Source organism: Miniopterus natalensis, chromosome 10 (genome assembly GCF_054644295.1).
Source record: "Miniopterus natalensis isolate mMinNat1 chromosome 10, mMinNat1.hap1, whole genome shotgun sequence".
Lineage (NCBI taxonomy): Eukaryota > Metazoa > Chordata > Mammalia > Chiroptera > Miniopteridae > Miniopterus > Miniopterus natalensis.
This window is the reverse complement of record NC_142090.1, coordinates 52,431,605-52,503,693: the sequence shown is the minus strand read 5'-3', so window position 1 is coordinate 52,503,693 and position 72,089 is coordinate 52,431,605.

The window sequence follows — 72,089 nt, the reverse complement described above, 5'->3', positions numbered from 1 at the left end:
CTGCCAACCAATATGTCTCTGATAATATTAACTGGCTATAATTAGTGAGTAAATATGTCCCAAATTATTTCAATGCTTTTCAAAGGGACAGACATTTTATTTTTCTTTTGCCACAGTGTTCTGGATGCATTGCAAATTTTATCTTCTTTATTTTTTCCCCCACCGTAATTAGATAAAGAGACTTACTTTTTAACAAGCTGAGGAAACCTTCCAAGATGATTACTTTCTAAATTTGTACTTATTTTTCCTAGATTGGGTTCTGATTTCCCGAATCCTTTTGTTCATCTGCAGTGCAGAGACTTGCCATGTTCTGCCTCATTTGAATGGAGGCATTATATTTTAAATTTATTTTCTATGTATCTTTTTTCTAAATCCTCAAAATAATCCCAGGCAAGTATCCCATAGTATGCCAAGAAACCATGAGCATAAATATCTAATTCACACAGTTAGCTCACAGGCAGTATCCTTTCAAGAAATGAGATGTAAGTTCTTTGTAAAAAGGATTAAGTAATTCAAATGTAAAATTTCCTAATAAAATAGTTTAGTTTTCCAACTTTTAGAAGAGTTATGTGTTTAAATTTCATTTCAACTGAGATATAAAAATTAAAATTCCCATTATGCAATTTAAAAAAGAATCATACCTATAATGACACTAAAGAAAGTTTATTTTACTACTGAAAGGCACCTGTTAATTTAACTTGTAACAACAAAACATCTGTTTTTTTATTAGTATTGATAACCTATTGACATTTCAGACAATAGGAAAGAAAAAAAGCATCAAGAGATCAGACAGTCTTTCCATTCCAGAAAAAACATTAAAGAACATCCTTTTATGGTAAGTTGTTACCCCCTCTTCACAAAAAAAGATGTATTACAACTCAAAATTCCTAAGAAAATAAAGAAGTCATTCACTAGATTAATACAAATTTAGAAAACTTATAAGAATATAGCCCTTAACTCACCTGAAAACTTTAAAATCACTGTAACAAATGTTTAGTTCTGTGTCTTATTTAATAAAATCATTCTGAGGCACAGTCATGTGACAATGGGTAAAGATAAGAATGTATAAGATGATCAATAAAATAGATATTCACTCCCTATATAGCAATCGCTGGAACAACATACAGGGAAATTTTTAGTTCATTTTTATCTGGAACCTAAATTTTGCAATAGAACCTAGTCAGCGTTCCCCTTTTAAGATAAAGAAGCTCAGTGATATTAACCCAACAGAGCTGGTGACACTAGAGTAGCTTCAAAGTAATATGATCCAGAGGCCTACATGGGATGAAATGAGTGTTTTTGATCCCCACATTGGACTTACTTATAATTCTTAGGAATCTGCAAAGATAGTGGCTAAGAAATAAATGAAAACTTACAAATCAACATGTTTTCGATTATGGTCTATAAAGCTAGTGAGTAATGAATAAAACAATAGCTTTTGTTAGATTGGCTTGCATTAATACATATAAAGATTTTGTCACAAGATTCTTTTTATGCTTCATTTAAATTTAAGGATGAATTTAATGATTGTATCAAATAATGAGGAGTCTATATCCAAACACACTTGACTCACTGTTAATAACATCATTTTATTCATGTATTAATATAGCTACTCTACAAGAGTAAAGAATGGCAGATTTTTTTTAAAAAAATAAAAGAGATTGTGTGGCATCTCTAGTTCTTTTTATCTCTGAGTACCTAAGCCTGTCAAATTATAAAATGCACACATATACACTCACACAAAATCTAACAAACCACAAAATAAGAGATAAATTTAAGGAACAGAGTAAAACTTTCATTAGGCAAGACCAAGAAGTTGGCAATAGAGTAAGGGCTCCCAAATGGAAAATAATCTAAATACCTTTTATTTTTGATGTTTGCACATAATTTTGGGTGTTTGATGTTATAAAATATATGAAACTGCATAGTATATAGGATATTATCTACAAAAATAAGAAGTCTAATGATGGGAGAGTATATAAATTCCAAATTATGACTCTATTTTACTGTTCTCTTACTGATACAAAACAGCGCTTAGATTCTGCTTTCATCCTATAGCAATCCCGTGGGTGGAAAGGCAGATCTTTTAACGTAAGAAAAAAGAGTGAAATTTTTGTCTACCACTGACATATACTATAGTATGGAGTGACACTAAGTTAAAATGACAAGTAGTTTAAATTTATTTTTGTCAATCAGAAGTAAGGAGTAAAGTGAGCAGATATAGTTTATAAAAATTTGAAAGCAGGATTTGCTAAGTGAAACTCAACATCAAAATATTTCTAAATGATTGTTAAAGTATTTAGAAAACACCATATAATTTATAAAATAAGTATTCCATAGCAATAGTTAGGATAACATAGTGATTTCTACTTTGGCCATGAATTTTATTTTGAAGCCACTAGATGGCTAACAAGCACAGATATGTAGATTTGTGTATGTATATTTTCTTACATATCACACATATTGTTATAATGTATTTTTCAAACTATCTGGTACAGCAAATTCCTCTAAACAAATCGCAAATAGAGGGGTCAAGTACAAACATTCCTCTCCAAAATTTTACTTTGTGTGCCTAATTTGAAAAAAAAAAAAAAATAGAAAAGACGGGCTGCTGCTTCTTGTTGTCAATGAGATCCTTTTGTAAAACTAAATCATTTCCAAAAGTACTTGAGCTCAAAATGGAAAATGTCTAATCAAGGAGCCAAATACATAGGAAGCAAATTAAGGATTCTTTGTCTCAACTGTGATCTCAATTTTCAACTTAATTTTGCTAAAATTAAATATATATTGCTATGATTCAATTTCCTCAACTTTGAAAAGGTCATATTAATTTTACCAATAGTCATGTATAACAATAATTTTGTCACTTCAAGTCAAAAGTGTTTTAATATAAATCTTGACAGTTCCATGTAAACTTAATGAATAGTACCACTACCTATAGCAGTTTCATGTCTTACATAGAAGTTTTAATCTAGATTTTATTATATTTAATGATAATAATAATAATAATATGCCCATATACTAGGACCACATGTTTTTTAGAATTCTGCATTTGAGAGTCTGAAAAAGTTAAATGATGCATATCCTATGTCTTATGTCACATTTCCTCTAGAGTCTGGTGCCACATTTTATAATTAAACTCATCAAAATATTTGCAGTTGAAAATATATTATTCACCCTTTGAATAATCTTATATCAATTCAGGTTAGATACTGGCACTAAATGAATTGCTAGAAGTTTATTATTTTCAAAGCATTTTGGATTTCAGAATTGTAGACCTGTAATATTTAACATTTTTACACACTATTTGTTTAATCCTTAAAACAATCCTTAATGCTAGGATTACTCAACCCCACTTTGTAGCTATGGAAATTGAGGTTCAGAGTTTATAACAGATTTGTTGATTCAAAGCCACATTTGACTGCATCCAACCATGTGATCTTTCTGCTAAAATTTACTGCATCAGAAAAGGCAAGTGAAGGAATAACGTGGAAGTGAAAGGCATTCATGCACCTTTTCAAGCTGAAGAGAAAAAAAGCACTAAGCCTCTTCCACATTAGAAATTATTAGTAAAAAAGGTACAATATTTGTGTAAAATATTGTAACTGTGATAAAAACACAGATGTTTCTTGACCTTAGTCAACTTTGGGTTCAATCACAGAAAAATCTGACAGATCTGTTCTTCAGTTAGGCATCTGCTCTTCTATTCTGGAGAGTGTGCATTCTGCTCCTAGAAAATGCAAGATTTGAGTTAATATCTCAGTTTTTTTAATAAAACCCTTGAAATTTCAGTAATAAAATGCATAACAAGGGAAGTTGTAACAAATTTAAAGCTAGACTCAAATGAACTGAAGTCTTAACTACTAGTCACATACCATGAATGATCACCAAACCTCAGTTTTTTAAATTGAAAAGTGGAAATAACAATAGCTATCCAAAAGGGTCCTTGTGAGGATAAAGGGGATAATATATGATGAGTGCTTGGTATAGGGTCGGTATTCAATAGCTGGCAATCATGATACATCCCATTTTATTAATGAGGAAAAAGTAATGTTAAATTAGGTGACTACCCTGAATTATTTGGCATCTAAACAAGAGAGGAGATACAGAGTGACAGATAAAAAGTAGTTCCTTAAGGACATGAATTACATCTTTAACTTTATTCCTTAACAAAAAAACCAAAGAACTACGTTAGTACATACCTCGAGTCTCTCAAGAGGTTACAGTCAAGCTGCCTATTTTCTTGAGCTGCAGTCAATGCAAAGCTCACCTAGGATGAGCTTCTAAGCTCACTCATGTGGTTGTGGGAAGACCTGGTTCTTTATGGGCTGTTGAGCTACGGGTCTCAGTTCCTCTGTGGCTATTGGCTGTAGACCATCCTCAGTTCCTTGCCAATGGGCCTCTCCATAAGGCAGCTCATAACATGAAAACTGGCTTTCCCCAGAGTCAGTGAAGAGAGACAAAGGAAAAGAGAGCAAGAGAGAATGTCCAAGATAGAAACCAGTCTTTTATAATCTAAACTTGGAAGTGATATTCCATCACTTCCACCATAACCTATTGGTCATTAAACCAATTCTGGTACAGTGTGAAACAGGACTGCCTAGGATATGAATTCCAGGAGGCAGGGATTCCTGGGAACGATCATGGAGGCCAGATACCACAGGGTACATTCTCAAAAATATTGAGAACACTCAACTAGAAAAGATTACCTTTATATTTGTGAATGGAACATATATGCTGAGATAATATATTAAAACACTTATCATAGTACCTGCCATGTATTTATACTGAGTAAACAATAATTTCCTCACTTTTTTAGTAAAATCATGTTAGATGAGAAAACCAGCTATTTAGAAGACTTTCTGTTATAGGATAGTAAGAAGGTAGAAAAATTCCAGGACAAACAGAATAGGGAAATTAAGAAAGAGTGTTTAAAGAGCAGTTTAAGGCCACCTACTAAATCCTATCTTTCCTAAACCAAAGACACTTAAGAGTAAATGGTTTGCACTTCTCCTCCCCAGCCAGAGGGTAAATAGCTTAAGTCACCCTACTCAGGGAGACAAATAAAAGAAATCTAGAACAGAACTCTGCTATTGTCACTATTCAAATAAACTCAACTATGAAGCCATTGAGATCTCCAGGACAGGCAGGAGAGAAATCTGACTGGGGAACAGTACTTCATAGGAATTAAGCAAAGTGTCAAGGTCCTGAGTAGTCTGGATGATGGCCTGGACTTCAGTCTCAGGAAGACAGGTTGCCTAGGCAGAAATGGTACTTGCTGACAGGAAAGGGAAGTTGCCAGTTCTGTCAGCAAATGGCTTACTAATGATAACTTTGTAATTAATCTAGTTATGAATAAGAAAGGAGCAAAGGGAAGGCCAAATATTAGAGGCATGTCACTTGGGCCGCTTCCCCAGGAAGCTATAGCTTCACACTCCCCAGGGAGCCACTGGCTTATTCCCCACAGATTGAGGATGAGGAGAGGGGGGCTGGGAGGGAGGGAAGGGGGCTGGACCGGGAGGAAGGTAGACACATGCCCCAGTAAATTGGGAGGACTAGCAAAGGTGTTTGCTGTCAGCCACACTTGGGAACAGGGGTCATTGGCCAGAATGGGTGTGGCCACTGTAAACAGGAAGATTTGAGATACTTAATTCCCTAAACAAAGAAAATCACTCTTTTGCACACTCTCTGCTCTTGGTTCTCTTGGAACTCTTGTTGTAGGGGGCAAGCTCCCTTGGCTCTTGTGCTCTCAGCTCTTGGCGTGTTGTGCTTGACTCCTGGCTTGTGGGGCTCTCTCATGGCCAACAGCCATGTGGACCCCACACACAATGGACTAATGAACTGCAACTAGCCTGATGCTGAACTGGACCTGGCTGCAACATGGAACAGAAACCCTGTACACTGGCTTTGCTTTCAGTTTTACTGAAGAGATGTAATTCTATGGAAATAAAGGTTCCCCCCTCCCATGGGGGCTTCAGGAAATGCTTATTCCAGTGGTACCCCAAGAACCCCACTCCCACTCTCAATGGGGAAAGACCACCCACACATTTCTCCAATGACACTAGGACTTACCCCAGACACATGCCAATTCATTAGGGCAACTGCACTGGATTGAACCTCCACTTGTTGTAGGCTTGGGATACCTAGTTAATTTGCCTGCCTTTGTGAGGATCAGAACTATAAACAATTTAACTTGTGATTAATGGTGCAATCAGAGAGCCTGCAGATTGGTCTCTGCAAAGACATATTTTAGTTTAAACAGGCATTGTTAAAACTTCTCAACAACAAAAATCAAAACAGTATAAAAAATGAATTTTGTATGCAGTAGAAGCCCAATACTAAATAGTGCTTTTATCTTCAAAACACCAAGGATGTAAGTGCTAATAATGGTAGACCTGAGCTCTTCTTTCACACTTTGTATAATGAATGTTATAGAAGTTTCAGAGAATAGGTCATCCAAATGTAATTCATGACTGAATAGGAAGACCACATGCAAATTTAGGGGATGTGTGATTTCTAGAAAGAGAGAACTATAGACACAAACTACACAATGAGACATGCCAGCCATATCCTGGAGGTCTGAGACTGGCTGCAAAATAATTAGTTTAAGCACTTACTTTAATTGGTTTTGAACAAGTGCATTGTTCAAAGTAACTGCATTTGCTTGTTCCAGGAAGGGAACAAAATTAAAATTTGAGTGTATAGGAAAAAAGGCCCAATTCTGAGTATTGCTAAATGATAAAATAATCTAAAATTGCATGTACTCAGAGATTAGTTTTCCTATTGCCTTTTTTTATTTATTTTTTTTATCTAATCAAATGACAAGGAGAAGAAACTCAAGTTTACTGAGTTAATTTACTTTGTTGAGCTTTTGATCTGATACCTTATTTAATTGGGAAATATTGTGATGAGGTATGCTTTTTTATGCCTACTTTACAAATTAGTAAGATTAAACTCTGAGGTATTAAGATATTTATCCAAAGTTACACAGTAACTGAAGGAAGCCAAGTTAGTCTGACATGAAACCCCATATTTTTAATCCATTTTCACTTCCATATTTCTAGCTGTTTGAAAATTGGTTGATAATTATCAGAATATATTTTGCACAAAGCAACTCAATGTATGACTACTCATCATTAAGAAAATGAATTTAAAATGCATCATTTTAATATATTTTATAAAACATTGCTAAAGAACTAAATAACTTTAAAATTAAAAATAATTGCTCTTAATTTTATCTCTATATAAAAATGTAGAATCTAACTAGATGAATGTTTTTGTTTCAGTTCACAGATTTTCATAGCATAGAAATGTATAGTTTATAAGCTTGGCATATTTCCACACTAAAGATTTATATGCAAAGGTGGACTGATTGTATTCTTCAAGGGAATAATAATGATTAATCAAACAAATGATCTTTCTTCTAGTAAAACATCTGGTACAGTATAAATAAAATAAACATTACAAGTAGCTTGGCTGCTGTGAGCTTTGATAAATCACTGTGAGATACAGGAAGAGGTCCTTCTCTATTCTAAATATGAAATTTAACAAAACATCCTCTTACCATATGGTTCTGGATTAACATTACTATATATACTGCTTATTGATTTTCCCAAGTCAAAGATATTCTTCATCAAATTGTAGACTCTACTTTCCCGTGGTGCATATGAGTAACTTGTTGAAATATAGATACTATAGAGAATATAGGGACCATTTCTTCTGAAAAACCACAATGACAGCCAACTAACAGAATAAAGAATCTAGTAAATTTATAGTTGAAAGCTTTTATAAGGTCATAATTGGTAACTGGATGAAATACTCTGAGATAATCCAGAGATTAGATTTAGGTCAATATTTATTAACAACCTTTATTTGCATGAGTTCTATAATATCTACATAACATATTATAATGTATTTTCATGTATTATAAATAACTTAAAATGTTTTGCTCATAAATTAACTTGATTTATTTTAAATACTGAGTCATTGAAAAACTGTATAACAAATTAGTGACACATTGCTTTTAACACATAACTTTAAAAGCTAAATGTAATTTTCTTAAAGATACAAATTATAATATACAAATTCTTAATTATAGAATGTTATATTTTACTTTATGAAAACACATCATTATCAAATTATAATTTTCACACTATTAGTTATTTACACCATTATCAAATTTAAAAAAAAATTAAACCAAGTATAAAATTCAAAACATATATTCATTTTTACATGCTAAATATGTGTCCCAGACTTAATTATACAGATTTTTCCCCTATTTTTTTTTAACATAACTCCTTTTCTTAACCAAAAATAATACCTGATATTAAGTTAAATTTTAATGTTATTGAATAAATAAAGAAGAAAAAAATTGTCATTATTTCTTTCAATACTATTATCTAGATCTCTTTTGTAACTATATAACTATATACATATTGTGAACCCAAATAATTTTCACATGAGAAAAAAGCCCCAAATCACCTTTAATAAATGTAAATGCTATCCTCAGACAACTACTTAAAAGTTCATATTAAATAAATATAACAATAACCAGAAGTCTAATGGCAGGTTTCCTGGTTATTAAGTCATTACAATGAAATGAAATTACCTAGTATTTTGCTGGATGATTCAAATACTGTAGAAGTAGTATGTAGTTATTCACTGCATACTTTCATCTTTTAAGGTCTATTATTACTAGTAAGAATTTTAGAAGTGAGTTAAAAATAATTAAACTCAGTTTTTAGGGAAAAATTTGAGATTTGTTTATCTAAAGATGTAACAAAGAATGGTCTAGAAGAAAACAAGTATTGGAAGGAGATAGGAAAGGAGTAAGTACTTGTAAGAATTAGTAAATTATACTCTAGTAGGTCAAGGAGTTAAGGTCAATTATTTTTTCCTTATAAAAGCAAATTTAAATTGGTGAATGTAAAATTTTTAAGAATTGAAATAACCTATGAGAGCAAACCCTTCTCTATATTCTCAATTAAATAACAACAGCTGGCATTTATTGAACACTCACTTCTATCAGGAACTGTAGTAAATAAGCATATTTATTCATTACCTCACCACCTTTGTAGTCCTCTCAACAGCATAAAGTAGGGCTACATATTTTAGAGATAAGGAAACTGAGACTTAGAGGGATTATGAATCTTGTCTGGTTTATTCAGGTCAGGCAACAAAGTTATAGAGCCAGCTGAAATACTTTCCTTATTCCAGAGGCTACCTCTTTTAATGCTATGCTAGGTTACCACTAAGAACACAAATGGTAAAATTGTCTACTAATTCAGTTGAAAATTATATACTAAAAAATGTCTACTTAGGATACAGAAATAGAATGCTGATGATGAAAGGAAAAGAGGCTAAGATCAGAGTGATGAGAGAAAAACAACACTGTCTGTAACCTAGACAATGTCAGCATAAAGGCAGAAGAAGAATGCCTACACCTGGGTAAAAAGTGATGAAAGTCTAAAGCAGAGGTGAAACTTTTTAGTTGAATAAATTTAGATATTGGAAGAGGTAAAAGTTGATAATTCACAGACTGCTTTGAATTGACACATTGATCTTGGATTTCTCTGCCCCCAGAACTATGATATTTCTCACAGTGTTTATTGTTTAAGCCACCCAGTCTGTGGTACTTTGGCATATTACCCCAAACTGACTAAGATGGTCTATATTCTTTACACTGCTGACAAACCCAATTTGGATGTGAAAAGTGTTCCTATTAAACACTCTGTGTTCAATCAGTATATCTACAGTTCAGAAACTATATTGAAAGACTAGTCTGTATTGCTACTTGCACTAAATACAGTTTTTTGAGAGTTTTACCCTACGGTAGAGTATTTCACATTCAAATTAGTGCAGATATAAGAAAGGTTTATGCAAAAAGTGGACATTGTGCTTTGATCATCTGTAATCACTAGAGTTCTCTAGGGAACCAGACCCAGTAAAATGAGAGAAAAGCAGAGAGAAAGAAAAATTTATTTCATGGACTTGACTCTCGTGATTGTGGGAACTGACAAATTCATAATGCTGAAAGAGTGGATGTTGAAATCTTGAGGCCAAAGGCAGTCTAGATGCAGAATCCCATCCTTCTCAGAACCTCAATCTTTTCTTTTTATTAAGTCCTCACCCAAGGATATGTTTACTGATTTTAGAGAAAGAGAGAGAGAGAAACATCAATCAGTTGCCTCCGGTAAGCATCCCAACCAGGGACAGAGCCTGCAACCTAGGTATGTTCCCGAATGGGAAACTGAATCCACAACCTTTTGGTGTCCAGGACAGTGCTCCAACCAGCTGAGCTACATTGGCTGGGGCCTCAGTCTTTTCTCTTAAAGCATTCAACTGATTGAATGAGGCCCAATAATGTGGATTTAATCAGCTTTATTCAATGTCTACTGATTTGTGTTAATTACATCTAAAAAATACTTTCAAGCACCATTTAGACTGGTATTTGACTGAAAAGTAGGCATCCTAACCTAGCCAATTTAATACATAAAATTAATTATCACATCATTCTTTTGGACCCATCCATTGGTTTACTAACACTGATTTTCCTTTCACTCTTTTTTTTTTTTTAATTTTACTTTTGTTTAAAGTATTACAGATGTCCCTTTTTCTCCCCAATGACCCGTTCCACCCCGTCCCGTCCCCCTCCCCAGTCCCTCTCCCCACCACTGTCTGTGTCCTTGGGTTGTGTATATATGTATATAAATTCTTTGGTTACTCTCTCCCCCTCCACCCACCCTCCTCCATCCCTCTCACATTCATCAGTCTCATCTATGCTTCCATGTCATTGAATCTTAAAGTAAATGATTAGTTACTTATAAGTCTTGCTATGCTTCCAACGTTTTTTAACAAGCCAGTGCAAAAAATGATAACAGTACACTGCATTCTTGCTGATCAGAGACCAATGCATGAAGTCAGACCGATCAGAACAAATTCATACTTAGTATTTTCTTTTTTCATAAAGGTAATACCAGTACAGGGTAAGGCAAAAGTAGTAGGTTTACAGTTGGGAGTATGCAAAACACAGTTTATTCTTGTGTTATCATTTATTAAGTATTGCATTATTTTCCATAAGAACAAATATAAACCTACTTTTGCCCCACCAGTATTTATCTGAGGCTCAGGAGAATTACATTTATAAGCCAGCTATTTACATGAGAATCATGGATTATATGAAACACTTTGGTCAAGATATTATCATTTTAAGAATGTATGCAACAGTAGTTTTCTGGGTTAGAGAATCTAAAAATAATCAGTTTTTTAAATAGAAAACATAGTTATATTTTTTATGCAGTAATTCATGGCAAAGCATTCTAATTTACTTTTACGCTATTCAAGGACCCAAATCAATTTTCTTAACAAATAGAGATTCAGAAAGCTTAATATAAAATGTAACTGACACAGAAATTATATAGATTCTAGTCTTAAGAGAATTTTAGCAAACCTTTGATAATGTGAATATCATGATTTTGCATATGTTTAAAACAAAAAAGGTAATTTCATCTAAAAATTCTGAGAAATCAGTTTGAAAATTAATACGCAAATTTTTCTCAAGAATTTTCCTTATTCATATGAAAATTTGTAAATATTTTTATGAGTTGAAAAAAGTTATAGTAAACCATAAACACTTTAGCTTGCATATCATTAAAAATTTCAGTATTTGTTCATATTTCTTTTTTATGTAAAATTTACATATAATTGATGTACAAATGTTAATTGTACCATTCTATAAATTTTGAGATGCATACAGCTGTGTAATACAAATAGCTGTCAAACATTTCCATTCATTCAGATAGTTCTGTCATATTTCTTCCCACTCCATCTTTACCCTACCCTTAGTAGAAAACTATCATTCTCACTTCTTCCCTAGCAGAATAATTTTGCCTGTTATAGAACTACCTATAGTAATTAAATCATATAGTTTGTGCTCTTTTGTATAAGGTTCCTTCCTATCACTCAGCCTATCTTGAGAAATTTGTGACTCCATATATTTGTTATGTGTGTTTTACACTGTTAGGTTTTTGGCATTTTGGCAAATATATTTTTATGGTTCACAGCACACACATTATAAAAATACCATGTATTAACTTAACACTTTGAGCACTACAGTAAATAAATCAATGTATTTACTTTTAAAATTTATTCATTGGCTATATATTTGGCAGTTTACAATTTGGAGAAACATTAGAAAGCCACAGAAATATTGACTCAATTTGATAAAGTACACTATCAGAGCCAAAAAATATATATAATAAACATAAACTAAAGGATCATAGTTGACAGCTCTGTTGTAAAAAAATGAACTGTTTTACTTATGAATAATATATGCACAATAAACAACCAATTGTAACATTAAAAAAAAAAGTACATATAAACACATTGTTGCCCAGCAGGCATGGCTCAGCAACTGAGCATCAACTTATGAACCAGGAGGTCATGGTTCTATTCCAGTCAGGACACATACCTGGGTTTGGGGCTCGATCCCTGGTGGGGGGTGTGGGGGCAGCAATCAAAGACTCTCTCTCATCATTGATGTTTCTATCTCTCTCCCCCTCTCCTATCCTCTCTCTGAAATCAATAAAAATATATTAAAAATAAATACTTTCCATTTAAAAAAATAAAAAATAAACACATTGTTCATGTGTAATAAACACCTTGAGTTTCTTCATTATCTTTAGTAACTTCTTCAGTACTTTTAAAACCACACTTCACCAAAAATTAATTTTATGAATGTTGCTATTTGTTTTGTTTATTTTTTAATTTAGTTATTCTTTGTTTGTTTAAAATATTACAGATGGCCCTTTATCTCCCTAATGACCCGTTCCACCCCATCCCACCCCCTTCCCAGTCCCTCTCCCCACCATTGTCCGTGTCCTTGGATTGTGCATATATGCATATAAATTCTTTGGTTACTCTCTCCCCCTTTACCTCCCGCCCTCCTCCATCCCTCTGAGATTCGTCAGTCTGATCCATGCTTCCATGTCATTGAATTTATTCTGTTCATCGGTTTATTAAGTTCTTTAGATTCCACATATGAGTGAGATCATGTGATGTTTGTCTTTTTCTGCCTGGCTTATTTCACTTAGCATAATATTCTCCAGGTCCTCCCATACTGTCCCAAATGGTACGAGATCCTTCTACTTTACAGCTGCGTAGTATTCCATAGGGTAAATGTCCCACAGCTTTTTTATCCACTCATCTACTGATGGGCACTTGGGCTGTTTCCAGATCTTACCTATTGTAAACTGTGCTGCTATGAACATCGGGGTACATATATCCTTTCTGATGAATGTTTCAGGATTCTTAGGATACATTCCTAGGAGTGGAATCACTGAGTACAACACCAGACATATATACCAATGGAACAGAACAGAGATCCCAGAAATAGACCCACGCCATTATGGTCAGTTAATATTTGACAAAGGAGGCAAGAGCATACAATGGAGTAAAGACAGCCTCTTCAATAAGTGGTGCTGGAAAAATTGGACAGGTACATGCAACGGAATGAAACTAGATCACCAACTTTCACCAGACACAAAAATAAACTCAAAATGGATAAGAGACTTAAATGTAAATCATGAAACTATAAAAATCCTGAAAGAAAACATTGGCAGTAAAGACACAGACATCCCACGTAGTGGAATTTTCACTGATGCATTTCCTAGGGCAAGAGAAACAAACAAAAAAATAAACGTATGGGACTACATCAAACTAAAAGCTTCTGCACAGCAAAAGAAAACAGCCTCAAAATACAAAGGAACCCCATGGTCTGGGAAAACATATTTTCCAAGGATGAATCTGATAAGGGGCTAATTTCCAAAGTGAACAAAGAACTCATATTACTCAGCAAGAGGAAGACAAACAATCTAATTTAAAAATGGGCGAAGGACCTGAATAGACACTTCTCCAAAGAGGACATACAGATGGCCAGGACACACATGAGAAAATGCTCAATGTTGCTAATCATCAGAGAGATGCAAATTAAAACCACAATGAGGTATCACTTCACACCTGTCAGAATGGCTTCCATCAACAAATCAACAAACGACTTGTGCTGGCAAGAGTGTGGAGAAAGGGGAACCCTGGTACACTGCTTGTGGGGATGCAGACTGGTGCAGCCACTATGGAAAAGACTATGGAGGTTCCTCAAAAAATTAAAAATGGAGCTGCCTTTTGACCCAGTGATCCCACTCCTAGGAATGTATCCTAAGAATCCTGAAACACTAATCAGAAAGAATATATGCACCCCTATGTTCATAGCAGCACAATTTACAATAGCTAAGATCTGGAAACAGCCCAAGTGCCCATCAATATTGCTATTTTAAAATAAACAAAAATTAATTTAAAAGAAAGCAATTATGAAACCTACATTATTTGCATTCTTTTAAAAAATGACTAACTCCTTTTCCTTTCACACAATAAATATCTGATTCAAGTATGTTTTAATCAGAGCCAAGAAATATTTTCAGAAAAAAATAATATTTAAAAGAATTACTAAGAAATTACTCAGTTTGTATGGTAACCAATCTGTTATGAAGTGATAACAGTTGCAGTGATAAGAGCATATCATAGTCTCATCAGGTTGCATGAGATCTGGACAATATTTATTCACACCCACATCTAAATAAGAGAAAAATTTATGTTTTAAAGCCATTTTATGTTTCTCGATTAAACTTATTGGGATGACATTGGTTAATAAAACCATACAGGTTTCAGGTGTACAGGTCTTTAACATATCATCTGCATATTGCATCATGCGTTTACCACCCAAAGCCAAGTCTCTATTCACCACCATTTATCTCCCCTTCTTCCTAGTTCACCTCCCCCACTGCCCTTTCCCTCTGGTAATCACCGTACTGTGGTCTGTGTTTGTTTTTTTTTGGTTTGTTTGTTTAATCCCTTCAGCTTCTTTACCCAGCCATCCAGCCCACCTCCACTCTGACAGCTGTCGCTCTGTTTTATGCATCTATGAATCTGTTTCTGTTTTGTTAGTTTATTTGGTTCATTAGATTCCAAATACAAATGAAATTATATGGTACTTGTCTCTTTCTGGTTGGCTTATTTCACTTAGCATAATATTCTCCAAGTCCATCCATGCTGTCACAAAAGGTAAGATTTTCCTTTTTGTTAATGTACAAGTAGTATTCCATTGTATAAATGTACCACAGCTTTTTTATCCATACATCTACTGATGAGCACTTGGGCTGCTACAAAATCTTAGCTATTGTAAATAACATTGCAATGAACATAAGGGTGAATATGTTCTTTGGAATTAGTGTTTGGGGAGTTTTCGGATATATTACCAGAAGTGGAATCACTGGGCCATGAGGCAGTTCCATTTTCTTGAGGAAACTCTATGTCATTTTCCACAGTGGCTGCATCAATCTGCATTCCCACCAACAGTGCATGAGGGTTCCCTTACTTCCACATCCTTACCAACACTTGCTGTTTGTTGATTTATTGATGATAGCCATCCTGACAGTCTTGAGGAAACCCTGAATAGCCTCAGCAATCTTGAGAAAGAAGAACAAACTTGAAGACATCATGCAACCTGATATCAAACTATACTACAAGGCCAGAGTAATCAAAACAACATGGTGCTGGTGTAAAAACAGTCATATAGATCAATGAACAGAATAGAGAACCCAGAAATAAACCCACACCTTTATGGTTAAGTAATATTTGACAAAGGAGGCAAAAATGTACAATGGGGTAAAGACTGCCTAGTCAAATAAATGGTGTTCGGAAAATCGGGAAGATGCATGCCAAAAAATGAAACTAGACCACCTCCTTACAATGTACACAAGAATAAACTCAAAATGTACTAAAGACTTAAATGTAAGTCTTTATGGTTTCGAGAAACCATAAAAATCCTAGAAGAAAACATAGTAAAATCTCAGACATTTCTCATAGCAATATTTTTTCTGATATATTTCCTCAGGCAAGGGAAACTAAAGAAAAAAAATAAACAAATGGCATTACATCAAACTAAAAAGGTTTTACAAAGCAAAAGAAACCATCAACAAAATGAAAAGACAACCCACTGAATGAGAGAACATACTCACCAATGATACATCTGACAAGGGGTTAATTTCCAAAATTTATAAAGGATGTATACAACTCAACACCAAGAAAACAATCAATTAAAAAAATGGGCAAAGGACATGAATAGACAAAGAAGACATACAGATTACCAATAAACATATGAAAAGATGCTCAATGTCACTGATCATAAGAGAAATGCAAATTAAAGCCATTTTATATTTTTACTAATAACTTATGAGAAAATTCTTTTTAATATTTTATATCAAATGGCAAAGGCAAAAATGTGTGATTTAAAGATATCAAAACACAGAACTACAAATCACAGAGCTGACAAAACTGTCAGGCTTAAAGCATAATGTAACAGATTGCCTAAATCTCTCACTTCTCTGTAAGCATTACTAATAATATCAGGCATTGAGAATAACAGATCTCAGAGGAGGGTGGTGAGGCAAATAGGAAGAGATTAACCAAAGAACATATAAGTATATAGGCATAACCCAGGAACACAGACAATAGTGTGGTGAAGGCCTGGGGTGGGGGAGGGCTGGGTAGAGGGGGCTAAAGGTGGGGGAAATTGGGGACATCTGTAATACTGTAAACAAAAAAATAATTTTTTTTAAAGTTAAAACAAACAAACATCAAATAGCTATCAAAGAAAATAAAGTGTTCCTTACAATGTAAATAACGGTCATACATATCAAAACAGTAACTACTTGAGAAAAACACCCAAACAATGTTGGCTCAAAAATCAAAGAACAAAATAGATCCAGTGACATTAAAGCATGCAACAGAATGACATATTTCAGAAGGAAGGGGAAGGGTGTGTGTTGGGGGGAGGGGGGAAGAGATTAACCAAAGAACTTATATGCATATAGGCATTGTCCATGGACAGACAATAGTGAAGGGAAGGCCAGTGGAGGGGGTGGGAGGGGGTGAAGGGGGTCAATATGAGGGGAAAATGGGACATCTGTAATACTTCCAACAATAAGATAATTTTGTTTAAAAAAAGAAAATTAAAGAATACTAATTTTAAATCTCTCTTCATCACTATGTCTAGATTAGATCAACGCAATCTCCCTGGCCATATCTACAATCTGTAAAAATGTCATCCATTCATTTATTATTTTATTTTTAAGTAAGTATTTAGCATCTGCTGTTTGTGAGGCATCACACTAGGCTCTTGAAATGTACTGGTGAACATACAGAGCTGTATTTATCAGTAAGTAACTGATCAAATAAAATAAGACTAATATATGAGTGAGTTATACAGCATGTTAAAAGGTAGTCTCTAGCTGGTTTTGCTCAGTGGTTAGAGCATCAGCCCTTGGACTGAAGGGATCCCTGGTTTGATTCCAACTAAGGGCACATACCTCAGTTGCAGTCTCGATCCCCAGCCCAGGTTGGGGCAAATGCAGGTGGCAACCAATTGATTGTCTCTCTCACATCGATGTTTCTCTCTTCCTTCCTATCCTCAGGTGAGGATTAAAAAAATAGGTAATCAGGACTATCAGGTGGGGTGCTGGGAGACCATATGCAATTTTCGAAGGGTTGTCAGAGTCATCTTCATTAAGGCGATGACAGTGGAACAGTAAGAACAACTTGAGAGGGCAAATTAAGATGATACGGGGGAGATATTCTAAGCAGAAGGAAGGGCCACTACCAAGACTCTCAGGCAAGGAGGCCAGTGTAGCTGGAGCAGCCAGAATGAGGGGAAGAAAAGTAAAAAATGGAGATGGGAAAGGAGCCAGAACATGCTGTATATTGTACTGTATGCCATTAAGAACTTAAGTTTCGACTGTTAGTGAAACTAGGAGCCAGTTTGCACAAAGTAGTGACTGTAATAAGGAAGGGTTAGGTGGTGGTTGATTAAAAGAAAGAAAGAAATCAGATGTTATTCCAAGATCTGTTTGTCTGGTTATTGTTTGTTTTTTCTTTTAATCTAAGCATTGAAGGATGGATTTCTAGGAGGACACTACATCACAATTTTCTTTCTTTTTTTAATTTTTTTATATGTTTTTATTGATTTCAGAGAAAGGAAAGGAGAGGGAGAGAGAGAAACATCAATGATGAGAGTCATTGACCGGCTGCCTCCTGCATGGCCCCGACTGGGAATCAAAGGATCGAGCCTGAAACCCTAGCACATGCCCTGACCAGGAATTGAACCATGACCTCCTAGGCCCTAGGTCGATGCTCAACCACTGAGCCACACCCAGCCAGGCCATCACAATTTTCTTCATCTCAATTTGTGACTGTCATCCAATACAGGACACCTTTTACTTTGAAAGCACCTAGTTTGAATGATAAATTACATAGTTTTCCTATGCTCATTGAAATGAGGGATACTGGCAGGGAGTAGAATTTTGAAAGAAGATCAGTAGTTAAGTTTTGGATGTGTTTAGGTTTTTTGTCTATAGAAAATGTAGACAGAAAGTCAAGTAGACAATTAGATATACTTATCTCATATAATGGGTCATCTCATTTTGCATTCTTTAGCACATGAATGACATTTAAGTTATGAGACTATATTAGATTTTCAAGGAGGTGAAATACAAATAGAAAGGGAAGAGTTCCTAGGGTTGAGTCCAGGGACATGAACATTAAGGAGTGAGGGAACCAGCTAAGGAACTGACCAACAAAAAGAGAATAAGCTGTCAGTGAGGTGGGAGGAAAATGAAGAAAATATTGTTGTCTTGGAAGCAATGTGAAGAAATTATAATAAAAAAAAGGCATTGTGTTTCATATCTCTATTGCTGTGAATCAAGCCACCTTGAAACTTAGCCAGTTAAAACAACAACTATTTATTATATAATCACAATTTTGTGGGCCAATAATTTGGGCGGGGCTCTCATGGGTGATTATTTTGCTCTTCATAGCACTGACTAAGGTCTTTGGTGGTATTTAGCTGGTGGAGGGCTGATCTAGAGGGTCCAATACAGTTTCCTGTATATATCTGGCTTTGTAGCAGGGATGTCTGAAAAGCTGAGTTCAACTGCAACAGCCTATCAGAGCACCTACTAATGGCATCTCCAGCATGGTAGTCTCAGTGTGATCAGGCATTACTGGTGGTTTAGGGCTCTCAGATGAATGTGTTTTTTAATATTAGGTTTTTTTAAGATGCCTCTTCCTTAAGGTCTGGGTCCAGAAATTGGTACTGTGTGACCACCATATAGCGGAGGAGACATACACCTCAATTCTCACCGAAAGGAGTATAAAAGAATCCATGGCCATATTTAGTCTACTACAGAGTGATTAAATGTCAGCTCTGGCTGCCAGTCAAATAATATGAGAATAAAATGTAACTGGATTTAATAACATGAAAATTATTTGTTTCTTTTATAAGAGAAGTTTCAGTGTCCTGATGATAATGAAAGTTTGATTAGAGTAGATTTAAAATAGTATAGGAGAGTAAGACACAACAGGGCCCCTTGACCCTGGATGGTAAGATTTAGCAATTCTAAAATTAATATTGCAACTTAAACCACTCTGCATACTTTTTTAATACAAGAAAATTAGGCCTTTCAGAGTAGCAAATGCTGTTCTTACAATCCAAATAAAAGTCCCTTTAAATATATTTTTTATTCCATTTTAGCTACATCATTGAAATGAAAATATCAGAATTACCCTAAAATAATAAAATGTCAAAGATTTTTTTATATATTAAGCATAGTTTTTGTGTATTGTGTGTTTTTTACATCCTCAGCAGCATTTAGCTCAAACCAGACATTAGGAAATAAAAATACAAAAACTGAAACCATCCTTTTCTAGTCCAGCTAAAACATAAATATTTGATATTTTGTTTTATTATAATTTATATTAATTTTGTAATTTAAAAATATCAATTTTGGTACTGAATTAACAGTTTTGATATAAGTTCAATTTATTTTAGAATGTACAAAAAAATCTGGGAACTGGAGAGAGAATAGCAATAATGAGTAAGTCATTTTTTAAAAGGCAAAAGATTTGTACCATCTGAAGAGAAAAGTGAGTGTTGAGTAAGCCATTTGGGAGTAAACATACATGACTCCAAAACCAAAATTTTAAACCTAAGATTCTCTTTGAGTATTCAATTTGTTTAAACATTGATCAAATGCTTCAATAAAAAAGAAAACTGCAACATGCTATTCCTCTAATATGGTTTTAAATTTTCTACAATAAGTGTTTAATACTAAGTATGAATATCTAATCAGTTAAATTTCCAATGATAACATTGCAGGGCTAATAGATTTTAATTGAAAAAACAATGTTTGGGTTATTTGTTATAAATATTTAAATATATAAAGTAATTTTGGTTTACAATAAAATTCAAATGAAATATGATAAGTAAAAAAATAAAATAAAAAATAAAAAAGGTGTTTCAGCATGGCTCAGTGGTTGAGCATCGACCTATGATCCAGGAGATGGCCATTGGATTTCCCATCAGGGCACATGCTTGGGTTGTGGGCTCAATCCCCAGTAGGGGGGTGCAGGAGGCAGCCGATTGGTGACTCATCACTGCTGTTTCTCTCTCTCCCGTCTCCCTTCCTCTCTCTGAATGAAGACATATTTTTTAAAAAAAGGTGTTTCTAATGGCCAAAGAAATATATTCCATAAATTTCAGGTACTGTACTTAATTGAAATGATGGAGAATAGAAAGATCACCTTTAACTGCAGGTTAGCATTTTCCCTGATTAGTATTTTCAGTAGCTCTTTGTTTTTGTTACTTTTACTTAAATAATTTATGCCTTCAAACCATCACATGTATTGGCTAAATTATGTTATCAACTTGGTTTAAATGCAGTTGGGGAATTTATTCAGCACTAAGTAAGTAGTGAAATGTCACAGAGAAGTCTACCAAAAATTCATATAGTTGAGTGTAAAGAATCATATAAATATTTGTTTTAAATTGAAAGGTTTTTAAGAGGAAAAATACATGTACCTAAAAAAAAATATTTCTGAGAGCTACATAAAGTTGATAAAGCACAATAATTTCTACTACTTGCCATTTTTATTCATTCTCTTGTGGAAAAGAATTAGACTGTAAAACAACATGTAAATTTCATGTTTGAAAGATATATGAGTTAACATCAATATTTACTGGCAGCACTGACATGGGCAAAAATTTTGAGCTAAACCAAGTTTATTCCTGTCTTCTTTAATTGTTCCTCCATCATTTTCACTCCCAAACCCGCAACCATTTTCCTACCACCAACCCTTATCTCTACCACCAAATACTTTGCCGTCTTCTCTGCATTCCATTCAGATCATGTGTTCTGAATATTCCTCTGGATCTGTTGTACCTACCTCCATGTAAAATGTCCAATGTTCTGTTTGATTTTTATCATGTCCCCCTTAGTTGAAAAAGAATTGATAATCTTATTTACATCAAAGTGTTAGTAGTTTGGTGACTTATTGCTGATCAGTATTAACTGCCATATGTTATAGCATGCAATGATCATCCTATACAACATGGGAAGCAAATATTTGTTTCTTTAATTTTGTATATATCTTATTATTAGTGTCCAGGGAACAGAGAAATGTCTATGGAAGAGGTACTGCTTTCAGGGAAAGGAATCTCTTTATAAAGTAACCATACTGTTCTAGTCAGGGTTCTCTATAGATTCAGAACCAGTACATATAGTATAGAGTCTGGCTCGTGAGGCTATGGAGGCTGAGTCTGATGCTCTGCTGTAGAACCAGGAAAGTCGGGGGTGTACTTTAATACAAGTACAAAGGCTAGGAGCTCTATGCCTAAGCACAGAACATGATGGACAGTTCAGCTCTAGAAGAGAGACTGAATTCACTCTTCCTCTATTTTTTTGTTCTATTTGGGCTCTCAAGGGATTGGATGATGCCTGCCCACATTGGGGAGGGCAGATCTACCTTTACTCAGTCTACAGATTCAAATTCTAATTTCCTCCAGAAACACCCTTACAGACACACCCAGAAATAATGTTTTACCAGCTACCTGGGCATCCCTTAGTCAAGTCCAGTTGACATAAAATTACCCATCAAATATACGTATGTTTCCAAAACTAGCATCATTTGCAATCTATCTTCATGAGCTTGCCATATCAATATGCCACATGTACTAATATTTAGTTAATTTTTAAATTTTAAGTCAATTCACTTTTTGAGTCTAATAAACTCATTTAGAAAAACAATGTATATCACAACGGTAAATGAAAACCAGTGTCACTTGTCATAAGTAGAAGATAAAGATTAATATCCATTAAGTAAGGTGATAAATATTAAAATTAAAAATATTTATACACTGCCTACAATATCACACACTGAATAAAAGGAATGTGAAATTATTTGCTTTCTATCACTTAAAATATGAACAATCATGGCAGTACAAAACAGCAAATTTAAAGATCCACTGATAAGAACGCTTTTTAAATTTTTATAATGTCTCTATAAACCTCACAAAAATGATAGACAATTAAAAACTGAAAGAAAAAAAATAGAATTGGAGAGTAGAATAATGAGAAAGATATCAAAAATGTTTATAAGGTGGAAAACAAATTATGGAGTGAAATCCTTGTATTCTACCAGAGGAAAAAATCAAATATGCACAAAAGAAGCCTACGAGATAAGAACTAATTTGCATTGCTTTGTACTACGCAATTCTCAGGAGTTGAAAGCAGCCTATATAACCATGAATAAAATATTCTTGCTTCTGTCTAAAGCTAATCCTTTCATGTGTGCATTAGGCTTTATCAACTTTCATCAGCTCAAGAGCAGCAATCCAGAATTTCTCTCCTAAATAATCAATGCTTTCTAATCTATTGGATCCTTTCTATCAGCATTCAAATATACTATGATTGCTGTCATCTAAAAACAAAATAAATTTTAAACTTTCTCTTGATTCCACTTTTTCTACCATTTACCACTCAGTTTCTTTGGTCTTAGAAAGAGTTACCCAATTCCTTCCTTCCATTCTTTCTCAAACCCACACCAATGAAGGCTTTGTTCTCACTGGTCCACAGAAACTAGTCAAAATCACCAGTGACCTCCATTTTGCACAGTGCATTGGCCAGTTCTTAATATTCTTCATACTTCACCTATAAAAAGTATTTGGCACAGCTGCTCATTGTCTCCTCTTGGAATCCTTTTTTCATTTGGCTTACAGAACACCCCTCTTTGGGGTGTTTTATCTCTTTGAACAACCTTGTCAATTCCTCTGTTCCTCAGTCTCGATCTCTTAATGTTGGGTACCCCAGTCTCAGGCTTTCTACTATTTTATTTTCTACTTATACTCATTCCTTTAGTGATACTATCAAATCTTCTGACTTAAATACCTTATTTATGCCAGGTAATAATTTCCTAGTAGCAATTGATGAGGAAGCATAGCAGGATTGTTAGGAGTGTGGGCTCTGGACCAGACCCCATCCTTACTCAGAACCGTCATACATTGTTCTGCATTTCACCTTAGAGGTCAGTCCATTTTGATCTCTTTGCCAAATGAGATTAATTTTACATTGTAACAGCTTAATTGTGCCTTTAACATTTAACTTTAGATGAACAGGCAGTTTTAGTAAGAAGTAAAATCTGCATTTTAGAAATCTTACTGTGAATGCATACGAAGTCCAGAAGAACTGCAAAATGTATTGCTTTATGTGTTGCATTCAGTAACTTTACAGTTCATGCAGAGATTGTCTTTCACATACCTAGTTACCTCCCTATTCTTCCTCCACTCATGTTTATTTTCATCTTTTTTATTTCCCAGCCCTCCCAACAAGATCAAGATTTTCAGTCATTTGGCTCTATTCAGGTTTCTGTCAATGCAAAGAACAGGGTTGGAGATCATTTTACGTTGAAGATAAAATCTTTGACATTCTTCTATCTGAATAGATTGGAACTAGTACTTTGGTTGGTTAATTAAAATATTTTGTTTAAGCAGAGAATTTTAAGACATCAGCATAAAATGTATACATCTTGTTTTAATATAAAGCATAAGCATATGTGTTCATTTACCAATTTTGTGATGTAGAGCCAGGCCTCTTCTTTGAGTATGGTCCATTAAATAAAGTTTTTTATGATATCTTCTATAAAGTGTACCCATAATCATCTATGATTTTTACTTCAAAACTTGTTAAAGAGAATATGAACTTAAAGATACTTACAAAATTGTGTGAATACATAGGAATTCTAGCTTTTAAAACTTTTTCCTCCCAGCCTTTAATAGTTGTTTCAGCCATACTAAATTTGACAGAATTTTTTATTGACTTACCCTTAACAAAACTTTCCACCCTGGCTGATTTGGCTCAGTGGTTGGAGCTTTGGGTAGCCCAGGGGCCAAAGGGTCATGGGTCTGATTCCCAGTCAAGGGCATGTACCTTGATTGCAGGTCACCCAGCTCGGTCCAGGCCAGTGCTGGAGGCAACCAGTCAGTGTTTCTCTCTCTCCCACCCCCTCCTGCCTCCCTCCCATGCTCTCTAGAAGTCGATGGAGAAGATGTCCTCAGGTGAAGATAAAAAAGACTTTCCAAAGCATTTCATAGTGGAAACCACACCTTTTTTATTCTGTCTGTACTCATATTTCATTGGTTTGCATAATATTAACTGAATAATATAATTACATTAACAAGTAAAATTGGCATTTACAGGCTTAAATAAAAAACCTGAATTTCAATAAGAATGCAGCTCTACAGGTGAGGAGAAACTCTCAGGTCCTTTCCTGAGCAGCTTATTACCCTAACTGTTCAGCATATTGTAAATTTCCCTGAATAAATAGACTCTACAGGAGAGGAAACAACACAGTGGCGTAGGGAGTACCTGCACCTGCCGCCTCCCGCAGCCACATCAAAATCACAACTAAAATACAGAACAGCCATCACTCAGAGCCTCCTGAAACCTGGCTGAACAGAAGCCCCACAACCAGGGAGCTGAAGCAGCACCGAGACAAGTAGGAGGGGCAGAGACAAGGGCAGATCAGGAATGAATCAGAGACGCGGCCGTGGGCCCACACTTGGTGCCACAGGATAAACCTAGGAGGGACATCTTGGTGGTCGGGGTTTCCCGGAGGAGTCAGGGGTCCCAGACCCACAGCAGGCCCCCAGCCCAGGGCTCCAGAGCCGGGAAGAGACTTCCCCACAACTTCGGGCTTTGAAAACCAGCAGGATTGTTGCTGAGGGTGGTTGACGGTGCTGGAGCCCTAGCAGTTCCTCTTAAAGGGCCGGCACATGGACTCACTCGGAAATGCTCCCTCTGAGCCCAGTGCTGGGCAGCAGCTTGAAAGGACCTGGGACACTTGGGGAGGAACTAACCTGCCTGAAATACGGGCGAGAAGTGGAGGGGGGTTTCCTCCCAGGCAGAAGAGCTGGTGGAGGCCGTTGCTCCTTTGGCGAGTCCTCCCTGCACACAGCCGGCAGGCAGGCACCATATTTGAGTAGCCAATACCTGACTTGCACCTTTAGCCCCACCTTGTGATTCCCAGAGGCCCTGCCCCTCCCCACCTGCAGCTCATCCAGGCCATTTCCAGGGGCTTTTCTGTGCAAGTGGCCTCTTGAGCCTCATGCTTAGGACTTTCCTAAAATCTCTCAAACAAGCAGAAGCGGGCCCCATACAGCTTGATAATTGGCCCCAGGCCTGGCACTAGCGGCAGCTGCACTGGCTCATAGGTTGGCCTCTCCTGGACACCTCCAAGGCCAGCACAAGTAGCAGCCAACTACGGTTTGCTGTGTAGCTCATGCCTGGACAAGGCACTGGCAGAGGCTGACTTTGTACCTCCCTGGAGGCCCCAGAGATAGTGCATCTGGTGGTCAGACTCAACCATGCTGGATTACAACTCTACCACATCCACCAGTGACACATTCAAGGGGCGCACTTGGTGAACACCAAAGCTCCACTGAAGTAAATCCTGCTCCATAGGGGTGTCTCCAGCACAGCAACTCTTTTGGCTGTAGTTGCAGCTGGTCCTCACAGCCTATTGGCAGGGGTGGGGGTCAATTCCTCCCAGTGATGCCAACAGCAACCAAGGCTCAGCTACAACAGGTAAGAGCACACAGCCCACACAGGACAGCACCTAGAAGTCCCAGCTCAGGTGACTGGGGAGGCTGAGCCACTGGACCCTACAGGACACCTACTACACAAAGCCACTCTACAAATTCCAGGAGACATAACAACTCTATCTAATACATAGAAACTAAGACCTAGAAGCAGCCAAAATGTGGAAGCAAAGAAACATGTCACAAAGGAAAAAACAGAAGAAATCTCTAGAAGAATTAAATGAAATAGATCCAAGCAAGCTAACAGATACAGAGTTCAGAATTATGGTTGTAAGGATCCTCAAGCATATTAGTAAGAGTATTACAAAAACAACTGAGACCATCTGTGACATAATAAAGTACCAATTTGAAATGAAGGCTACACAAACTGGAATGAAGAATAATTTACAGGGAATCAACAGTAGAGTAGAGGACACTGAAAATCAAATCAGTAATTTGGAACATGAGGAAACAACACCCAACCAGAAGAGCAAAAAGAAAAAGAATCCAGAAATATGAAGATAGCATAAGGAGCCACTGGGACAACTTCAAGAGGTCCAACATTCATATTATTGGGGTAACAAAAGGAGATGAGAGAGAGCAATAAATTGAAAACCTATTTGAAAAAATAATGACAGAAAACTTCCCCTACCTGGGGAAGAAATAGACTTACAAGTCCAGGAAGCACAGAGGGTTCCAAACAAGAGGAACTCAAAGAGGCCCACACCAAGACACATCAGAATTAAAATGCCAAAGGTTAAAGACAAAGAGAGAACCTTAAAAGCAGCAAGAGAAAAGCAGTTAGTTACCTACAATGGAGCACTCATACGACTGTCAGCTGATTTCTCAACAGAAACTCTGCAGGTCAGAAGAGAGTGGCAAGAAACATTCAAAGTGATGAAAAACAAGAAACCACAACTAAGATTGCTCTACCCAGCAAAGCTATCATTTAGAACTGAAGGTCAGATAAAGAGCTTCTCAGACAAGGAAAAGCTAAAAGAGTTCATCACCACTAAACCAGCACTATAGGAAATGTTGAAGGATATTTTTAAAGTAGAAGCTAATGAACAAAAGAATCTGATGAACTAAATAGATCCAGAGAGTATAACATTGATGCATGTAACAGGCGATCATATTTCAGAGGAAAGAGGGAATGGGGGTGGAGGGTGGGAAGAGATTAACCAAAGAAGTTATATGCATAATATGCATAACCCATGGACACAGTCAATAATGGGGTAAAGGCCTGGGGAGGGAGTGGGAGTGAGGTGGAGGGGGTCAGTTGGGGGGAAAAATGGGACACCTGTAATAGTTTCAACAATAAAGATAAATTTAAATTAAAAAATTCTGCAGACTGTGTCAATCAATCTTATGAATCAGTTAAGGGTAAAATAGATTACAATAGCTTCTACTGGAATTTTAATGCATCATGATGCCACTCGTCTCTCTTCTCAGCTGACATAAAGACTCCCTCTAGTAAGAAGCTGCAGCAGAAAGAAGAAAGCATAAAACAACCCCACCCTGCAACACTTGAATTATTTGCATTACTAAAGTCTTAGACTGAAGTAATATATCTGTAACATACTAAATATGATGATTTTTAGCAGAATTTATCATTGCCAGCAAATAGAGTATCTGAAGATAAATAGATTATGGATGGACTAAAGAACTGTATATTATACTAGCAGAATAAGAAATGATATAGTATATTTTTTAAATCAATGCAATTTTACCTATTAGCCCAGGAACAAAGGAATTCTGATACCTGCATTAGTCTTTATTTATTAAGTGTAGTTGGTTAATTTTATGTATTTGCATATATATTGGTAAATATCCACTTGAATTGTTTAAATTGGACTAGTCTTTTTATCTCATGCTCACACTATAACTAATGCTTTCTCTGTTCTAAGCTTACTGATTTACTCTGTACTATTTATATCTACTCCATTGGTTTTAACTTCACTATAGAAAAATTACAAAGATTAAAAGATGTTTATTGTGTTCCTTTGCTAGGGCTGCTGTAACAAAATACAACACAATGAATGGCTTAATCAACAGGAGTGTATCATCTCAGTTCTGGGGGTTAAAAATCCAATATCAAGATTTTGGCAGGCTTGGTTCTTTCAGAGAGATATGAGAAAGAATATGTACCATGCCTCTCCACCTAGCTTCTGGTGGTTTGTTAGCAATCTTTGGGGTTTCTTGGCCTCTAGAAACATCAGTCTCATTTCTTCTTTCGTCTTCACATGGCAACCTTTGTGTGTATTTGTCTCTTCGCATGGCATTCTTTCATAAGCATACCAGTCAGGCTGGATCGGGAGACCACCCTACTCGAGCATGACCTCATCCCAGTTTAAATAATTACATCTACAAAAACAGTATTTCCAAATAAGGTCACATTCTAGGTACGAGTGGTTAGGACTACAACATATAAATTTTTATGATATAATTCAACCCGTATCATTTTTTATCTTTAAATACAAGAATTTGTACAGTAATTAAATCAATGTATAATTTTAACTAGAAGAAATTGTCATGCATTTATCTAACACTTTCATTGTAAACCCCATAAATGAGGTTAAGGCTTATATTGCTAGGGCACAAGAATTAAAATCAAAACAACATCATAATGTAACAGATTTTTACTTGGCCAAAGAAAAAGATTTTTTTTAATCTAAATTTCTCATTCACAGGAATTACATCAAGCCCCATTCCAAACTTGTGTTTCATTTAGATTGTTTCCTTTAGAATTATACTCAAGAGTTATAAGCTTCAATGAAAATATTCTATTCACTATCACTACCTTTACATTCTACATTCTTAATTTAAATACCCATTTTTCATAGTCTATATTTTCTTTGTAGATCTACATAAAATAATTAAATTACAAAATTATTTTTAAAGTTCAGTAAATACATATGTGTATATATAAATGTTATTTCCCCTCTTCAAAAATGTTCATATAAAGCTGACATTATTGTGTTTAAAGCATAGAGTATTTTAGTGATCATTTTAGTTGTTTCCATTTCCACCTCAGTATTTTCTACATTTCTTCTTCCATGTCTCAGCTTACTTTCTATATTTGTTTCTTTCCACTTCTATTTGCATCTGAAACTGCTTTACAAGAGCTTTGTCAGTTACTCATTTCAATATTGTTTTTCTGTTATTCATTTTGTAAAGCATGTTTTTGTCTTATAACTACAATTTTCTCAAATTATGTTGATTAAAATGTTTATTTTTCAAAGTTGTGATGCTTATGATATACTATATGAGGATTAGCAAAAGTAGGTTTACAGCTATAAGTACGTGAAACACAGTGTTTATTCTTGTATTATTTACTTATTTATTATTAATTATTATATTATTTCTTTCTATTACAACTGTAAACTTTCTTTAGCCCAGCCTTGTATTTTTTATACTTCTTGCATGGACTTTAATAGTAAATGGGCAATAATGAGAAGTAATGTAGGAACAAAAGTCATATCATATAATTTGTACTCATTTGGAAATCAATTCTATTTTCTTTAAATCACAAAAATATAAATTATATCACAACTTTATTATTTTTTAATGTCTCATTTTAATATTAACAAAATTACAGTTATTATATAGAGTCCAAAGAGCACTGATTTGCATCTGTAAGCCCCTTCAAATATCAATTCTTGCCATTCTAAGTCAATCAAAAATCAAGTTAAGCCTCTTGACATAATTGGAAGTTTCAAAGAGATCTGAAGAGCATAATTTTCTGTAACATATGTCAAAGCTAGTTGAGTAAAATGCCATGGGAGCAGAAAGGTCAAGGGCTAATCCACTCCAAAGTCATTAAAGATCATATTTAAATTGCTTTGGAAACTTCAGGGTCTTATAGGCCATCATCAAATTCCCCACCAGAACAAGGTGGCTCTGACATGACAGCTGGTCTGCACAGGAAAGGAAGAGCATTCCTTTCTCTGTCATGCTGAAATGGACCTCTGGTTTTCAAGTTTATTTTGCACATATTGGCATTATACAAATTTAGTTAAATTTTAAAGCAGAAATTTATTGTGTTTTAATAGGACTTTTTTAACCTAAATAAGCCTATTTAAATTTACATTTTATAAGACCATATTTGCAAAACTGTTGCCATTTGCACGATGTCATCATATTAAGTATTGAAGAAAAGGATTTCCCTATTTATCCTAATATGTCACCATCATTGAAGGCCTGAACAGCAAAGTAAGTAATTACCTAGAGAATAAAGGCTAGAATATGAGCATAGTTTTAATAAATTATTCTGATAAGATAATTACATTTTTTTCACTTTATTTTGGCAGTAGAAACCTATTTTAATTTAAAACCTTAAATTATAATCATTGAAACTGCTATATGGCTGCTGAAGTCAAAACAGTGTTGGGTAGGCACATATACACACATAACCACAACACTACAAATAAATTGGTAGAACAGAAGAAAGTGCATAAACATATTCAATTATGTGTATATGTGTGCATTTTACTATAAAAGTTACATTTAAATTCAATGTAATACTGGGTTTATAACAATTTATTTTAGCAGAAGATAAAAGTAAAAATGAGCAATAAATCTATGAATGAATATATATCCTGGGGAAACAAAAATGCCAACAGGCGTGGATACCACATTTACCCATTAAACTGAATCATTGCAGCATTATTTACAATAACCATGATACAGAGACAACCTAAGTGTCTGTCAATAGATGAAAGAATAAAAAAGATGTGTTATATATGCAATAGAATGTTAACCTTGAAAAAGAAGGAAATTCTGTCATTTATGACAACATGGATACATGAGGCATTGTGCTAAGTGAAATAAGTCAGACAGAGAAAGACAAATGCTTCATGGTATTCCTGACATGTGGTCTCTAAAAAAGTTGAAAACATAGAATCATAGAGTACAATAGTGGTTGCCAGAGAGGCAAGGGGGTGGGAGAAATGGAAAGATGTTGGTCAAAGGGTACAAACTTCCAGTTTTAAGATGAGGAAGTCCTGGGAATCTAATGTACAATATGGTGATTATAGTTAATAATGTTTTATATACTTGAAAATTGCTAAGAGAGTAGATCTTAAATATTCTCACCACAAAAAAGATATGGTAATTATAGACAGGATAGAAACATTATCTAACACTACAGTGGTAATGATTTTGCAATCTATAAGTGTATCAAATCAATATGCTGTACTTTTTAAACTTACATAATGATATATGTGAATTATATCTCAACAAAATGAGAAAAATAACACAACATTTAGATCAGTAGGCTTGGTAAGGCAGATTGTCTCCGTAAGTGAGTGGACCTTATCCAGCCAGTTGAAGCTCTGCATAAAACAGAAAGGCTGATCTTCCCTCAAGTAAGAGGGAATTCTTCCTTTCCGATGACCACTGAACTGGGACATTGGCTTTTTTCTGCCTTCAGATTCACACTGAAACATCAGCTATTCCTGGGTCCCAGGCCTGCTGGCCTATGGACTGAACTGACCCCAGGAGCTCTCCTGGTTCTCCACCTTAGGACTTGACTGAAACTATACCATCTGCTTGCCAATTCACTCTTCAGACCTTGAGATTTGCAGTGTCAATCTCATTAGCCATCTGTAATTGAATCAGCCAATTCCTTATAATAAATAAATGTTTATGTTTATATATATCCTGTTGTTTCTGTTTCTCTAGAGAACCCTGACTAATACATCCATTTGAAAAAATAAAGCGAGAATGATTAACTAAAAAATAAAGGCAGTGGTCGTATCTGTTAGGGTCAGAGAAGAGGACACTTTCTGGATGGGAAACTCAGGAGACTGTGAAGTTCATGACAGTGCACTATTACTTCACCTGGGGATGAACTTCATGAACATTCACCTTTATTTTATTTATTTATTTTTAATTAAATTTATTGGGGTGACATTGGTTAATAGCATCATATAGGTTTCAGGTGTGGATTTCTATGTTACAAGATCTGTATAGTGCACTGTGTGCCCACCATCCAAAGTCAAATCACCTTCCATCACCATATATTAGGCCCCCTCTCTCCCTACTCTCTTTATCTTTACCTTTAAAATGTGTTTTTATCATGTATTACTTTTGTATATATGTTTCATAGATTTTAAATTAAAAAGGTTGCAATGTTGAAAAATAAAATACACAAAACAGTTGATAATATCAAGTGTTGGTGAGGAGGAAGAGACTGATAATCTTAAAAATTACTAGTGTAACTGAACATGAATTTTGCTAACCTATTTTTGGAAAGATATTTACATTCTAGTAAAATGTGAAATATAGACACATTTGACACAGCAGAACTACTTCTAAGACTTTGCCCTTCTGAAATAAATGCAACAGCAAATAAAAATATAATACAATAGAACTTATTGCAACATTAACTGGAGTGACAAAAACTAGAAACAGTAATGGCCATTATTAGAAAAACTGAATAAATTATTTATTACTCATATTATGCAGCTATTACCTTTTTAAAACACTATTTAGATTTATAGATACTAGCCTGAAAAGCAAGTAGTTACAAGATATTGTTTAGAGGTTAAAAAAATCAAATTGTTTTTTAATGTGTGTTGTGTGATGCTGTTTTGTAAGAACAAGTTGGAGGGTGGGGGTACAATATATAGTGGTGTATATAACTATAATGTAAGGCCAGATTTATGTTACCTAAATTTTATTTAAGTCAAATCAAGTATAAAAAGATCTAACATCTGGATTGGTTTAACACTCTATATTGCTGTCATGTAGACATTTTTTAAAAAGTATTTAATGTTTTAGACAGAAACATAGGAGTAATTTATTCTCTCTGATTTTGAAAAAGAAAGTTCAAATGTTAAAATAGGTACTGGGTGACTACAAGTGCCTCCTAAATTTCAACTCCCCTACTAATATGCAGAAAAAAATGTACACTTTTCTTCACCAACATCTGGATCAGAAGGTAAGCAAAGGAGTAAGAGAGAAGGTGTACAGCTGTTTAAGTTATATCACCAATTCTTGCCATTCTTTAAATTCCTAAGATCCCTGCTCACCCTAGGAAAAATATATATCATATATACATTATATATGTGTGTGTATAATGCTATATATTTATACCATATATAGTTGTTATAATATATATAACATATTATACATACATATATGTATTAGTCTGCTAGGCTGCCATAACAAAATACCACAGACTAGGCAGCTTAAACAACAGATATTTATTTTCTCACAGTTCGGGAGGCTGAAATGTCCGAGATCATTTGTTAAAATAAAAAGTATACTGTGATAGTCAGGTAAAAATTTGTACCCTAACCCTTGATACCAAAGGAAAAGTAAAAATATGTTGTACATAGACTTTGGAAATTCAAGTTTTGAAAGAGGCCGCAAAAGGATTTTAAAAGAAACACTGATAAACCAACCTTTTTGTGTTGTTTTTGTCTAAAAGTTTGTTTCAACGTTTTAATATTACTTTGTAGAAGCTATTAAAGCTGGAAATTTTGGGGGAAAATAACTAAAAGAAAGAGGCCCACACTATTCAGTTGTTTTTCTTACCTTCGCTTCCTTCATCCCCACCTATTGCCCCACCCACATCTGTTGTGAATGGAGAGAATGTTTGCTACGGATGATTGTAGATTTACGCTCCTAGAAAAACTGAAACATGTACCAGGAGGCCAAGTCATTTAAGCAGCTGTTCCTGGATCATGTTTTATTACTTCGGATTAGAACATGATGATACAAAACCATTTAACATGTCCCTGCACCCCCAAGGAAAATGAAAACTTGCTTAAATGTTCATGAATCAACCACACTAATAAGGAATTAAATTGCTTTGGAAAAATCTACTGGGAAATCCCCATTCGAGACAGTTATGAGGAAAAAATTATATAACAGGATAGATTTGTGACAGGGACACATGACCGATCATTTTCCCAAAAGATTTTTTTCTAGAAAGCAGAAAGGTTACCTTGAGAAAGAGTATATGGCTATAGTAAAAAGAGCACTAGACAGAATTATCCAGCATACGGAAATTTATATCACCGATCATGTAAACTCAAAAGGCCTGATATCACCTCCAAGGGGGAAAAATTAGTTCTTGGGGAAAGTAAAAAACTTTAAACACTTACAGTGGTTTGTGGTCCTGCAAAGGACCTCAGTACATAAACAGATACACAGTGTATCTGTGGTGTTACAATTTCATGGGGTGGGGGTGAGGACAATTATCTACAAAGTTTCCTTCCTTAAGGGAGGCAATTGTTTTTTTAAAAAATTACTGCTGTTGGTAAACTATAACATGGATATGTGGTAGGCAGTTAGACAGACATGAGCAGAGCAAGGACGATGGGCCAGGTACAGAAGGTCACCAGGGTGGGAAGTCCTGGGTGCCTAGCAAAGGACAATTATAGGGCGGGACCTTGTCCCCAGGGTGACCTTTCTTCCCCTAGCTTATCACTTGTCTTGAGGTTTGGACCTCCTGACCTTCCCTCCCTAGAGATAACATCTAGGCCCCAGTTGCATTTCAGCTCCAGGCTCAGAAAAGCAACAAAACCAGCCACTGGCTGATCTCAGGGCCAGCTGCATTGAATAATGAATGACCCCCTGCCTTGGTGCTGGGCAGTCAATCAGTGGAGACCACAACCCTAAAATGACACACCTGGAAAACTGCTGAATATTCTATTGAGATCTTCCCCTGGGACCTCCCTAAAAAATCTCAAAATCTCCACCCTTAAAACCCTTAGGACATAGAACCCAGAGCTCGCTCCCTCCGGCGAGCACACCTGCGCCTTTCCCTTCCACCTTCTCCTTCCCCCCCCCCACCCCAGGTGCATTACCATGATCTTCCTCACTCCCAAGCTCCAAGGGTCCTTTTTCATCTATAACTTGTCTCCTAAGCCCATTTCTTCAAGGAATTCCTTATTCTACCTGTGTGATTTTATAAATAAGTGTCCTCTCACAGGTGGAGTCTTGGCTCTGAATTCTTCCCTAGCCAGAACTCAAGTACTGAGTTTGCTGAACCTAGGTCTGGTCTCGCCACCTACAACAGATATTTAGAGATATAAACCAAAAGGGGGCTGAGCCTATCTCTCCCAGCTGCTCAATAAGGAAACTTGGCTAAAACACCCCTCATTTATAGCCCACCAAATGTCCAACTAGGGGATCTCCAAAGCACTCCCCAAACTTTGAGTTGATACGAGACTTCTATTCTCTTGGCCTTTTCTACCTCCTGAGTTCTTGCTTCCCCTCTCAGTCTCTGTTCACTTCTTTATGAACCAAAATGTGGAACAATATTCTATAATATATTAAACTGTTAAAATGTGCACAAAGCATTTATGATAGATTTGGTAGATTTTACTCCAAAGCTGGGCAGAACAGAGTTCAATAGGTAATAAACCACATTCCAGTACAAATCAGACATTTACGTTCCTTAAAACTCCTGTTGGCCAACCCACAGCTGGGAGAGTCTCTCAGCCCTTCCCTCACAGAGCACTCGACCTGTACCCTTTCCTTTTTTCTCCTGAACCCCACCCCAACCCTGACCCCAAACACATACAAAACTTCTCCTCCTTTCACACAAAAATAGCTCAGCTCTCTTTCCTGGAATAGAAGCAAATGACTTCTTGATAACATTTCTAATTCTTTGAGATTTTAACTCCTGGCTTAATAATGTCTGTGATGATTCATTTTATGTGTCAATTTTGGTGAGCTAATGGATGCCCAGATAGCTGGTAAAAACATTATTTCTGGGTGTGCCTGGGAGGGTGCTTCTGGAAGAGATTAGCATCTGAATTCATAGACTGAGTAAAGAAGATTAACTTCACCTAATTAACTGAGGGCCTGCATAGAAGAAAGTCAGAGGAAGGGCAAATTTGCTATTTACTTGACCTGGGACATCTACCCTCTCCTACCCTCCTGGCTCTGACTGATACACCATTGGCTCCCCTGCTTCTCAGGCCTTCTGGTTGTACTGGAATTATGTATACCACCAGCTTTCCTTGGCCTCCAGCTCCCAGACAGCAGATCTGGGGACTTCTCAGCCTCCATAATCACTTGAGCCAATCCCTCATAATAAATAATCTCCTTGTATCTCGATCTATCTATCATATATATACTCTATTGGTTCTGTTTCTCCAGAGAACAATGACTAATACTCCATCACTCATGCCATAATGAGTTCTGTTACACTTCTAGGTGATTTCAATATCCATATAGATTATGCTTTCACTTTTCTGGCTTCTGAGTCTTTTCACCTCTTCTTCCTCAGTTATCTTTATCCATCCAACGTCAGCCACTTACTTTAATGTTCATAGCCTGGGCATGTTATTACCAGTAACTGTACCCTTCCTACAGTTTTAATTCCAAGCATTACCAGTTTCTGAACACTCCCTCTTTCTACTTCTCATCCTGACTGTAAAAATACTGAGATCTCCAACTCATTGATACGACTGTTATTGGTGAGACGACGAGATCTTGGTTTTTGTCTTCTTGAAGGAAAGATTTCAGTCAAGAGACAAAGTGTCTAGGAAAGCAAGCAAGAATTTATTCACTGCAGCAAAAATAGACTTAGGACAGTGAAACAAGAAAGGGCACAGAAGAAGCAACAGGAGAGCCCGGGCTGGGCTGCTTTGGCTCACAGGAAAGTCAGAGAAAAGGGGGCCTTCGAGACAGGTTTAGGGGGGTAGCCAAGGATGAGCTGCTGCTGCTGCTGCCCATTTCTCCCCTGGTTGCAAGTCTGGTGGAGTCCTTTGGGGGTTAGGAGATAGATGCCTGTGGGGGAAGGAGAGGGGAAAAGGAATGGCACAGGTGTGCTCCCTGGGCAGAGAGCTGGCTGGGACCTTTGTTTTCAGGGATCTTAAAGGCTGGGTGTTTAGGGGCGGTCTTAGGGGTGGGTAAACAAAATATCCACCAGCAGCCCCGCAGGCGTGGCTCAACTTAGGATCCAGGCAATTGGGGTTTGATTCCTGGTCAGGGCACATGACCAGGTTGTGGGCTCTATCCCCAGTTGGGGGTGTGCAGGAGGCAGCCGATCAATGACTCTCTCATCATAGATGTTTCTATCTCTCTCTCTCCCTCTCCTTTCCTCTCTCTGAAATCAATAAAGACATATTATATATATATATATATATATATATATATATATATATATATATATATATATATCCATCAGCTTCATGCTGATTCACCAAAATGAGATTTATTCTCCTAACTCGTCTGCCCTTGGGTGTGGTCAGCAAATGGCGCTAATTGGATCTCTGTCATCTGTCTCCCTGAGAGACCAGGCTTTAGGGATATCCCTAAACCTCACCAGGGGTACATCCATGGTGTCCCCCGCCTTACTTCCCTGATTTCATCTACTCCCACTCTGCCTCTTGCTCACTTCATTCCAGCCCACCTGCCAATTAATTTTTCTTTTCTTCTTTATCACTTGCCATTCCTTGCCCAGAATATATCTCCTCCACTTACCAATACCTACAAGGCTTTCTTCAGACTTCAATGTTCACCTTCTCAGGGACAGTTCCCTGATTCCTATGTTTAAAGACCTGACTCTCTACCACTTACTACTCCCCTTGCAATCTTTGATTCTCTTTCTTGTTTTATTTCTCTCTTTAGGGATTTTATCCATATAGAAAACTACTTTACTAGTTTGGTTTTTACTGACTATCTGCTAGGGAGCGCCACCTATGAGAAACATATTTTTTGGTCTGTTTTGTTCTCCATAAAGGTCTTAACTCCAGAGGGAGGAATGCTTCCACCCTAGACAAACAACAGTTCCATTGAAATGGAAGTTAAAACAGCCACCCAGCCCTGGCCAGTTTTCTCAGTGGTTAGAGCATCTGCCTTCAGACTGAAGGTTCGGGTTCAATCCCAGCCAAGGGCACGTACCTTGGTTGCAGGCTCCATTCCCAGCCCTGGTGGGGATGCATGAGGGAGGCAACCAATCAATGTGTCTCTCTCACATCTATGTTTCTCTCTCTGTTCTCTCTCCCTTCCACTCTCTGAAAAGCAATGGAAAAACTATCCTTGGGTGGGATTAAAAAAAACAAAAAACTGCTACCCAGCCACTTTGGGCTCCTCATGCCCCTGAAACAATGGAAAAGGGAGGGAATTGTGCTGACTGGGGTGATTGATCCTGACTTCCAAGGGGAAATAGAACTAATACTCCACAATCTAAGTAAGGAAGATGAAGTCTGGAATCCAGATCCTTTAGGGTGTCTCTTAGTATTGCCATGCCCTGTGATTAAGAGCAATGAACAACTACAACCACCCAATCCAGAAAGGATTAGTAATGACCCAGATCCTTCAGGAATGAAGGTTTGGGTCACTCCATTAGATAAAGAGCCAAAACCAGCTGAGGTATTTGATGAAGGCAAAGTAAAAGAAAGTAGTTATATAGACCAGCTACAACCACATGACCAAAAGGTTCAATTGGTTTCTACAATAAATTAATATTACTCTCTGTCCCTCTCTCCACCCCCTCTCCCCAACCTCCTTTGTGTGCATGTGTGTGTGTGTCTGTGTGTGTGTGTGTGTGTGTGTGTGTGTGTGTGTAGTGCTCTTGAGAGCCCTAATATATACGAGTAGGTAACAAATTATTTCAAAGCTCAGTGGGATAAAACAACTATTTCTTATGCCCACTGACTCTATGCATCAGGAATTCAAACAAAACACAGTAGTGTACTCCAAAATGTCCAAAGATTCATTGGAAGTCCTGAAGGCTAGGAACTAGTATTATCTGAAAATGTGTTGATGCTGGCTGTCCACTGAGAAACTCAGGTCCTCACTCTATGTGTCCTTTCATGCGGTCTCCACAAAAGCTACTTTGAGCTCCCTCAGTGTGGTCGCTGGCTTCCCAAGGGTAAGCATACCAAAAAGAGCAAGCCAGGTTGAGCCTGTATCATTTTTATGACCTAGCCTCAGAAGTCACCAACTATCACTTCCACGGACTCTATTGGATGGAGCAATCATAAACGGCCCACTCAGTTTAAAATAAGGAAACATGCACCACCTCTTCATGAAGGAGTATCAAAGTTACATTGTAAGAAGAGCAGTGAGATAAGAAACATTGTTGTAGTCATTTGGAACATACTATCCACTACATTTGCCTGTGTAGATACTGTGAAAATGTCTTTGTTCTTTGCCTCTTTACTGATGACAGTAGGCATTCTATTTTTCTGTCATTCAAGGTGAGAGTCATATATGTGTAATGTTAGACCTGTTCTGACAACAATGACATGTATACATATATAGCAGTGTTTGTGTGTGTGTGTGTGTGTGTGTGTGTGTGTGTGTGTGTGTGTGTGTGAGTAAATGTGGCAGTTCCTGACACAGGGCCCTAAATCCCTTGCAATTTCCAGAGACGAGCATTTTTTGTTCTAATGAGGTGACTCTTAGCAGGCCCCTAGATAGCTTTAGGATGGTAACTAGTAACCAGAAAGACCAAACCTTGACCAGAAGCCTGGACCTTTCAGCCCCATCCCCCACAACCTCTGGGGAGCAGGGAGTGCTAAAGACTGCATTAATAATCAATCATACCTACATAAGGAAGTCTCCATAAAACCCCCTAAATAATGGTGTTTGGTGAGCTTCCAAGTTGGTGAACACATAGAGGTGCTGAGAGGGTGACATGCTGGGAGAGATCCTGGAAGCTCCATGCCCATTCCCCCATATTTCGCTCTATATATCTCTTACATTTGGCTATTTCTGAGTTGTATCCTTTATAATTAACCAGTAATGGTAATTAAAGTTCCTTCCTGAGTTCCACAAGCCATTCTTGCAAATTAATGAACCTGAGGAGGGGTGATGGGGAAGCCAATTTGTAGCCATTTGATCAGAAGTACAGGAGGCTCTGGGCTTGCTACTGTGGTCGGAAGTGTGCGCAGTCTTGTGGGACTGAGCCCTTAACCTGTTGGGTCTATAATAACTTTGGGTACTTAGTATCAGAATTGAATTGTATCTTTGGACATACTGTTGTTGTCTGGAGAACTGGAGAATGTTTTTGGTATTAGAAAGCACTATAGAGTAGGAAATTCACTATTATAAAAAATATTATTTAAAAACCTTTTTAGGACTCATTTTCAAACATTCTCTTTCTGCAATATCAACAATAGCTAGTCACCCATTCCTACTTACAGTGCTTTATTTGGAAATTCCCAGTCATTATAAAGGTATTTTTCAGAATGAACACATTTTGACCAGAATTAGTAGTCAAATGGTAGCTATCACATAATCTGTAATGAATGTATTTTAATAAGTTTAATGTTCTCAGTTCTTTAATCTATAGCTACTCTGTTATGGTTAACCTCCTCCCCTGGGCCTGTGCCAGCTAAACTCAGCTTTAACCTGTAACTTATTTCAATGGACCAGACATGACCTTCCCAGAGTTTGCCATGTGATAGGACCTTAGCATATAGGTTGAATGGTGCTCTAATCCTTACAACAACTTTTTGAGGTATGCATTACCATCTCTGTTTTATAAATGAAAAAAACAAGTATATATTTAACCTTGATATACTTTAATTAGTAAGTAGAAGTCAAATTAGCCTCCAAGAACTCTCTTAGCTTTCTTTAAAACCAAGATGCTCCTCTTGGGCTAATTCTTCACCTGTTTCCCTCTTTCATGACTGAGAAAGTCCTCATGCTTGATCTGTGAAGCATCAGCATCCTGCTGCCTCTTGAGCCTGCAGTATTTTCCTTGGTTTGCACAATGACACATAGCCATGGTTATTGCAAAACTGTTGGGATAAACATTAGAACAACTTTAAAACAGGAACAGTATGATATGAGATCACTGTCCTGGTTAGTAGCAGAATGTCAAATGCAGGATATAAACCTTGGGATGGGCTAAGAACAGGCTACTTTTCAAAATATTACACTCAAAACTGGAGAATCAGATACTCATATGTCAAGAATAAATGGAGGAATGGAAAGAAAGACACTATCCATTTAAAACAAACAAATGAAAAAAAAAGAATAAATGAATTACCAAAACTAAAATTTCCAAAATTAGGTTTGTTCATCAAAGCAAAAGTCAGTGGAAAGGCATAAACATTTAATTCACGCTATGGGGCGGGTATAGAAAAAGATAGACAGGTGCTGCCCTCCCTCTATGATTGTAACCTTTAATGGTTCAATAAAATAAGTAAAAATACAACTACAATAAAGGCAAAGCTATGTAAGTGCTGTAAGAAAGGCACAAGTAAAGTGCCGTGGGGAGTTGAAAGGAAGGTCATTGCCAAGCAAATTGCAGCACAGAAACTGGACCAACAAAATAATATAGAAGGAATTTTGTTAACCAAAGAACAGACATTTCTTCGTGGCTCTGGGGAAATTGTTCACTGGTAGGGCAGCCTTCAAAGGCAGCATAACACTAAACAGAAGCAAGGCCAATATTAAGTGAATTTGATGGCTGAAACAGTTTTCTGCTCCTGGGCCTATAATTTAAAGTCATTATTTGGCCTTTGAGGCTAATCCCACTAGAAGAAATCTAGAGGCTGTGGGCAGAGGGCAAGTGGAAAGGGAATGAAAGAGCAGCGGAAACTTCCAGAAACTTCTAGTAAACAAATTCTGAAACTTGGTATTTAGGTAATCCCTTGGGAACCAAATTCCAACCATCAGAGGTATTTTATGACTGTAATATATTAAATTGACTTCTATGAGTAGCAGCACAGGTGTATCTTGAACTATACAAAATAAAAACAACTTCCTAACGGTCATAAAGGGGTGGAAGAATGCCTTTTTTTCTTTTCCGTTAAATAATGGAAACGAGACTAAGGCCTGGAAACTCTCGGAGTGATGAATAAGAATTAATAACAACAAGAAACTGAACTATGTCATTTTATTTATAAGTAGAGCTTATATTTTGTGACTATATATCATCATCTTCTATATCACATGTATTTAGTTTGAGCAATTAACCTGACATTTTTAGAAATATTTTTTTCTGTATTTTTTAGTTATTTAAGTATTATTTTGAATAAAGAGACTAACATTTAACAAATTTTTATCAGACATAAGATCTTTTGTTATAAAGTTTTGATAAGTCAGCTCCCTTTTATTTTCCAAGCAAAAAAAAATATAAAGTAGTCCCTTTAAACTACTAATCATATTGAGATTGATCCTTTATTTTGTTTATTTAAGAAAAGATGAAAGCCTGGTCACTCCAGGCATGCGACATTGTCGACAGACTTTTCAGCACTCCTATTAATTTACGGCTGTTCAGCAGGAACTAAAAAATATTCAGGTGGCTGATGGTAGACATCCCAATGATTTACTCACAACATCTGCCATGGGCTACATAGGCTCCATTCAGCAGTCAGCTTCTTGTAAAACGGTGCTCCTCCTGAGTTCCTTCCCTTGTGCCTGTCTGTATTCTGACACTGCCCGCAGACTGGTATTGAAAGAGTGTGTCTCCCAAGAGAATTACCATGAATAAGTTTACTTTTCTGAATCATATCATAGTTATCCAAATAGTTAATAGGAAAGGGAGATGAAAAAAGAATAATAAAACAAAAAAGAAATCTGCAAATATAGCTACAGGACTCTTAACCCTTAGGATTTCATAAGCACTGCAAAATCCTATAGTGTGCTTGTATTTTTTTAAGAGCGCAATCTTCCAGAATAAGTATCTATGAGCATAACCTTGAAGTTCTGATATGTGCTTGTAAGAAAGATGATTGCAAGAAACTGAATATAATTGCTTTCTATTACTTCAAGGAAAGTAGATAGTACATGTGAGCACATGTCTGTGGACTAAGTTTGGTAAGCTAATTATGGTTTAATAAGAGGAAAACATCATCTCAGATTTCCACCCATCAAAGGATTAAAATTAATAAAGCCTTAGATTATAAGTAAGCATTATAGCAATTAATCTGAACTAAAAGCAATTAGTTCTCAATATGACTAACAATTATTTAATGATTAAGCCCAATAAGGATCAGGCTCCAACTTTACATTTAATTCTCTAAAAGTTGTGTCTGCTCAGATACATGCATGCTTTAGATACCCCATAAGTTTTTTGAAGACATAGCATAATGAAACCAAAAGCAAGTTTAGAGCTGTTTAGAAGAATCAAGGCTTTGTTTTTGAGGTTATAGCAAACTAGTTGGCACAGAATTAAACTTCTTAAACAACTGAAACATGAAGAGCTCATCTATAAATCTTTTCAATGTGTTGCTCTGTAGTACTTGACTCCAAGATGTGCTTAGGCTGGGAGAACAGCCTCTAATTCCATCGTGTGCCAACCAAGTAGCAAGACATAGTAGCAGTTTTCTTGTTTTCCCAGTAGAGAGCCCTGTACAGCACTGAGGTCAGGACCACCAATTCTGAAACCTGGGTTGTGATCATAGCTCTGCAATTTACTTGCTGAGTGACATTAGGCAAATTATTTTAGCTCTTTGTCCTCAGTCTTGTAAAATGGAAATAATTGACTCAATTGATAGGTTGTGAAAAATGACTAAATGACTAAATATGTGTCATTTATTTGAACAGGGACTGGCACATAATTAGTGCTAGACAAGCATTAGCTGTCCTTATTATCACCGAATCTGGCACGAGGGGAAAACGTGTATTAAGCACATCATTGCATCTTGTACACATATGCACTTTATTTCCTCTCTCTCAAGCATCTCCTTTCACCTCTCTTTCTGGGCTCTTCTCTTGCAGCCTTCCTCTGAATGCTCAATTACTGCACCCTTTGTTTTCCTTCTGTCCTCATGGGGCTCCATACCCATCTGTGCCTAGAGTCGCATCCCATTGTAGCAGAAAAGACTCAGGCTGTACACCGGAGGAGGCGAAAGGATACCTTTATTTAACGCATGCGGTCCCAGTGGAGGCAGTCTCCAAATTCTGGGCCCCTAACAAAGGGCTTGGGTCAGCTTTATAGGGTCGGGGGTTAGGCCTGCTTTTGGTGCGAAAATAGTGGGCGGGGTTACAGAGGTTAGATAAGTTTACATATACATTCAGGCAGGTAAGCTGATACCTGAAATGGGGAATCTTCCTAAAATGGTGGCAGTTCCTATCTCATTTCCTCCCTCTGATGCTATTGTTGCTGCAGCAATTATTGCATCATGATCCATGTCCCTGTCCTCTGGGTCTTCAGTTTCCCAGAGTCCACGATAGTGGACCTGCTGAAGGGCTAGAATCTTGGCGGTCGCCCTTCTGGTAACAGTGGTTTCTAGGGTCCAGATGGCCGTTCTAATTACATACGGCCTGATAGATATTCCTATTAGGATGATAAGAACGGGCCCGATTAACGGAGTGAGCCACTGGACCCAGGCCTGAGTGTCTAGGCCCCGATTCCAGTTCCTAGCCTCCTCTCTGCCTCTCTGTATGCTTCCTTTTAATTCCTTTACTTTCTGTGTTACTTAATGGCCATATTAGGTCCCAACATACCTGTCGCCGGGGTGGGCCATATCCTCGGCACTTCTGAGCCTGGTAGCCCCTAGTTCCCTGCATGACCCCTGTCCAGTTGACCTTATTATTCCAGGTACACTGAGCCTTGTTTGGTTTTACACAGTCTGGTGGCACGTCAGTACTATAGGAAAAGGGGCTTCCCTCAACCACATACGATACTATACCCGAGAGTCTTATTCTCTCTCTCGGGGTGCTACACTGGCACGGGGGAACTGTGATAACGGCAGGGGCACTTATAGGAAGCAAACTATATATCCACACAAACAAGCAAAACTGAGGTATAGTCCCCCAAGGGCTATCCGCTCCCACAGGTTCCAGTCCTGAGGCGCCGTTGCTGCCAGTCCTGCCCCAAAGATTGTGGCGAAGAGCCCGGCAGCTGCGAGGTACCATTCTGGGCAACGATCCATTCGTGGGTCGGTCCTTTCCTTAGCTTCAAGGAGGGTAGCCGCGGCTGAGGCCAGTCCTCAGCTTCTCCGTTGACCTCAGGATCGGCTGCCCTCTTGACTCGGGTGTGATGGACCCAGGGCGCTGCTCCTGCAATCTTAAGGGCAGGAGGGGTTGTTAATATAACTAAGTGGGGTCCAGTCCAAGCTGGCTGAAGTGGCTCCTTCCTTCAGTCCTTAACCCACATGTAATCTCCTGGCCTAAAAGGGTTCTCTGGCCCCCCTCTAGGGACTGGGTCTGGGCCTAGTCCGGCCTTGTGTACCTGTTCTAGTGTCTTCCCTAGTTTCTGGAGATACCTAGTCTGATTGGCTTCCCTGATTACTCATAGCTCTCCCCTCGGGATGGGCAATATTGCTGGTGGTCGCCCGTACACGAGTTCAAAGGGTGTGTAGCCCATGGAGTTAGGAGCGTTTCAAACCCTGAACAAAGCTAAGGGGAGTAAATCAGGCCATGGCAGGTTAGTCTCTTGATGGAATTTTGCTAGTGTCTCCTTCAGAGTTCGATTCATCCGCTCCACCTTCCCTGAGCTTTGAGGTCTGTATGCCATGTGTAGCCTCCAGGTTATTCTTAGTTGCCTTGCTAGCTCCTGGATGACTTTGGCGACAAAGGCTGGCCCATTATCGTTGCCGATTGAGGTCAGCAGTCCAAAGCAGGGAATTATTTATCTTAAAAGGGCTTTTACTACCTCTCGGCTTTCCTCAGTCTGGGTAGGGAAAGCCTCTACCCATCCTGAAAAGGTGCAGACAAGGACTAGCAAGTACTTGTAACCCTGGCTTGGCTTTATTTCGGTGACGTCAACCTGTAGGTCCTCAAAGGGCTGTTGTCCCCTGTGTTGAATGCTGAAGGTCCTTTGTGGGCTGGAGCAGCGTTGTTCCGAGCGCAGGTTGTACACCAGGCCACAGTTGTAGAGCCTATGCTGGTCAGGTTGGGGAAGTAGTAATATTTCTTTAGCAAGGCCTCCAGGGATGATTTCCCTAGATGAGTCAGGGTGTGGCATTGCCTCACTAGATTGCCCGCCTGGGCCTGGGGCACATACAGCCGCCCATCTGGCAGTTCCCAGATGCCAGTCGTAGTCTGAGTACACCCCGTCTGGATCGCCCACTTTTGTTCCTCAGAAGTATAGTCCGATCGCGTAGGGCTGAGATCTAACACGGCTCCTTCCAGAGCTGGAGCACTGACTGGGGCACTTGCACCCTGGGCTGCTTCCTTAGCCGCTCGATCTGCCCGCCAGTTTCCTCTTGCTATTTCTGTTCCTTCTCTCTGGTGCCCTCAGCAATGGATTACTGCCACCTTGGCCGGAGCCCACACTGCCTCTAGCAGCCTAAATACTTCAGCCCTATTTTTAATGTCCTTCCCCTCGGCAGTAAGTAGTCCTCTCTCCCGGTAGATGGCGCCATGGATATGTACAGTGGCCAAGGCATGCTGGGAATCTGTGTATATATTGACCTTCTTCCCTTTCAACAACTCTAAGGCCCTGATTAATGCCCACAGTTCTGCCCTCCGAGCCGACCACCCGGCTGGTAGGGGTTCTGCCTCTAGTGTTTCTTTCTAGTTTCTCGTAGGAGCGGTACTCCTCTCCCCTGGGAATGAGGACTGCCATCACAGACGGTGCCCCGACCTGTAAGTGGGCTTCCCCCGATGGCTGAAAGGGGATCTGGGCGCCTAGTTTGGCCAGCAGGTCCCGTCCTAGGAGTGGGGCTGGGCACTCTGGGAGGTACAGGAATTCATGTCTTACTTGATGGCCCCCTAATTCTACTGTTCGGGCTTGGCAGAACCTCTTCGGGCCACTCGATAGTCCGGTTGCCCCTACAATGGAGATCTCACGCCCCGACAGGGGGGCTATGGCAGTGGGTACCACGGAGTGCTCGGCTCCTGTGTCTACCATGAAAGGGAGAGTTTGGCCCCCCACAGTTAACTTGACCATGGGCTCATGGAGGCCAAGACTTAGGGAGCCCCGTCTGTCCTAGTCTGAGAACATGCCCGCCAGGCTGAGGACAGTTGGGGCGGGGGTCTCAGGCTGAGGAGCGCCCTGGATCTGCCTCTTCTTCCTGTTGGGGCACTCCCTTTTCCAGTGGCCCCTCAGGTCAAATGGCATATAAATTCGGTATGCCTCACACAGTCGCTCGTAGAAATCTCCCGGGCACTCATCTGGTGGTTGGGTCACATTGGTGACTTTAGACATATTGGTGGGCCTTCTGGCTCCTGCTTGGACGCCACGGAGGAGGGCTTCTCGATACCTCTGTGGCGCGGCCCTGCCCTCTTCGGGGTGGTGGTCCCATTCTGGCTGGACTTCAGGCGCAGCCGTTCTGGCCCACTGCGCCGGGTCTAGTGTCCCCACTGGTGCCGTGGTTTCTAGGTATTGGAGGGCCCCCTGGAGTATGCGCGGCGCTCCTCTGTACTGAATAGGGTGAGGAGTAGCTGCCGGCAGTCGTACCACGTGGGCCGGTGAGTCGCATAATCGACTCCATAAGGTCGATTAAGACCTGCGGTTTTTCAGAGTACGAGGGAGTGTGATGCTCCCAGTTGAGGGGATCTGTGGGAGTGAAAGGCTGAGAGCAGACTATCATACGCCCTGGTAGCTCAGTCCCATCGGCCCGACTTGCGGGGGCCCTTGGGTCTCCCTTAAGGGTAGGTGTAGGGCCAGCTTGGGACGGCGTCTGGTTGCCATTGGTGAGGCTGGGGCTGCTTCCGCCTGACACTGTGGTGAAACTGACGGGGGGGGTGTTTCTAGCTCCGGGCCTTTGGTTCTGGAGCGTTCGGTCCCGGGGCTCTCGGCTCTGGGGCATAAGGCGGGGACGTGCTAAATGGCGGCTCTTCCTCTGGGTCACTCCTGTAGATTGGCGGGTGCCGGCCTTCCCTAGGGCGGGCCACTAATGTTCTGGAAACCTTCTTCTTGGCCCCGCGACCCCGACTGTTCGGGGCGTCTGTTTCTGGCCCTGGCGAAGCCAACTCGGTAGCTCCCGGGCTAGTTCCTGCCACCTATCTGTGTACGTGTACTGGTCGGGATGTCCTGGCTTCCCTGTCACTACTAGGGGCACTGCCCGGACGATCCCCAGATTAAGAGTTCCCTCAGGGGGCCAGCCTACCCTGAATGATGGCCACTCGACTGAGCAGAAAGCATCGAGCTGATCCGGGGTCATCGAGGGGTCCTGTCCCCTGAACTGGTCAAAATTCCTAAGCATACAACCTAATACCGTTGACGAGGTCCCCCCATAGCCCTTCCTCCCACGTCGGCGCAGACAAACAAGGGAGGGGGATTCAGGTCGCCCGCCTGGCCGCTCCCCTCGCGGGGACTTAGGTGCCTCTTAGCTTTGGCAGGTCAGTATAAACCCCTGACCCGGGTCAGACTCGCAGGGAGGGACGGGGTCCCCCAGAGCCCGACGCTGCCCTGAGCCGTATGAGGTGCACCACGGAACCGCAGGCTGGGGCCCACTCAGACTCCGTGGGCGAGCACCCATGGAGCCGCACAGACCTTCTCTCACTCACACTCACACTCCAGTCAACCGAGTTTAGACATCCCCGCCCGATGGGGTGTCCCTGCCTGTGGCCAAAGGGCCAAGAGAGGTGATCAGTCTCTCCTTCCACCCGGAGGGCGGGCCTGATCTTGGTCTCCTGGTCCCCGGGGCACTCACCAGTTCCTAAGAGATCTCGTCCCATGTCCAGATCCGTTCGTCCTCCCCCGGCAGCCCGGGTGGGTGGACTCTGTGAGTGGCCCTCCGCGGAGCTCTAGACGGGCCGGGACGCGAAAAGACCGGGGCGCGCGCTCCCCTCCTGCCTCTGAGCTCCGCAGACCCCCGCGGGTCCCTCACCGGTGGCAAAGCGCCTGCACGCGTGAGTCTTTCCCGGTCAGGGAACCAAAATGCAGCGGAAAAGACTCAGGCCGTCCACCGGAGGAGGCGAAAGGAGACCTTTGTGCGGTCCCAGAGGAGGCATCTCCAAATTCTGGGCCCCAACAAAGGGCTTGGGTCAGCTTTATAGGGTCAGAGGTCGGACCTGCTTGTGGCGCGAAAATAGTGGGCGGGGTTCCAGAGGTCAGATAAGGTTACAAGTACATTCAGGCGGGTAAGCTGAGACCTGAGACGGGGAATCTTCCTAAAATGGTGGCGGTTCCTGCCTCACCATTGCTCACATTGTAAATGATAACATTAGTGTGGCACACTTTGATCAAAAGAGTCAGACTGGGGGTGAGGAACTTTGAGTGAGAGGGGCAGAAGAACTTGTTTCCTGGCATATCACCCAGAAATTTAACCTAAAAAAAAAACCACGTGTTTCTCTATATTTCAACACACTTTGTCATCAAGTTCTCTTTGATGTACTTTGTTCCTCTTTGGTGCAGAGGTGTCTTTCCAAAACCCTCTGTGAAAGAAAGAGAGGGATCTGTATCCCTGTGGAATCCCCAGATGTATCTAATACACCTTTCTTTTTTAATTGCCTCTTCATCCTGTCTGCAAGGCAGGGAGTCTCTCCCTGGTGTTACAGGCGTGGCTGAACATGTGATGTCCTACACTGGGCGGATAAGGTTGACACTGCTAATTAGTCCCATCTACTCATCGCCTGGAGGGAGAGAACATCACACATGATCAGGGCCCCCTGAGGGTCATACCAGGGACTGTGGAAGGCAGGTTTTGTAGTTTCTAGAGGGTTGAGCGTCCCTGTTTCCAGAAGAATATGATTGGCTTGTTTGAATAATCCCCAGAGCTGAAAGGGAAAAGAACACTGTTACTCAGAGATAAATAGGAACTTCACCTGGTCACTGTGATAAGGAATTTGTTTGGCTGGGGGACCTTAGCCACAGAATCAGAGTAGGGAGGGGAACTTGTTAGGACATTCAAGTCCATCTCACTTTTCCCCAGGTGTCAAGGCACATGTAATATTGTGCTTTAATCTTAGGCTTTGTACCATAACTTCCATGAAAGCCCAGAGAAGAAAATTTGTCTACATAGTTGTGAACACTGAATCTCTCTCAATATTCTGAACTTTAAACACTGTATATAAGACTCCCTACATCTCTCACATCCATTTTCTTCCCCAATCCCCATGATTACTTTCCAACAAAGAACTGAAAGCCTTAGACTGAATTGTTTCTTTCCTTTAAGATGGAAAAATGTTTCCAGCCAGTCCTCTAGTCTTGGTTCTTGAAATGCTAAAAGGAAAGAGGGACTACTTAGAAAATCCCCTCTGAAGACAGAAGCCAGTCTTAAAGGCTTTTTGTCTAACCAAAAGGTCAAGTGTCCATCAGCTTTTGTCCTAGGGAGGCAAACATGAGAGTTTGCATTGACGTGAGGACTTGCAAGAACAGGTTTTTGGTGAGGATTAAAGGGCATTCATCTAATAATTCTCCACCTATATGTATTATCTTAGAATCTCTGTTCTAGTCATAAGTTTTGAACACCTTGCATATATATAAAATATATTCTTATTATCTACCTAGAAATCACTTTTAAAAATTTCTAGAGTCTTGGACTCCTTCTCCCCCCCCCCCCCACTTAATTATTTCCAGGACTTGTACTTACGTGACTGTATAGATGGCTGTGCTACCCTCAGAGCTGAAGATTACCAGAGGGACAGAAAGCTGAGTGCTGGAGAGGAGTAGAGTATTTGGTGAAAAGCGGAGGTGGGAAGAAAGAATTCCGTTTGAGTCATATTAACTTTGAAGTGCTGTGAGACACCAAAGAAAAGGTTTAGTTTGGGTTCAGAAAAGGGGTCAGTCTTAGAGAAAAGGTCTGAAAATCATCAGTTTATAGGTAGTAGTTATAGCCACATAAGTAAATAAAATTTCCCAGGAGAGCACATATAAGAAGAGAAGGGAGCCCAAGCCCCAAGAACAGGAGAAGATGTTTCCCTGAGCCTATACCACTGAGAGAGAATACACTATATTCACCTCCTAGATTTTTCAGAGTAATTCTGAGTGAATACCCCTGTCTCAGAAATCAAGTTGTTGATACACATGTGTCCTTGCTATATTGACGTTTTCTCTTGGTCACCATCTGTCTGGACTTTATCAAATGAAACATTTTATTTTATTGTATGTCTCTTTGAATAAGTGTTAAAAAATTTCACAACTTGCCCTTTGGGTTGTCTATCTATACAATCCAAAACTCTCACCCAACTCATATCTCTGTTTTGATATTGGCTTTCCAGTGACAGTGGTAATATATTTCCAGAATATTCATTTAAAAATATTCACAGGCCCAGCTGGTATGGCTCAGTGGTTGAGCATGGGCTATGAACCAAGAAGTCAAGGTTCAATTCCTGGTCAGGACACATGCCTGGGTTGCAGGCTTGATCCCCAGTAGAGGGCTTCATGCAGGAGGCAGCCAATCAATGACTCTCTCATCATTGATGTTTTTATCTCTCTCTCCCTCTGCCTTCCTCTCTCTGAAATCAATAAAAATATATTTTTTTAAATATTCACAGTACTGACACCTGAAGTTCCAAGAATAAGTCCATATCTCATATATGCATGAAGAATATCTATGATGGTTTGATTTTCAAATTGAGCATGTTATGCATCCTTGTTCTAACGGAGGAAGCATAGCTTTTAATTATAAATTTTAAATTATGGGGGAAATGTGTTTTCTCACAGTCTTGAAAAATTTGCTCTGGCAATTGGAATATCAAAATAAGATTTTCCAGTGTTTTTTCTCTGCTTCACATTTGCGAAATTTGCACAGAACTTCTAGCATCATGCATTTCTAGGATCCAATTTATAATAAAACTGCAGGAGTTCATTGATAAGTCCCTGTTACTCATAAGAAAAAGGAAACAAAAAATAATGTCACCATGTATTTTGTTTTGAACACATTAAGTAAACATTAAAAGAGCAGATTAGAAAAGCAGTTTCTTTATTTAGTTGAGTAATTGCCCACTTAAATCTCTAAAGATCCGTTATTGTAACATGAACCATAAGATTTCCACTGAGTCTTAAATGAGTCAATAAAAGGTTATGTTTATATACGTTAAAAACACTTGAAAGAATAATATTAACATTGACTCTCAGGCAATGCCCACACTTGCCCAGTGAAAGCTACTTTTCTAGAAAATATGCTGCCTTTGACATCAGTATTCTTCTAAATGTGCAGCAGATGTGACCATTAAAAATCACTTTCAGTATCTTTTGATTTAATTGTAATAAAAAGCCAGTGGTAAGTTCATTGATATAGAAGGAGATCTTGTTTGATGTCGTACTGTAGATATTGACCATTCAATTCATATGTGCAGAAAGCCTCCAAATGGTGTATAACTAATGTGTTATTTCAACATTGTTGTTTTTAATCTGGAATAGTATACATATTAACAAGAAAGAGGTTTCTCACTATTCTTCTCAGTCCATTCTTAGCAGACAAATTGATACATGTAGTTGAATTCACAAAATCAAATGCACTTTGTTAGTAATATGGATTCTTATTTTCTATGGAAGACTCTAGAACACTAAGGATATTATAATCTGTAATAAAACTTGATTTAAAGGTCTTTATAGTCTCAGAATACACTTCTCAGTTACTTGTACAATGAAATGATCAAATGAAATACTTCACATGGGTTAAGAATTATAAAAGTCAGAAGTAAAAACATAAATAAATAAATAAAACTCTCTACTTTAATATGTAAATAATAAAAACCCTATGACTTCATTTTTTATGACCATATAATCATGTATCCAAAAATTCAATGTTTTCTCTTAGACCCAGATTAGTATTGCCTGTTCCTTTATTTATTTGTTTATTTGTTATTATTATTATTATGTTAATCCTCACCTGAGGATATGTTTCTATTGATTTTTAGAGAAAGAAAAAGGGAAAGATGTAGAAAGAAACATTAACATGAGAGAGAAACATCGATTGGTTGTCTCCTGTATGTACCCTGACCGGAGATCAAATCTGCAACCTAGGTATGTGCCCTGGCAGGAATCGAACCCACAGTCTTGTGGTGTACTGGACAATGCTCCAATCAAGTGAGCCACCCAGCCAGGGCCCTTTGTTTATTTTTAAAAGAATGCTAATAAATAATTTTGAAATTATATATCTGTTAAGAGTAAAGGCCTTGTAAAAAACAAACTATAAATTAGGTTTTATAACCATCTCCAGAAATTTAATTTCTTACAAAATCAGAGTCTTTTGGTGCCAAAGTGAAGACTTCAATGCAACCACAATTGGACTAATTCAAAGTCTCTATCCTGTCTCACCAGTGGAGGTGTAATCTTTGAGTATCTGCAGTGGGTCTTGCAAGTAAGCAGGACTGGGACACCTGGTTTAGACTAATTGTTCCCCACAATTTGAAGAATTCTTGGGAACTCCATTCCAGGAGCTAAATTCTAGAAATTTGAATGATGGTTAGGATATTCAATGGAAACCAGAAAGGTTGAGTAGATTTAGAGCCAGAATGATGTCCTCATTTCTGTGAACATCTCTAAGGTCTCAATTACTCTATAAAGGTGATTTATAGACTTATTGTGAAGATGCACACTCTTTACAGGTTACTCTTGCTATCTTTCTGGAAATGACAAGTACTCAAGTCTCAAATTATAATTATAACTGATTTGGCAACCCATGCCTGACATTTCTCAGATATCAGAGTCTACTGGAGGCGAGGTAAGTCTAACGACAATCTCCAGAAGGTACTCCCATATTTCTCAAAGCCTTGGGTCCTGAATGTGGTCCAGTACTGGCTTTGGTTTTGGCAAATAGGTATGGTGATTACTGCTACCATAAAATCATTTATTCCTGGTAATGGGGAAAAAGGAACAAGGAGGTTAAGGACCCTGCTCTTAGGCAGGCTTGTTTTCTCCCTAGGACCTTCCTCCCTGTAAATCATGAGCTTTTAAAGAAGGGAGGGGGGTGAAATCTTTCCCCCCCAAATGTGAGGGAATGAATTAAACGCTGAGGCCAAGTAAAAGGCACATAGTGATATGCTGAAAGAGAGGAGTAGAAAGAAGTGAAATTTAATGTCACTGGAAAAAAAGATGAAAGAAGTTTTATTTTTAGAAAACTGGTAGAGAATGACATTATTCCAATGACAACGCATTAAGGGTAAAGAGGTTGGTCTTTTAAATGAAATCATCTTTAATAAGTATTTTTCAGACTATATATATTCTTTTGGTTATTTTTGAAAAAAACAACAGTAGGAAATACGCTTTACATACTGTCTAAATGCTTATCAAATTCTTCCTGAAAACACAGAATAATGTCATATTCTTGGCAGCTGGGCTGAGCCCAGGTCTCTTGCTTCTGGCTGAAGTGGGTGAGAGAAAAAATGTACTTCCTGACCTATCTCCAGAAGCTCTTTTTGATTCTCTTCGGGGACCATGAGCTTAAATTATCAGCATCACACAATAAACATAGATTGAATCTCTGGGTAATCACTTGAAGGCAGGCAGTCAAAAAGAGTCAAACCCAGTACACATCAGATTATGACAGAAGCAATAAATAAATCCTTTGTTGCTACTAAGCTATGAAGATTTCATGCTTTATTTTTAACCGTAGCATACCTTAGTCCATCCTAATTCATAAATTGGTATTGCGTGAGAGTTACTGCTGTAACAAAGGCCTAAAATGTTCATTATAGGTTTAGAGATCGGGTGATGGACAGCAAGAAAACTGAAGTTACCATTAGAAGTATGATAATCCACATTACGCGAAGGCAAACTGCTGGTAAAACTGTTGCACGCAATAGCATGAGAGGCAGACTGTCTGTTCAGCTAGAAACACTAATCAAAGAATTCATACATTTTGAACATTATTGATTGCTTTTAACAAAGTATTACCATCAAAGAGAGAAACTTGGGCCTAAATTGGACATTTTACAAACAGAATGAAAGGAAACAGTCTTGAAATTCTGTGCCTTGTAAAGGTGGAAAAGCTAGCTGCTTATAGACTCCCAGCAGTTGGTGATGATATTTTAAAAGAATTGAATAGCAAAGACCCAGTGAAATGACTGAGCTGAATAAAATTGATTAAGACTAAAACCAACAAGCGTATGTACAACCTTCTCCCTCATCTTCCTAGATAGGTGGTCGCCATTAACTAAGAGAAAACAAGTCAGTGGAAAGCAATAAATAAAGACATTTGGGAACTACATCTGGAAAGAACTTTGAATATGTGATTACCAGTACATGTAAAATTAGAATAAAACTAATCAGCAGTGTATGGGCTTGAGATAATTTTATTGCCAAATATCACACTTTACCTAAAGAAGCCTTTGACTACTGCAGACTTAGGACAAATAGATGAAAACCAGTAATAAAACACTGAAACACCAGCTTTCCTTCAGCATGAGACAGGCTTTGAAAGCTGTACAAACCCAAAGAAGGCATCCTCTCTAACTTTCACTTCAGATGTAGCCAGGGAGAGAAACAGATGAGGCGTAGATTCCATGTGAGTGGATCAGGGGCCACAGAGAAAATGGAAAAATATTATTTCTCCTAGGGAGATAAATTAGAATTTAGTCCAGGTTCCCTCACCCCCTGCTTAAGGTAGGGGACCTTCAAAAAAGTCTTCCAGGGGGAATTCAGAATTGCAATGGGCACATGTCCACTTCACATCTTTTAGTCTTTTCCTTTCGGAATGGGAAATTTTATTTTCTCTATGCTCCAACATTGGTAGTGTGTGTGTGTGTGTGTGTGTGTGAATTGTATGTGAAAAGGAACAAGGAAAATTGATATTTAATGATCAAAAGTGTAGACCCCTGGCATCCTATGAAATATATCATTGATCCATTTCTTCCATTGCTAATATTTGTATTCAGTTTCCTTTACCTCTCTATTCTGAAGCATTCTCCACACAAATTACAGAACAACTTCACAGGCGTAATTGCATTGTTTCTCTATTTATAAACATTCCATAAATTTCCACTAAATGGACCATCTTAAAGTTATTAACATAGAGTATAAGGATTCAAACTGCCTTTGATTACCTTCCACACCTCAATGTTTTCTAGTATCTTTGAATCAATCCCTAATTTCATTTCTCTGTTTGGAAATTTTCTATTCATTTTGTAAGGCTTATTGTATGTGAAGGTTTTCCAGTTGTCTCCGGGGGTGAAGGTTGGGGCTGGGAGTGGGGATGGTGGGGAGGGAAGCTTGGCTGTTTTTTTCCTTTCATTCTTTCATAGCACTTTACATATTTCTCTTATTATAAATATTTGTTTGTGCATATTTTAATTATAGGTATCTCCTCAAAAAAGTCTCATTTACCTTTATGTTGCCATTTCCTGGCATTGTTTATAGCACATATTAATCACATCTTCATAAATAATAAATATAATAAAGGAAAAAGTACCAGCAGAAATGTTATTTATGTAGGCCAGTTTATAAGTTAATTAACTGACAAAAGTAGATTCTAGTCAAAGAACTTAACTTAGGAAATTTCTTCTATTATATATTTTTCTATCTTATGTTCTTATAGCCTCTTCATTCATTGTTGAACTTTCCTAAAAACCTATTTAGCACAGAGCTTCTGTGTTGTGCTTTATTATGCTCTGATACTTTCTTCATGGTAACTTTATTAAGCATGTTTATGACAGTCTAAGGAGCCTTCACTAGGGAAGGAGAAAAATAGCAGTTACATCATTCACCTCCCCAGACAAAACTAGAACATATTTTTAATGTAGACTAATTATAAGTGCAAAACTAAATTGGTAGTCTAACAACATTCAAAATCAAATCACATCATTAATAATATAGAAGACATTGAGCTTGGAATGATGAGCCCATATCTATTTCTGTCTTATTCTTATTGAACATTGAAAACTAACTTCTGATTAAATTTTTAATGCTTTGAATTAAACTGTAAAAATTAACTTCTAACTCTTTGTCATTAATGCAATGAGATGAGATCAAATCATTGATAAACTCCTGCTTCGCCCACAAATGGTGTCTCTTTGACCCAATCAAGAGAGAAATTTAAAACAAGCTCACTGTCTAGTGAAGTACTGATTTCATAATGAGGTATCATTCTTCAGAAACCAGAAATTACTTTATGTTAATGCTGTATTATTTCCTTGGCAACGTCAAAGAGACTTGTCTTGAACATTTTATAATATGACTCAGTATTCATAGCAGTGACAGTTAAAGTTTTCCTCTAATTTGGTTAAGTTCTAACCAAATACATTTAAAGGTTTCCTATGATGAGCCAACAGATACAAACTGTGAACCTACACTATGAGGCACTATGCTAAAGGGTCACAGAAACAAATAACTCTAATGCAGCACAATTCACAAAGCAACTACCAGTCTGAAATTTTTCTGTTTAGTTGGAGATCAAGTAGCAAAACAGGCTAACGCATCAGAGGTGCCAAATGAGTGATGATAACAAACATATATTTGTTTAATGCTTTAAAGTACCCTTTCTTTGACATATATTGTATCATTTAAACTTCATTAAAACTAATCCAGGTAGTAAGAGTTATTATGCCCCCTCCCTTTTTACAGATCCATTTCTATTTGACTTCGATATAGGTGTGTTTCTCCATTGTCTTGGTTCAGGGAGAATTACTAAATTGTTTTACTTAGTAATACTTGAGTGGGAAGGTTAGAGATAGGCTTTCCTTTCCATAGACTTAGGGGTCCAGGATCCACTTTCTGATTCTTACGATTACCCCAAAATAATATGAGGATTATTTCCATGAGGTTAAATGCAGTGAAGACTAAGCAAAGTCTTGGGAGATATAAGAGGAATCACTTATGCTGAACCAGACAGTGTGCTGACTGCAGGTGATAGGAGGTGCTCCCTCAACATCAATGGGGAAAAGGTGGTCCTCAGCCCAAGGCAGGCATAGTGCTCACTAGTTGGCTCCTCCAGCCCTTACAAGATGCCCTGGTGCCGGCCATTGGCAGGTCCTCTCAAGCTCACCTAGGATGCTTACTCTGTTCCTGTCTACCTGGCCCTTTGCCACAGAATCATACAGACCACCAATCACTTTCCCTATGACCCAGTCCCAGTCCATGTCCTTTTAACTCAGTCTTGTCTTTGCTATTTCCAGTGCTATTTTCTTAATACTAGATTCACTGTCTCAAATCTGTGCTACTGTATTAAGCATTCTCTGACTGGTATCTGTGCCCCGCTTCTCTGTCACCTTACAAACCGCACATCGTCACAATTCCTGAAGCACAGATCTGATGTTGTAATTTCCTCAAAGGCTAGGCTTAGCATAGAATTCTTCCTATCCAACCGCCCTTGTCCCTCACCGCCCCACACTCCCCAATGTGGTCTAAACACACAAGAAACTTTTAAATCATTCTCTCCATCCAAATGGTATTCTAAGTCTTTATGTCTTTGCTCATAATCCCGCTACTTGGGATGACCTTTCCCTCTTTTCTGCATGGAAATAATCAAATATCCCCACTTTTACAAAATCCCACACTGCTCTAGCAGGAAGAGTTAAAGCCTCTTTAACTCTTCTAAGCACACTTATTCTAACATTATGAAAGTACATTGAAATTTTCATTTGTGAATATGTCCATCCCATTAGACATTAATGTTCTCAAAGTCAGAACAAGTAAAATCCAATACTTATATTGTCCCTCTACAAAGCACAGTTTACTTCTCCACCTTTAGAGAACCGTTTATTCTTCATCAAATATACCCACATCTTTCCTCATGATATACTTTTATCTTGAAAATACTCTGGTTTGTTTTCCATGTGCTAAATTTCTAATTATTCTAAGATTCCATTCAAATGTCATTCCTGTTAAGAAACAATTGGTGTATGATGACTGATGCAAGATTATTTTTCTGACCTGCTTCAGAAAATATTAACAATTTCCTCCTCTAACCTTCCATAACACTGTATACTATCAACAAGAACCCAGAGTATTGCTATTATCAAAGAAAAGAAGTAAAATATAGCAGATAAGAATAATGGCTCTGGAGACAGAGAGACCTAAATATAAATCATAACCCAATCAAGTACTAACTCTGAACTTGGGAAAATTAACTTTATTAAGACTCAGTTTCCTGGGAAAACAGATTCTATGTTAGTACCTAAGTTCAGAGATTGTTTTGTATGTGTTGTGCTTATTAAAAAATGTAGTTGTTATAAAGTGCTTAACAAAATACCAGGAAATAATAAGTATTCAATACATGTTACAATTACTAGATGATTTGTGTCTCTTTCAAGTGAGAAGGTTGGAGGAAAAGCAGATATGCCCTACTTCAGTCCTCCGGTATTCCTGGAAATTCTGAAGTGCCCTTTCTGAGGTTACTGGGGAAGCAGGAATGTTCTGCTACATTGGGAAGAACCACTGGAGCATAACAGTGGCTCGGAACCACTGCTTTAGGTTTAAGGCATCTTGAAATCAAGGACACACTAATTATTTTGCACCTTTATAAATGAGGATAATATTTTGCATAAAGTAGGTACATGGATTTTTTTTTGTGAACCTGAATTGGAAATTTGAAGTTCTATGTCATTCCATTTTTTTCATTCAAAACTTGATTGTGTGCTAATACTAATGGCTTTTTTTTTTTTTTTTTGAGGAAGAAATAATTTAGCTAATAAGAAGAGTGTTTCAGTTGGTGCTCTGAAATAATGACATAACCAGGTAAGAGGATCATGAACAATGAATGGAATGTGGGCTTTTGATCATAGAGAACAATATTTGGAGCAGTATGTTATGTTTGCTCTGCATCTGCATGGGTGGTAATATTTAAAACCATTTATGGTAACGACTGGGTCATTAACCAGGTCAACCAGATTGCTACTTAGAAGCAGTGTCTCGGAAAATAACTCAGCCTCTCTCTTTCCTCCTGGCTGGCCATGCAGTAACAGCATGCCTGCCCTACTGTAACACCCAACTCCAAAGGCTATAACTTCACTATTTGTGCAGAAGAGAAAGGAAATTCTTAAAACTACTTTTGTTCCAGATTAATGATAACATGATCTCCAAAACATGGATTGGAGAAATTTATATTTTTAGTAACTTAGGCTATTTCACTTTAGACTAAAATTGATATGAAGATTCCTCAACCTCCTAGAAACAAAGGAAAATTTTTTTTTTTCTGTTTCAGGAAAAGTTATGTCACAGTCTTAGACTCATTCTTTTATAATAGAAAAATGAATGGAAGAAATTTTAACTTGATAGAAAATAATGTAGATATTACTTTAATTTTTAAAAAATTGTTTATCTCAAATTTATAAATTTTCTATTTTAAATATCTACTAAAGAATGCTTTATATGTATCTGTTAATTTTTTAGTGTTTATTTATCTCAGTTGATTGCCCCGTGGTTAAACTGTCATCTGTATTTAATTGTCAGTTTTTATGCAAAACGGACTGTTAGTGTAGTATTTACATCATTTTATGGGCTTCTGAATTAGTATTCCCATAACAGCTATTAATGTAATTTATACTTGCCTTTTAATATATTGGGGGAAAAAGATTGGTGATGTAGCCTAACTATGCAGGTATCATACAATATATTAAGGACAACATTACGTAGTACATGTGTTTTATTAAAACATATGTGATTTCAGTATTTTATATGCCAGAACATGAATTGTAATATATCACCTCCTAAGTGTATAAACTGGAAAATGCTATATTCCCCTCGGTTCCTTTTTTCAGAAGGTAGAAATCCACAAACAATACACTTTTTTTAGTGTATGTCTTTTAAATTTTGAAGATGTATCTTTTCTCAAAGTATATTAAAGATGATTTACATCCCTTTATCCACCAGATAGACTAATGCATCTCTTTTTCAGTCTAAGAAAATCAATGCCCTTTTTTAGAAAGTATTTTAGGAAAAATCTACATATAATTAAGGCTAAATACTCCTTCCCCAAAATGAACTCAAAATATCAATGATCAAAATTTGAAATACTGAGATTCAAAATTATGAAAATAATAAATTCTCTGCTATGGAAATTTAATGTGGATAAAGTATCAGTTATATCCATATTTAATTTTCCCATCAATTACTAGATTACTGATATAACACCTGTATTTCATATTTTAAACATATATATAAACATACACATATTTCTATAAATATAACTTTTTCCAAGAATAAAGAATGGTATTTTAGTGAAATAAATGTTAATTTTTTTTAAAGACTGCTTTTTTCAAAGTTTGATAAATTCATGCCAGACTGCCTCCTGTGGAAATATTACCAAAGTTTTTGTTTTGCTTTTTAAAGAAGAAAAATAAAATAAAATAAAATAAAAAATATATCTTGGACAGGGTATGAGTGCCCATGTTTTGACACCCCCTTCCAATTATAATAGTATAAATTTTAAACACATTGCTAAGCTGTAGGTTAAAAAAAAAACACACCAAAAAACAAACACATTGTTTCATTAATTTAAACTATTTCATTACTAATGCATGTTAACTTTTATGTATTTATAATTACTTTTTCCTTTTTGTGTGTGACTTCTTTCTTTTGGTGTGCATTAAATGGTATACATTTAATGCCTTACATCTAGTCTACATTTACAGTAGACCAAGGGTACTGTAAGAAATGTAACACAGAGTATGCAACTGTAGGGCAGGAATAATTCCTTTTGTAGTGGTAGGTAGACCCCAGGGTGCTGACATGTCTCCTTTTTCAGGATAATAACATAATTTTGGCAGTGAACCTGAAATACAGTCACACTGACTGGCATATGGCCCTTCATGTAGCATCATACATAAAACTCCAGGCATGTCTCTGCAAGAAACTAAGGAAGCAATGGGGAGCTCCTTTTATCCTTTGATTTTTTCCCCCGTTGTTCTGTTTAAAATTAAAGTGAAGAAAATTTCAACTAAGTTGTCATTCTTGTCCATATTCATACTTGGACCAGTCCTTTGTAGTCTGGCCTAGCCCTCCTTTCCAGGAACAGAACTCCTATTTTCTGTGAGAAGTCATTTCTCTTCCACATTCAGACTGCTTAGCTTGGCTGAGCTAATATGACCTGAAAAGATATATGTGACTAAGGTGTGACCAAGCAGAGAACTCATCTCTGACTTTGTCATTGGTCCAGGATGAACACATGGCCACATCAGAGCAAATCTGAGCTTATTTTAGATTTTGCTGGAGGGAGGGATTTCTTCTTTGGGGTAGCTGAGAAAGTAAGATGTACCCCCTAAACTGCCAACAATTTCCAGGCCACCATGCGAAAGGGCTTGTCTGAAAATGAAGCCAATATATAGGAAAATGGAACTGAGAGATGGAGAAAGAGTTCAGAAGCCATAGTTTAAACAGTTGAATCCAGATATGCATGGGTTTTCCAGTTAAATGAAGAAATACCTGCTATCGAATCAAGACTCAGCTTTGAATCCGAGCAGCCTGACTCCAGAGTCTACCCTGGGAATCACTGCATAGAACATCCTTAAATCAAATGACTGATACAGAAGCAATTGGTATGAAAATTCAGGCATGAGATGATTTGGGAAAGGTAATAGGATAGGTTAGGAACTTGACCTATGTCTTCAAGTACTTATATGAATTTGAAATATGAAAGGATGTCAAGGCAGGTATTCAAAACTCTGTGTGTGTGTGTGTGTGTGTGTGTGTGTGTGTGTGTGTGTCCGTCCACAGAAGAAGAGTGAGAGCCTACTGTGGAGATGAAATCATACAAGGCAAACATTTTCCCCTAAATTATTAAATTAATTTTTGTTTTAACATACATATTTAATTAAAAACATAATTCTCCCTGGAAAACGCATGAACAAAAGCAGTACAAATATTAATACATAAAAAATTTGACGTATACTTCAGTTGATATCAAAAGCAAAATATATTTGCCTTTCAGAATTTAAAGCTTTAATGGCAAATTCATGGTTCCTTGGCCCCTCTCTAACAGGCATTGACAATGCCATAAATATATTTGGATTAAAGCTTAGTATAAGGACACACATCTATATTTATATCTTAATTAGAAGGACATCTCTTCCCTTCCATAATCATTGCTAATTATGCTCATTTGGGCTGGAGGAGGCAGTAGTCTGTACTTGTTCCTTAACGCACATACATATTTCTGCCTTTCCCAAAGGGAAAAAAAAAAATAAAAGCCCTTCCAGCAAAACAACCCTGTATGGAATGTGTCAAGTCACATGCCAAGATGTGTTCCCTGGCATATTCGTGAATTAGATCTAACTTGTTTATGCTATCCTTTATCAACAACATTCTTTTAATACCATGCTACAGGTTTTCAACCTTGTATGATCATGTGCCGGCTGTGAGGCAAAGCCTCTGTCTTTCTTCCCCCTAAATGACTCTCCACTGCCTAAAAAAACACACTGCCCCAAGTGGGTGCTTAGTAAATATTTACTGGGTGAACTAATGAATGATCACTTGATGTAACACTGAGAAAATTTTCCATTTTTATTTCCCATTACATAGTTGCTGATAGACCCTATGGGGAATGCTGCTAATGTGTTAGTTCAGAGATGTAAACGACAGTGTAAATGTCATGTGAACAAGCAGGATTGTAATTGTAATTGTACCAGTCTTCTTGGTTTGCAAATTATGGTATACACAGAAATTTCTCCTGAAGCCTTTAAGTTTTTTGTTTTTGTTGTTTTTCTATAAATGACCACAGTGTTGAATGTGCCATTAGCATTGCATTGAAATCCCAAGCAGAACATGTGACAAAGTGTAACTTTTGATCAGGAGAATATCACAGAAACTTGCACTCTCTAACCCATGGACACAGTCAACAGTGTGATGATGGCCAGAGGGAAGGGGGGGTGGGGCTGCATGGAGGGGAGGACAAGGGGGAGAACATTTGTAATCATGTCAACAATAAAAAGAAAGAAAAAAATATTGAAATTAAACTAGAAACTATAAATATGCTCTTCTAGTTTGTTTTCTTTCAATCTCTGTAAGATTGTTTTCATTTATTCATTTTTATAGTGATTGGCATGATTTTTAGGAATTTGCCCAAAATTAATGACTATCTCTTTTTAGATTAATTGCATGGCTTCTATTAATACACTATTCTCCACAAAACTTATAAAAGAGTTTTAATTCCAAAAAGGCAAAGATAAGATAGTATGCTGTACGGTAAAAATGCCAGTTGGATATAAGTATATAATAAGACCAAAACTTGTCAGATTGATAAAAAGAAAATAGAACTTTTGTTTAAAATATTATGAGGTACAATAAAAATTTAAAACATTGCTGAATATTTTTTATTTTTCAGTGTTGCCTGATAAAAATCTCATTATAAAAGGTGAAATTTTTACCTTCCATGATTCCCATTTGGTTTCTAAAATAGTCAATCTAGAAATATTTATAAGCACTTACTTCCAATTTTAAGTTTTTGGGAATGATACTACAAATTGGACCCAAAACATATTTATTTTTCTGCAAAATTAAATCATTACTTTAAGATTTTATAATTTAAGCATACATATTTTAATATATTCAAATGTTTTGTATATATATACATATATATATATTTCCAAACCCATTTAATTATGTTAACTTTATATTTCTCTACTATCTATAAAATATTAATTGTTGTTTCCCACTTATGAGCACTGACATTAACATCTACAATATTTTTTGGAAAATATTAAAGGACAAACACATTTGAAGAATGTGATTAAACAATTGTAAAGTGAGAAGTCTATTCCTCTAATAATTCCATAGTCCATTATATTCAGGATTTGGAAGTTAACTCATCTAGAAATATAGGTACTTATTCAGATACTAATAGTTGTTGAAATCCATTATCCCTAGAACATGGAAGACAACATACATAGGAAACAGGGCGAGCTCTGAAAGCAGCTGTAGAATCTACATAATTCCCTACCCTTTAACTGCCTTTGTTTTATCAGGAAAATGGGGGATAAATGAAATCTACCAGAGTGGGTTGTTATTAAGGTTAAAATACTTAACATATGCACCTGGGCATATTAGTCCTTCAGAATTGTTGGTTTTCTTGCTTTTTATTTCTTCCCCACCTTTTTACCAAGAAGAGGCTTGGTAGTATGCCTGTGATTGAGTGTGACCTTTGTCTTAGAATATTTGGAGTTTAAGGTAGCTCTGTAATTTATAGTTGTATCAACTGGATAAAGATATTCAATCCCTCTTTGCTTGTTTTCTCATCTATAAATTAAGGATGATATTATCATCTTGAGTATTAAAGAATATATTAATGAGTAATGCCTGGATTATAATAAGGGTTCCAAAATTTTAAATATTCTTAATACCTAGAAACAGAGATTGTGATTTCTCAATATTTACCCATGACAGTATTTTTCCATGCCTCTAGTAAATTAAAGAGTGTCTCCCTGAAATTCATGTCCACTCAGAAACTGAGAACTTTTCTTCTCTGGAAAATAGGCTCATGGCTGAGGTAATTAAGGTAAGAATCATGATAAGATTATACTGGATTAGGGTGTGCCCAAAATCCAATAAGGGTAATTTAAAACAGAGAGAAAAAGGCCCAGGAACAGAGAAGAAGGCGTTACGGAAATAGAGGCAGGGATTTGAGTGATGTGGCTTTAGCCAAAAAATGCTAAGGATTGCTGTCAACCACCAGAAGCTAAGAGAAAGGCATGGAATGGTTTCTCCAGATCAGCAATGTGGAGTTTGATGCATACAAGTGTGAGAAGATCAAGTCTTTGGCACCTCTGCATCCTATAAGAATTTCACGCTAGTGTTAAGAATCAACTCCAAAGCAGTAATCATCTCCCTTGAATATTCAAGTTTTCATTCATGGAATATTGTCAGTATTGCTGCTGAATGCATTGGGTCAAGAGGATTACTTTATATAGGAAATTGACTCTCCTAAATCTGGGAATAAACCTGTGTGGAAGGGTTTGAATGAGTCCAATTTAAAACCCACTTATGTTTTCACATACTGTAAATAAGTGGAGAGTTTTAGCAAGAAAATTTTTCATAGCACGTGATAAACCTTAAATAAATCAATCAATAGACTTATTTAATATAACATTATTTTGTGTTTGAGGTTAAGCATCAAATATATTTTTATCTGTTCTGTAGAGGGTAGAAAAATATTCATTTCAATCAATATTCAGTAAGAGTCTGAGAATCATGTTACCCAATAAAGATATACAAATTAAACTCTAAAAGTGATTCAGAACCATAAAACCTGATTATGCAATCTATTATTCATTTAAATATTTTGTTACTTGAAGATTGAGGAGTCCACAAATATTGATATATTTACATTTTTAGCACTCATAATATTCTAAATACTACATAAAACTTTCCAAAGGAAGCAAAGTCTGAAACTTCATCCTAAAGTGGGTGGAATTAATGGGCTACACTTATGAGTGGTTATTACATGTAATGGGAAATTAGTGTTGCTGAATTAGCACATCCCAAAATTGTCAATTAGTTTTTATCTCAATTATAGAATGACAAGGGAAATAATTTAAAAATCATCTGATAACAGCTGCATCTTAATAGGAATTTGGGTTTATTTTAGAGGTCATATGATATCTTTGTGGTCATATGATGACCACATCTGCTCAAAGATGACATGTGGTCTCTTATTTGACAAATCAACGAATTTCTTACATAACTGTAATATTTTTCAATAACAATTTGGCAAAAATACATCAAACTATAGCACTAATAACTGTCATCAATAACTGACATCAGACTCTTAATCATCAACACTCTATTTCAGAACATTTGTTTATATACAAAATCAGCCCTAAATATAAGTAATTAATAGTGAAATGAACTATCTGAGGAATAAACTTCTGCTAATTAAACAAAACAACTTGTGTGATAAATAGACCTTATAATATAAAATATACTATATTAAAACTTTAAAGGAAATAGATAAACACTTTTAGTGTGAAACTAAAAGTGTTTTAATAAACATTATTATCTAATTCTAGATTGAATTGTTTAAAATGCATGAGCCATCACAAAGCAGAAAGTTTCAATTAGACAGATAAACTAGAAAATCATGGGTCATTTACCAACAAGCAAAACCTAATAAAAAAAATCTATTGAATACCTAGGGGGGTAAGATTTAAGTTGTCTAAGGTGATTCTAGTCACACACACACTCACACACACACAGACACACACACACAAACAGACTCTGTGAATGAAATATAAACTTTGTGAAAGAGCTATTATAGTCTCCCTGCAAGAGTGAAAAAACATAACTCTGAAACACTACTCTGAATAATATCATAACCTTTAAAAAATTGTAAATCTAGACTAATGAATTCTGTATGGGCTGGAGTTTATGTCTGATCTATTTGATATTAATTTTTATCATAGAGACTCTGACTAAGAACATTCTTTAAGTTATGGATCCATATGCTGAATTTAACTACAGTAGCTAGTTGAAGTGGAAGTGGAATTTTGCCTGTGACAGCTGCAAACAATTAACTTAACCACAGTTCAAGATTAATAAATTATTAAAAGAAAATATGTATATTAATATCTTTCTGAGACAACTGTAGCTAATGACTTTAATTTGAACATACACATACATTTTCCACAATCCGGGACTTAATATATTTTAGTATGATATAGGAAAAAAAAAGAACCATACATACACATTTTAAGAAAGGTACATTCCTGTGCATTAAATATAACAAATTACTAGTGAATATTTCCCAGAGAACTTAGTTGCTTTATCATTTTAATCTTTAGCATATTTTAATCTACAGTTCTAAAAATTAGAGTAAATTCTTAAAATTACATGATATTTATGTGATCTTTTCAATCAACATACTATACAGGAATGGAAATTATGGCATCTAATGGTCTTCTGGAGAGAATTAATGTCCCAGAAGATTCCAGGTAGGTACTCTATTGTGGTTACAATCTTTCCTTGGTCATTTTTTATTTTTTAATTTTTTTCTTAATAGATTTCTTTAAAATTTTTTTAAATATATCTTTATTGATTTCAGAGAGAGGACAGGAGAGGGAGAGAGAGAGAGAGAGAGAGAGAGATAGAAACATCAATGATGAGAAAGTCATTGATCGAGCCCACAACCCAGGCATGTGCCCTGACAGGGAATCAAACCCCGATCGCCTGGATCCTAGGTCGACGCTCAACCCCTGAGCCACGCCCGGCCCGGCCCTTGGTCATTTTTTAAATAAGTATTTTGAATTTTGTAATTTCCTTTTTATAGTTTCTATTTAATTAAAGTTCTTAGAAGTACTTTATTTCTATATGGGGCTTTAAAAAATTATAATTTTATTTACTTAAAAAGTGTTTCTTGAGTATTTAGTATTTACTATGTTTAGAATTGGAGCATTTGGTGTGCAAAAGGCAGAAAGGCAGAAATATTTCAGGAGCAGTCTTAGTGCTAACCACAGTTTCCCTCTGGTCATTTGGCTCATTCTCCCTCCTACAGGCAAACTACACTCATCTGGTCATAAACATCAAGCTCAAAGCCCAGGATTTCTGGGTATGAGGTAGTCACTACATCAAGTCCAGATTGTCTCTTCTCAGTTCATAGACATGAAAGATTACCTCCCTCCCACACGGCCAATATACCCTGGTAGAACAAGGAGAGTCAAACTAAATGCTCTTCTTCACAAGGTGAGGGAATGAGCCATACATAGCAGTCACTGGTCCATTCCACTGCAATTCTAAAATGCATATGGTGTGCACATTAAGAGCTAAAGTGCTCTTATCAAAAAAAAGCAAAATTCTCACATGATACAGTAAGTTTATCATGACATTGATTGTGGTTGTGAGAGTTAGAAATACCTGGGAAACAGAGAAGTAAAATATGGTAGATGCACACTATGAAATACAACACAATAATAAAAGTAAGAAACTAAATACACAGCAACAAAAACATATCTCAAAAACAGTGTCGAGTGAATAAAATTTAAAAATATATATGTAAATTGTTATAAAACAGGAAAACTATGAAATATTTTCCAATAACTTACTAATCTTTTAGGACATATAGTAAACATATCCAAAAAGTATCTATGTAGAAGTAGAATAAAAGTGGGGAAATGAAAAACACAATGAAACTGAAGTGAAACAAATGAGAGCAATGCACGGATTGCTAATGAGAGTGCTCAGTGAGCTGTAGTGCTGGCTTACCTCTACTGTTAATGCATTGATAAATAAAAACTCATAAAGAATACATGATCGCCTGGCTGGATGTGGTTCAGCGGCTGAGCATGGACCTAGGATCCAGGAGATCGCGGTTCACTTCCCAATCAGGGCACATGCCCGGGTTGTGGGCTCCATCCCCAGTCAGGGGAATGCAGGAGGAAGTCAATCAATGACTCATTATTGAAGTTTATATTTCTCTCTCTCCCTCTCCCTTCCTTTCTCTGAAATCAATAAAGATATATTTTTTTTAAAAAGATACTTGAGCAACACAGTGGTATGCAATAAGAGGTGTGATTAACTCACAGCAAAGAGTAAAACATGTTTTAAATAAATGTAATGAATTACATACATCAATTACTTACATACATACCGAGGTAAAACATGATGTAAAAATTTTTCCTTGTGTTTTTGTGGAAACTTGATGTAAGAGTACAAACGTTTTGTCTAACCGTCTTCATTGTACTTTTATAACCAATATTGGATGATGATGTTCAGGATCTCCTTCCCCCAAAATGAGCCCTATAATTCAGCACACCAGTTGGTTTAAGAATGCAGCCTATATTGGGTTGTCTTGTCAGGTTTTTGGTTTTGTTTTGTTTTCCTCAAAAAAACAAGGAGGTCTGCATGACTTGGCCAGACTGCTGCGTGGTTTTGGAAAATAGACTTGCTTTTGGAATGAAAGTCTAACATCATTGACCAGGTCAAGTCCCACAACACAAGAGGCATTTAAAGAAGATAGAACTTAATTATACACACGAGAACTTGGTCTCAGTGCTAAGGTTAGAACTGTCTGCTGGAAAATCTGAGACTGTAATAATATGAGAGTAGAAAGCATACAGAGGTGGGGAAATTGTGTATTCGATTATTCATATTACTTTTCTGTCTCTCTCTCTACTTTCTGCTTCCCACCTTCCCTCTCCCCCTCTTTTTCCATTTGTATTAAGTGAAAATAGCCTGTAGGAGTCAGTATCTGTCTAAACATCACTAGAATTTTACCTTTAGATAAAACCCGAGCTTCTTAAAAGTTTACAAGTCAATGCTGGTTCATGAATTTTGCAATGACATCTAGTAGCCAACAAAAGCTACTAGAGATTTAAGCATAGATTAATAAACAGTAGGGATTTTTTTCTAGAAACAATTTTCTGGTGTTTTAAGAAAAAACAGTAGTCTTATTTTAATAAAAATAACCTCTACAATTTAAACTATTTTTATAAGAATATAAGGTAGGTGTGTATAAAATTTATGCACGGTATATAAATTAGAACAATACGCCAACTATTTTAGTATACACAAAACCAGGCCATTGTATAGTCAAGAAGCTACATGAGCTGAGCAAAATTAAATTATAAAAATAAGAAAAAAAAGCATTGCTAAAAATTAGCACTTACTTTGCCAAAGCAAAACATTTATTTCAGCAAACCATTTTCTTACCTGTATTAGTCTTTACAGGAAAAACAAATTTCTTGCACATCCTTTATAACTTTATTAATCAACTGATTTCTTTTCCTTTTTTTGATAGATTAACATTATTAAAATGAAAAAAAGTGTATATGGCCTAGTTCAGGAAATTCTGATTAACTAGAAAAAAGTGATATTGACATTAAAAATCTAGGGCCATAGATATAAAATGGAGCAACTGTGGCTGGTATACAAAAGATTAGAAGCCATTAATCCTCCCCCTCCCCAAAATAATTATGCCAAATTTCCTCAGTTCAAATACAAAACTCTATTTCCATGAATTCAAATAAGATATGATTTTAATATATTATACAAAGGAGACATATTTTTTCAATTCAATGAACAGATAAATATCCTCAAATCTGTTCTGAAAACTATCTTACAAAATCATAAGACTATTCAATTGAAGTCAAGTACAAATTCAATTAGGGGATTTCCCACGCCAATTAATATTTATTAAATTATGATATTCATAATATTAAATGAGGAAATACTATGTTGAAATCAAAAGCATGTTGGTGCAAATAGGTTACAAATATTTATGCAACTTATCAGTGTTGTGTATTATTTTATTATTTTGAACAAGGTTTAAAAACTTAATGAAGCTCACAAAGCATCCCAAGAATATATAAAACTATATTATATATTTATTAGATGGCCTATCCCTTTGTGTACCACAAATGAGAAAAAGTAATTTTTGTATACCAGTAAGCTGTATTTTACCTCTGGCCAAGATTTTAGAATTGACTTTTTAAAAATTTATTGAGGCATAACTTGCATATCATAAAATTAACCATTTTAAAATAAACAGTTTAGTGGTATTTAGCACATTCATGATGCTGTATACCCACCACCTCTATCTAGTTTCAAAATATTTCCATTACTTCAAAACAAAGCCCCTATCCCATAAGCAGTTTATTCCCATGTCTCCCCTTCCTAGCCCCTGGCAACCACCAATCTGTGATCTGTCCCTATGAATCTGCAATCTCTGAACATGTCCTATAAAGGGAATCACACAATACATGACCTTTAGTGTCTGGTTTCTTTCACTTAGTGTAAGTTTTGAGGTTCATCCACTGTTGTACATGTATCAATACCTCATTCCCCTTTATGGCTGAATAATATTCCAATTTATCTATGCATCAATCCATTGATGGATTTTGAGGTTGTTTTTCCCACCTTTTGACTACTGTTCATAGAGTTGCTATGAACATAAGCATATATACATGTATGTATATATGTACACACACATATATATACACATGTATGTTTGAGTACCTATATCTAATTATTTGTGGTATACACTCGCAAATAGAATTACTGGGTCATATGGTAAGTCCATGTTTAACTTTTTCATTTTTATTGATTCCAGAGAGAGGAAGGAAGGGAACAAGGGATGGAGAGACAGAGACAGAGACAGACAGAGACAGAGACAGAGACAGAGAGAAACATCTGTCGGTTGCCCCCCGCATGTGCCCCGATCAGGGATCGAACAAGCAACCTGGATATGGCCCTGAATGAAAACGGAACCCGCACCTTTTGGTGTACAGGAGGACGCTCCAACCAACTGAGCCACACTGGACAGGGCCATGTTAACTTTTTAAGGAATTTCAATTTCCTTGTGAGGTTAAAATATTTTTAGCATTCTCTCTTATGACCACTTAAAAACGAGATGTGACAAAAGATAACATTTAAGAACCTAGGTGATCATTTAGAGTAAGTACTCTACATCTGTTATTCAAAAACCACATTCAGTATTTTAAAAAGTGT